The sequence below is a fragment of the Brassica napus genome, chromosome C1 (genome assembly GCF_020379485.1).
Source record: "Brassica napus cultivar Da-Ae chromosome C1, Da-Ae, whole genome shotgun sequence".
NCBI classification, from domain to species: domain Eukaryota; kingdom Viridiplantae; phylum Streptophyta; class Magnoliopsida; order Brassicales; family Brassicaceae; genus Brassica; species Brassica napus.
Genome location: NC_063444.1, coordinates 20,670,426 through 20,741,749, shown reverse-complemented (window position 1 = coordinate 20,741,749; position 71,324 = coordinate 20,670,426). Strand labels below are relative to the sequence as shown.

The 71,324-nt window shown below is 36.8% G+C and overlaps 9 protein-coding genes and 1 pseudogene across 10 annotated transcripts; 4 read left to right on the top strand and 6 right to left on the bottom strand.

The window, feature by feature from the left end:
- The first annotated feature begins 20,392 nt into the window (after nt 1-20,392).
- On the top strand, nt 20,393-31,497 carry LOC106373362 (annotated as a pseudogene).
- Nucleotides 31,498-37,973: 6,476 nt separating this feature from the next.
- LOC106375147 (protein HYPER-SENSITIVITY-RELATED 4-like) lies at nt 37,974-39,999 on the top strand. The gene has a single exon (XM_013815029.3). The coding sequence runs from the start codon at nt 38,386-38,388 to the stop codon at nt 39,946-39,948; it is 1,563 nt and encodes a 520-aa protein (XP_013670483.2). The 5' UTR covers nt 37,974-38,385; the 3' UTR covers nt 39,949-39,999.
- Nucleotides 40,000-40,093: 94 nt separating this feature from the next.
- LOC106374577 (thioredoxin domain-containing protein PLP3A-like) lies at nt 40,094-41,848 on the bottom strand. The gene is made up of 9 exons (XM_048745949.1): nt 41,823-41,848; nt 41,645-41,754; nt 41,334-41,408; nt 41,207-41,254; nt 40,958-41,100; nt 40,813-40,885; nt 40,688-40,749; nt 40,495-40,592; nt 40,094-40,407 (listed from the first exon to the last, which is right to left on the bottom strand). Exons 2-9 carry the CDS (start codon nt 41,726-41,728, stop codon nt 40,298-40,300), a joined length of 693 nt encoding a protein of 230 aa, XP_048601906.1. The 5' UTR covers nt 41,729-41,754; nt 41,823-41,848; the 3' UTR covers nt 40,094-40,297.
- Nucleotides 41,849-46,186: 4,338 nt separating this feature from the next.
- Nucleotides 46,187-47,221, bottom strand: LOC106373363. Its single transcript, XM_013813545.2, has one exon. The coding sequence runs from the start codon at nt 47,219-47,221 to the stop codon at nt 46,187-46,189; it is 1,035 nt and encodes a 344-aa protein (XP_013668999.2).
- A 10,901-nt stretch (nt 47,222-58,122) lies between these two features.
- Nucleotides 58,123-59,744, bottom strand: LOC106391082 (epoxide hydrolase A-like). The gene is made up of 4 exons (XM_013831654.3): nt 59,266-59,744; nt 58,998-59,177; nt 58,673-58,914; nt 58,123-58,591 (listed from the first exon to the last, which is right to left on the bottom strand). Exons 1-4 carry the CDS (start codon nt 59,554-59,556, stop codon nt 58,330-58,332), a joined length of 975 nt encoding a protein of 324 aa, XP_013687108.1. The 5' UTR covers nt 59,557-59,744; the 3' UTR covers nt 58,123-58,329.
- Nucleotides 59,745-61,122: 1,378 nt separating this feature from the next.
- LOC106391068 (protein RTE1-HOMOLOG-like) lies at nt 61,123-62,597 on the bottom strand. 2 transcript variants are annotated; one of them, XM_013831635.3, is made up of 3 exons: nt 62,449-62,597; nt 61,736-62,042; nt 61,123-61,658 (listed from the first exon to the last, which is right to left on the bottom strand). In XM_013831635.3, the coding sequence occupies exons 2-3, from the start codon at nt 62,000-62,002 to the stop codon at nt 61,248-61,250; spliced, it is 678 nt and encodes a 225-aa protein (XP_013687089.1). In that variant the 5' UTR covers nt 62,003-62,042; nt 62,449-62,597; the 3' UTR covers nt 61,123-61,247. The 2 variants fall into 2 exon arrangements, with proteins under 2 accessions (XP_013687089.1, XP_013687098.1); XM_013831644.3 differs by having other exon boundaries at nt 61,736-62,039; nt 62,449-62,577.
- Nucleotides 62,598-62,847: 250 nt separating this feature from the next.
- LOC125580795 lies at nt 62,848-68,281 on the top strand. Its single transcript, XM_048745948.1, has 2 exons — nt 62,848-64,577; nt 64,659-68,281. Exons 1-2 carry the CDS (start codon nt 63,711-63,713, stop codon nt 64,929-64,931), a joined length of 1,140 nt encoding a protein of 379 aa, XP_048601905.1. The 5' UTR covers nt 62,848-63,710; the 3' UTR covers nt 64,932-68,281.
- LOC106408975 lies at nt 64,986-66,855 on the top strand. The gene is made up of 4 exons (XM_013849671.2): nt 64,986-65,255; nt 65,540-66,001; nt 66,091-66,349; nt 66,422-66,855. The coding sequence occupies exons 1-4, from the start codon at nt 64,986-64,988 to the stop codon at nt 66,853-66,855; spliced, it is 1,425 nt and encodes a 474-aa protein (XP_013705125.2).
- A 69-nt stretch (nt 68,282-68,350) lies between the features above and the next one.
- LOC111208022 lies at nt 68,351-69,196 on the bottom strand. The gene is made up of 2 exons (XM_022706708.2): nt 68,815-69,196; nt 68,351-68,655 (listed from the first exon to the last, which is right to left on the bottom strand). The coding sequence occupies exons 1-2, from the start codon at nt 69,194-69,196 to the stop codon at nt 68,351-68,353; spliced, it is 687 nt and encodes a 228-aa protein (XP_022562429.2).
- On the bottom strand, nt 69,193-70,122 carry LOC106408964. The gene has a single exon (XM_013849660.2). The coding sequence runs from the start codon at nt 70,120-70,122 to the stop codon at nt 69,193-69,195; it is 930 nt and encodes a 309-aa protein (XP_013705114.2).
- Nucleotides 70,123-71,324: the final 1,202 nt, after the last annotated feature.

The following is a 71,324-nucleotide window of genomic DNA, read 5'->3' as shown; positions in this document are numbered from 1 at the left end:
CGAAGGACCTAACATATAATCATTTGAAGTGATTTAGAAACGATAACCACTTTGATGCTTGGGTGCCAAAGAATCCAAATTTTACCTAAATCAAAGATACCAAAGTTTTCCTCAAAATACAAGCCAGAAAGTAAGCCATTGATGAACTTAGACTGCTGCTGGTTGACATGGGTTTCAATTAAAGCTCCAAAAACATGTTGGTTTCGCTTAAACCATTTTTTTTTAAAACGAGTCTATGACTATGTACATTGAACCCACAGATTTTCCAGTAAAAAGATCTGTATACATGGATTAAGAGAGGTTGGGGCCTCTTCCCATGGACTACTTTTTCCGTCACTTAGACAAAACTGTTATGAAAGCTTTTGATTGATGTATGTGTCACCGTCGAAATAACTGGACGAGTTATCAGATGAATCTTCTTCAACATCTGAGGTTAATGGAGTTAGCTGAGGAGACACTTTCTTGAAACATGACTGATGAGCGGAATCTTGGCCTTTTCTGAAACCGATAAACCACTGCATTTCTCATTCTGGTATGAGGTGACAAGCGGATCCAAGTCAACAAGATGGGATAAGGGAGACTTTAGTGTAGGAACCTTTGGCTTTTCCTAGGACCAATTATGGTGAAGACCTTTGCGACCTTGAGATTAGACTTTGAAGTTGTGGCTGGATGAAGAATTTTTGGGTCTCCCATCAGTACATCTATTTTTTCGAGTCCATCTTCGTTAAAGAATTGAAGCGGGATGTTTCATAATTCGGGCCAGATTGGGGCGGAGTCAAGCTCATGTTTCGTTGGGGTTAATCTACGCTCTCATTTTAGTAGAAACTTAGTTTGGCCCTGAATCTGCCACAAGTTTTGGTACACAACCTCATTCTGGACAAAAATGTTGGAAATTCTGAACAAGAAAGCAAAGATATCCATCTTCGAAACTGTTATGTCACGATGCATCTTACTCCAAATACCATTAACAGTGTCGTGTAGAGTACCATGAGATGGATGATCTGAGTAAAATTGTTTAAAGACAAAAGAATCCCATGTTTTCTTATTCTTTTCAATCACATAGTTTGGAATTTTGATACATGGTTATCCTGATGGTAGAACAAACGGTGTACCCTTTTTCTGAAGCTTCTTTCCTACCCCAGAGGCAATGTCCTTCCATGAGTCTTCATGCTTTTGAAAAGTTGAGTTATGAGCTTGGGTCTGAGTTGAATCTGTTGCTGGAACAAAATTATATATCGGTCCTGGAACGGTTGCTGAAGCAACTTTCACAGAAGCGAGAAGTTCACCAGAATTATCAGTCAATTCCTGAACTATAAGCGGGGTTGAGTCCCAAGCATAGAAATGGTCAGTGGCACCCATCGGTTCTGGAACGGTTGCCATAACAACTTTCACAAAAGCGTTAATGGTATTCGGATCTGAAGCAGAGGGCTGCATAGAATCCTCAGGAAAAGAGTCTGAAGCCCTAAGACTTAGATCTGAAATGGCTGACGGAAAATCAGACAGATGGAAGACCGCCACAAACGTGGAGATAGGGGCATCTCAAACCGGAGAACGATCGGGGTCAAAGAAAGAGCGAGGCAGAGACGGAAGAAAGAATGGAGTATTCTGTTTGGATGATTTCTGAACGGGTGGGGAACGGTTTTTAGGTGGCTTTCTTTTCTCCATGAGAAAGGGAGAGCCTGATAAAGTGGCCGGAAATGGGTTTCGACGTCGTTGATAGCGCCGGTGAATGAAAGAAAAGGAGGTCACTTTTGTTCTTTGGAGAGAGAGAAATGAGCTGTTGGAGAGCAATTGTGACGAAATGATAACGATGTCTCTATCATATGTTTCTATCATTTCCATCGCATATTTATTTTATCAGCTGACCAAAAGGATGTCTCTTTACACCCTTAGTTTTGGGATCCAACGAGACAAAATATATCCATACAAATTTAAAAACGAATTGAATACGTGAAAATAGTGAAGTTGCAACGATCCACACAGAGTCAAAAATTTTGGACAGCAGTTTAATGTAGTAGCAATGTAACCCTCTGGATTCAATTTAATTATACTTAACGCCGAAATCATTTGCATTGAGAATTTTAAGGCCGTTATAAAGGTTGTTAATGTTGTAAACTTAAGGATTTAGAACTGTAAGTTTCTGTATATTATTAATGAATAAGTGTTCCTTTTATATAGGGGTTACAAGAGAGATAAATAGAAATACAATAATAGAAAATATTACAAATCATAAACATAAACGAATTAGGAAATAGGCAAGTTGTAGCCGCCTCTCTCTCCTCTCCAAGTCTCGCAGCCGCCTCTCTCTCTCTAGGGTTGGGCCGTCTCTCTCTCTAAGTGTATGGGCCGGTTATGGACCGGGCCGGTTATGGACATCCACCAATTGATTTATAACACTCCCCCTTGGATGCCATAACCATACATGGATTGTAATACGCTTAATGTTGCCTCATTAAAACCTTATCAGGAAAACCCAGTGGGACAAAACCATGATGAAGAAAAAAGAGTACAACACGTATTACTCCCCCTGATGTGAACCTCAGTGGAGGTCCTTCAGCCTACGCATCCCAATCTGATGCGTGAGCTTCCTGAACGTGCAGGTAGGAAGTGCCTTGGTGAATAGGTCAGTTGAATTGTCATTGGATCGTACTTGGACGACCTGGACCTCACCGGCTTTCTGAAGCTCGTGAGTAAAGAAGAACTTAGGCAATATGTGCTTCGTCCTATCACCTTTTATGTAACCGTCCTTGAGCTGAGCAATGCACACAGAATTGTCCTCATACATCACAGTTGGCTTTTTGCACTCGGCCATCCCGTAATCAGCTCGGACGTGTTGGGTCATCAACCTCAACCAAACACACTCGCAGCTGGCCTCATGTATGGCCAAGATTTCCGAGTGATTAGATAAAGTGACAGCGATGGTTTGTTTCATGGAACGCCATGATATGACCGTACCTCCATGTGTAAAGACATATCCTGTCTGTGATCGAGCTTGATGTGGATCTGATAAATAACCATCATCAGCAAAGCCAACTAAACCATCTTTGTTATGGTTAGTATAATATAGACCCAAGTCTTTCGTTCCTTGCAGGTAACGAAGAACATGTTTGATCCCATTCCAATGCCTCTGGGTCGGACATGAGCTAAACCTAGATAGTAGGTTCACGGCAAAGTTTATATCAGGCCGTGTGTGAGTTGACAAGTACATTAAAGCTCCTATGGCACTGAGATATGGCATTTCGGGACCTAGGTCATCTTCATCGTCCATCTTGGGACGGAATGGGTCAGTGTCCAGGCCGAGAGACCTCAGAACCATGGAACTAGTCAGAGAATGGCAATCGGACATATTGAATCTCTTGAGTACCTTTTCAGTGTATGCCATCTGATGCACAAGGATCCCATCATTTATGTATTCAAGTTGCAATCCCAAACAGAATTTTGTTTTCCCGAGATCTTTCATCTCGAATTCTTTCTTAAGGTATTCAACCGTTTGGGAAATTGTATCCAGAGGTTCCTAGGATATTCAGATCATATATTTCGATGATTATCAATATTGTTCTCGAGAACTTGCTGTACATTCAGCTCAATACCCTCTAGTACTTTCATTATCCAGTGGACCATATAAATATGCAGTCACTACATCAGTTTGCTGCAAGTCTAGTTTTCTCTCTTATATAGCCAGACTTATGAGAAATCTTAAAAGTAGTTGCATCCACCACATGGTAGTATATCTCCTCATAATCTATTACTGGTCTTTGTGAGAATCCTTGTGCAACATTAGCTTTATATCTCACGATTTCTATTCCTCACAAGACCCATTTATATCCACTGGTTTTAACATCATATGGCGTCTTAATCATATGGCCAAATACGCCTTTCTTCTTTAAACTATTTAACCCCACGTTTCCATTCAATCTATTCTACGAGTGCGTACTCTTATATTGACGTGGGTTCATGATCCTCGCTTATATTCATAAATTCAAGTGCTACCTTGTATCATCTTATGTCGACATTCCTTATTGTGTTCCATTATGTTCCAGACATGATACAATCGATTGAGATTCATTATTATCAGGACCTTTAATACTTTTCAGCTTGGCGTCCCAAGCTACATTGTTTGGTACATGTACCTTAGAGCCGGCCGGCCTTATCTCTATGTCTGGGATGGTTTCCTTGACCTCGGATTTGTTTTATCATTCTATGCACCTTTCTCTTTTGTTTTCGAGGATTATTATCTTTTGGAACTTATTGGTCTATCTTGTATAGACTCTGTAGCAACTTGACTGTGTCTCTCTTGGACATCAATTTAGTTGGTGTTTTACAAGCTGGTTTATATATGACATAGTCATTCTTTTTCGGGTCAGCAAATGTGTATGGCATTTGATTAGCTAGCTTTGTAAATGTATAATGTTTGGACGTCTATTTCACATTCTTTAGTCCGAGGATCTTGCCAAGACAATGATGGTCGATGCCATTTTGTTTCTCTTACCAGCTTATTATTTTCTCCCCCTAATGTTGGATAGTCGGATCCATTAAACTTTGCAATCCGTGTTCTTGGCTACTAAATAGATCACCCATATTTGGCTCAAGGTACTTCATTATTTGTGGGAGATTCATATCCAACATATATCTCCATCCTCATCCTCTTTTAAGGATCCATCTTAGATGGCACATATATTTGTGGAGGCTTATCCAAATATCTCAAGATGTTATATGTCTGGCTCATGACCCGTAATAAATTTGAGATGGGAATATCTATGCTCACTTAATGGTCTGATGCTTATTAGTTAAGATGCATGTAAATTTGTGTGTCCCCAAGCCTTGGACTGAGAGTTTGGACCTATGGGTAATGGCCAATACAAATTTATAAAAGGATTCAGCCAAGCTATATATAGTATGGACATGTGCGGATTTGTCCTCACTGCCCCTCATGGACATACTATAATCTTTAAGTGCTTTGGAACATCATGTCCTAATGAGTTTCCCTTGTGTTCATGCTACACACGTGAGATTCTATGGGATAACTCTTTGTGCCTTTTCCAATATCAATTTCGCATCATGTTTTGGACCAGGATAGCCAATCCGGTCATACCATAAAGTGTATAATTTCGTGGGTAAACCATTCTGGTTACCATGACTATTGCCTCTATCATACTGATCTTGGCATAGTCTAGATCAATAGAGAATGCAAGTATAGTTTTTTTTTAGGACTCATTATGGTCTTGGGCGATTTTATACATATATCTGAAGAAACTTTTTGTTTGCTTCGCCCATTGTTTCAATATGGAAACCATTCATTCTTATATCTCTATATAATCTCAATGGTTTTTTCTGGGTGAATATAAAGCATCTAAATGCTTGCCCTTATACATATCTGGCCATAGCCCTTAATGTGTACCATACCCGCAAATCATATTGGCGTTTTCAAAAATCATTCATTCCTTTTATTAAGTTTTAATAAAACAAGTTCATAGAAATGAAAAACATAGAAATGAAAAACATCAAAACAAAAAACATAGAATTTAGATTACAAATGTCGAAATCAATCTTCAGTTTTTTTTTTTAGACAATCTGAAGTTTCATAATCCATAAGATCGTCCTTCTCATGATTGAAGTCGTTTTCATCATCTTGGTAAGTCATATGGGCTTCAGGATTCTTCCCTTTCAAGCTCTCTTGATAGAGGTCAACTAGATGCTTGGGAGTCCTACAAGTCTTAGCCCAATGATTGCTCATTCCACATCTATGGCACACATATTTCTCTGATTTAGTCGAGTGTTGGGGTTTGAAAGAAGATCCACGGCCACGACCATGGCCTCGTCCAAATGAGCCACGGTCCCGTCCATGGTCTCGACCATTTCCTCGCCCGCGGCCAAAGGATCTTCGACCGCGGCCACATCCGTTTGATTTGTCTCGACCACGGCCATGCTGGCCGTTTCCTTGGACGTGGTTGGACTCTTTATTGTCCTCTGTAGCGTGTGCATCAGGTAGTGGAGCTGATCCAAGTGGTCTCATCTGACTGTTTCTCATTAGTAATTCATTGTTCTGCTCAGCGAGCAAGAGACAAGAAATAAGATTAGCATAGGTTTTGAAACCTTTCTCTCAGTACTGTTGTTGTAACAGCACATTGCTTGCATGGAAAATAGAAAAGGTTTTCTCAAGCATATCATGTTCCGTAATACTTTCACCACGCAGTTTCATTTTAGAAACAATCTTAAACAGTGCAGAGTTATATTCATCCACAGACTTATAGTATTGGATCCTCAGATTCGTCCAATCAAAATGAGCTTTTGGTAAGATCACCGTTCTCTGGTGATCATATCTCGATTTCAATTCATTCCAAAGATCTAGTGGATTCTCAATGATTAGGTATTGATCCTTGAGACTCTCAACTAGATGATGACGAATGATCAAAATGGCTCTGTAACGATCCTTTTCATTGGCATTATTGTTCTCAGTGATACACTTACCGAGTCCCTTGGATTTCAGGATGATCTTAGCATCGAGCGCCCACTGAAGGTAATTGTCTCCAGATAGATTTAGGGCAGCGAAATCATGGTTGTTGATTTTCGACATCTGAAGTTATAGATTAATATTTTTAGATCTTTTAGGAATAGTTTTTAATGTTTAAACGATTAGGGTTTTATGTTCAAACAATCAAACAAGCCTTCACAGCCAAGATCAATGCCTCACGGCCAATGAGCAAGCCGCACAGCCATGGATGCAAACTAGTTCATTTTTATGCATTTAGTTTGTCGTGTAATTGTAATCCTAACATGGTTTGTTTCTATCAGTTCATGATGCAATCAAAACGAGCAAACCTATCGGCCAAGCAAAGATCAAGCCACACGGCTATTTGATTCAATTCAACACCATTCCTAGAATAAGTTCTAAGTTTAATTGCAATCAATCAATGTGATTAAGTTATGGTATGAATGCAACAAGGCCACACTGCCACGAGTATGATCAAGTCTAGAACAGTTTAACCTAATATGTAGTTTCAGATTTCGATTTTAAAATAATCTAAACTAGGTCATTAGGGTTTTGGTTTAAACAAGCCAAACAATCAGATTCGAGTTTGAACAATCCTAACAATAGTTCTAGGTGATCAAATCAACCAATCAATGTTCAATTTCAAACAATCAAAATCGATTTTCAGAATTAGGGTTTTAGTGTTTCGATTTTATTAACAAGAAATTTCAATTTCAGGATGATCAAATTCAATCTCAATCAATCAATCAATTATTTTTAATTAATCAATAGTTTTCGAATTAGGGTTTAGGGATTTCGAAAATTTGATCTTAGATCAAAGGGATTTGATTTGAGATTCAAAACCTTTAAGGTTCTGATTTTAATTGATCAATGGATCAATCTCGATTTTTAGGGTTTGGGGATGGAACTTATAGAGCTTCGATTTACTCGCTTAGGGATTGATCTATTATCCTATGGCTTTCATCTTAGAGATTATATTTTAGGGTTTCATTCTTTACAATCAACCAAATTCGATTCATTATGTTCTTAGAATTCGAAATACCTTTAGTTTAGTTGTTTGTAGAAACCAGACCACCAAGAATGAACCTCGAGCTTAGACACGATCGGGACGCGAGCTGCTTCTATCGGATCGCGAGCGGCTCTGATGCGAACGGGAGCTGTTGCTGTCGGATTGCGAGCTGTCCTTGATGTAGGATGGAGCTGAGTTCGTCTAGGATCAGGAACACCTTGGAGCTGGAGCTGATCAGGTGGACATGAGCTGGAGCGGAGTCGCGAACGGATTAGGGTTCGTCGGATTCGGATTTGGGTTCCAAAGCAAATCAGCGCGCACTGTATCTGTGCGTGAGGGCGCGTCGGTGGTCAGATCAACAAACTGTTTGCACTGACTGATTCGTCTCGGCCAGGGCTTCGATTTGATATCTTGATCATTTTCTGGGTCCTCACGGTTTGGGAGAACGGCCTCTTCGAAGTTCCGAGGCAGATTCCTTTTCATTTAGGGTTTTAGGGTTTTAGGGTTTTAGCGATTTGGTTTTAGGTTCAGGGTGTTAGAGGCTATCGTGCTGATAACGTGTTGTAAACTTAAGGATTTAGAACAGTAAGTTTTTGTATATTATTAATGAATAAGTGTTCCCATTATATAGGGGTTACAAGAGAGATAAATAGAAATACAATAATAGGAAATATTACAAATCATAAACATAAACGAATTATGAAATAGGCAAGTTGTAGCCGCCTCTCTCTCCTCTCCAAGTCTCGCGGCCGCCTCTCTCTCTCTAGGGTTGGGCCGTCTCTCTCTCTAAGTGTATGAACCGGTTATGGACCAGACCGGTTATAGACATCCACCAATTGATTTATAAAAGTTAATAGATTTTTGACCTTTTTATATGGCCAAGACCTATCACCATATATTTCTCCCAATTCATTTAAGCCGTGCTTTTTCGTAATCTTAAATAATTGTTTTCGCTGAAAAAAAAAAAAAAAAATTGTTTTCAAACTTATCACAATCAAATTCACATCCTATGTAATCGAAATAATACCTAGAGGAAGCAGAGCATAAATTTTTGATCTTGTAAGATACTAACTCAATAAGTTTATCCACATTTTGTGTTCGTCAAGTAAAATATTATTTATGTTTGAACAAGGTTACTACATGCCTTTCTGCGCATATGGATCAATATATTACCAAATCAAGCTCTAGTATCCAAAATAGCCAACGCTTAATTAATTATTTTGAAAACTGTTAAAATGTTTTTATCCTATTTAAGTAATTAAAAAAATTTCAAACTTTTGTTGATCAAATCATTTTAGTTACAGTGTTATCCAGTGAAACCCATAACATCAAGTACAATTCAATCTCATATCATTTTTAATAAAGTGTATGTAATATTTTCTATAATGAATATTATATATATATATATATATATATATATATATATATATATATATATATATATATATATATATATATATTATAAAATCAGAAATATCGGGGGAGAAAATAGGAGAGGTTAAAAAGAATTATTCAAAAATATTTTTTTTTACACTGGATTATATTATTAAGCTTTATAAGCCAAGAGTTCTAAACAATGAAATTATCAAAACAAAAGTAGAAAATTGATACATCAGTAGATATCAAAAGTAAATTAACACACATATATTTTGCGTATGAATGACCAAAAAAATTTTCATATAAAAACTCAATATTTTCTTTTGGAATAGTAGAATCTCAAGGAAAATAATCTTTGTATTAATCAAAACCACCACGGTTCAGACTAAATTGAGAATGATTGCAACTTTCTATTTAATACTCCACTAGGAGTCACCAAGACAAGACAACTCTTTAATTATATTGCTCTATTGATAATAACATAGTCAAAGAGATTACCGTTCCATAGAATTTCATGTTGACTTTCAAAATAACCATGATTTGCAGCAAGAACTCCTTTACTATCAAATGAAGAACCATCAAAGATTGAAGCCGGTAAGACCTGTCACCACCATCCGCAGTAGATCTGTCAATTACATTTTCTAAACGGTTCAATTCAAGTGAACTTTTTGTCTTACCAAATCCATTAGAAGAAACATGCAAAACAACAATAAAAAACTTTGCCAGATTTAAAATAAATTTGCAATCAAACAAATCAAATGACTGGAAGTAAAGCAAATCAAAGCAAAAGAAGCAAAACGAATCAAACAAGTCGATGTCAGAGCTATAGAAGCCTACGGCCATCGACTTGAAACTATAAAAAAATTATATTTTTCTCTCTTAACGGTTAGGGTTTTTTCAACAAATATATATATTAGAAAGAATGTATTATTGTTTGTATCATACATTGAATAAATAATTCCTTATAGAGTAAAAATTGACAAATTTAACTGTGAAATATAGGGGATGTTTGTTTCAACATTCAGATGAGCCATCTCGATGGAGATGAGAGTTTTGTTTGTTTAGACTTTAAATTAAAAGGCATCTAGATGGCTCATCTGGATGAGTTTTATAAATTTTGGCTAGAAATTTAAAATCATCCAGGTGATCCAAATTGAACTATATGGATGGAGACGGTTCTGTCAAAATGGTATAGGGACTGTTTGTTTCACCATCTGTCATCTCTATCCAGCTGATCCATTTATATGATCCATCCAAATTTTATGGGACTATCATCTAGCTGAACCTATGTTTTTTTCTTTATTTTCATTTCCATCCAGATGAGTTTAGTAAAGAAATTACTAAAATACCCTTGTTTTGATTAAATCAAAATCCCCTTGCTTTGAATTAAAATCAAAATGCCCTTGTTTTGATTTAATCATATTTTATTTTTGTTTCACTGTTATTTTTTCTTAATTATCTAAAATATAATTATAGTTTTGGAGGAAAATATAATTTTGCGGTTTTAGCGGAAATTTGATTTTGTGATTTTAACGAGAAAAAGTAATTTTGCGTTTTGACGGAAAAAACACGTTTTTGTGTTTTTGGCGGTAAAACGCATTTTTACGTTTTTGGTGGGAAAACACATTATTTGCGTTTTTGGTGGGAAAACGCGTTTTGCGTTTTTGGCGGGAAAACGTGTTTTGCGTTTTTGGCGGGAAAACGCGTTTTTGCGTTTTTGGCGGGGAAATACATTTTGGCGGAAAATGTGGTTTTGCAATTTTGGCGGAAAAATGTATTTTGTGGTTTTGGCGGAAAAATGTATTTTTTGGTTTTGGCGGGAAAATGCGGTTTTGTTATTTTCTCGTGAATGGCAAAATGATATTAAGTTTAGGTTTGTAATTTGTGAATTATATACATTATACCATTTTGACAGCACCATCTCCATCCAGATGGTCCAAATTGGTTCAGCTGGATGGACTTTGAAATTAAGCATAAATTTCTAAAACTCATCCAGATGAGTCATTCAGATGAGTTGCAATTTTAAATCTAAACAAACAAAACTCTCATCTTCATCCAGATAACTCATCTGGATAGTGAAACAAACAACCTCATAATGTCTATTACACCCATATATAATTAACAACAGCCTCATAATGTCTATTATTTTGTCACTCACGAAAGATGACAAAAATGCAAAAACACATTTTCCCACCAAAACCAAAAACGCATTCTTTCGCTAAAACATCAAAAACGCATTTTTTTACCAAAACCGCATAAACGCATTTTTCCGCCAAAAACACAAAAAACGGTTTTGTTAGTCCCAAAAAAAAGAGAGAAAAGCTTAAAATAAAAAAAAAGGAAAAAACGAAATAAGAAGGAAAGACTGATGCCAAACAAGGCAGAGAGTACGCAGCTATTATTCCTCCTATTAGGTCGAACCAACCGTTTTTTTTAAATAATAACTATGTGACGATCCGCGCCCTGCGCGGAATGAATAGACTAAAAGAGATTGTAATTTTTAGTATATAGATATCCAGAAGGTAAAAGTTTGGGTCACATATATTACATGTTATACAATGACGGATTGAACTAAATTGATTATGTACCTAAAAGGTTAATTACATTGTTTCAAAAAAAACTTGTGTTATTGGTTAGGTGTAATAGAAGTTTAGTCCGTGGAAGTAAATACTTATATAAACTTAGTTATGAATTTAATATAAAAAAAATAGACAATCCAATTATTAATTTCATAAGATAAAACGAAACATAGATAATATAATAATAAAATATGAAAAGCAGAATTTATAAGGAAAAGTTTCTTAAAAAAACTAAAAAAACAACAACTATTGTGAAAAGTATTTTCATAACTCTCCGTTTGCAATTCTATAAAGAGCATTAAGTCAATAACAAAGAATATAAACTTATCAAACTACAAAGAATTATAAATCAGAACTCATTAAACGAAATGTATTACCTTTTTCTAAAAGCATCGAATTTTGGAACATCATTGGGCTCAAACACAACTTTGGAAAACCCATCAATATTAGTCAAGTTCTTGAATCGGCCTTATCATGATAACCAAAATAATTTGAGAAAAATATATAGATAATATCAGCTCGACCGATTTTAAATTTTTTTTTATTAAAATACATTATCTACTCTCCAATTAATTTGCCAAAACTGTAAAACATAGAGTACAACGTTTGCATATGTCAAATTCTTTGGCTTTAAATCAGATATGAAATTCATGGAACTCATTTTCGATGATGCTTTTGAAATGTTTTGGTTGTGATGGTGTTGTAGAAACAGTTTAGGAAGATATATATAGTGAATCGGCTATAGGGTTTAGGCGAGAGAAGTGTTGGGTCAATTATCAAATATTTTAATGCATACAATCAAGCCAAAAAAAATCCCTAATAGAACACATAATTATTCTCCAATTTGGATACATTATGCCATCGGATATTTTCAACTTACAATTTTGGATCTTAGTTAAAGCCAATCACGGCGAGGTAAGGGTTTAGGCAAGGTAGGAATTTAAAAAAAATGAATATTTTAACGCTTAAAATGAAGTCAAAATAAATCCCTGATTGGTTAACATCCATAATTATTCAAAAATTTGGATCAAATATGGCATCAAATATTTGACCATAAATATTTAACATCTTAGGTTACGTTCATATAATTAAACGATCAATCAGGCTGGATATGTTTTTTATAAAATTGGAAAGAAAACATGGTACTTCCCTTAATCAAAATAACTCGAAATGCAATCATCCCAAAAATAAATGATTGTCATTAATTTACATGACCAACCTTAATGAATATCTTGAATCAGAGCATTCAATCTTTGACTTCGAGTTATCCCATATTAAGGAAATTAAAGAAATATAGCTTAATCTCTGGAAATATTTGCATAGCATATTATATAATATAAATTAAAAAAATTATACTATATGTTTGTCCGATTGCACAACAAACCATATACGATTTGTGTGATTATACAACAAATCATATATGTTTTTGCGACTATAGTATATGTTTGTGCGATTATACGATAAATCATAAATTTATACAAAAATTTATTCAGCATAGTATATGTTAGTGCGTTTATACTATATTATATAATATTAATTACGAAAAAATATACTAAGGAAAAAATAAAATTTATGATTTGTTGTATAATCACATGTTTCATTTCCGTAATAATGTCGATATACAATCCTTTAAAAGTACATCATACACATTGTTCGATTAAGATCTGCGGTTAGGATATTATGCAAGATACTTAGGGGGGCTTATTGGTGCAAGGATTGTAGGAGAATTATGAAATTTTAAGATTCCTTTGCTATTGGTTTATGGATTTTTAAAGTTTTAATAAAATCCTTTGTTATTGGTTTAGGAATTTCTAAAATCCATTTACAATATTTGATTATTCAAAAAGTTTAGTTTTCATTGATTTAGTAATTCTATCAAACTCTATTGTTATTAGGATATAAATTCTTTATATTTTTACTCATTAGACTCAACTTTGAAAATATCATGTTTACTCATAAGATTTGTAAAATCTGTATGATAAAAACACACACTTCGATTCTTTACGAATGTTACTCAAAAAGGTGATAATTTTAACATTTGTCCATTTCAATTTTGTATAAAGAAGAACGTGACACCATATGAGACCAATCTTCCAGAGTATGAACCAAATCTACGAAAAGACAAATGGAGAACAAGACGATGATTGACCCAAGAATCAAGCCATGGAGAAATGTAATCTCTTTGTCTTACTTCGTCATTCACGGAAAACTACAGAACTAGGTCATTCTTATCTTTGCATCTGGGAAGCAAGACTTTATATAACAATGGTGAAAAGGAAGAGATTACCTCTATGTAGCTTATGAACGAAAACATTATATATATATTTGACGTACAAAAGATTGGTAGTTTTCAAAAAGACTTGTATATATTACCTTAAGAGGAGATTTCTTATGAAAAAAATATGTATGCAAATCTATAAAATTTTATAACAATCAACAGAAATTCATACAAAATAGTTGATAAAATATTTGTTAAATCTACTCAACTTTTAAAATCTCTGAACTTTAAAAATTTCTCAAATTCCACACAATTTTTTGTCCAAATAACCTCCCCCCCCCCCCCCCCCCCCCCCCCCCCCCTAGAATAAAGATGCATAAAATAAAACATAAAATATACGTTTATGCCAATAGCATGACATGTAATTAGTTTAGGCTAAAGAGGACTATTCAAAAAAAGGTGTAAGGTGGATTGTAGTGTTGACACATAAGTAATGACAAACTTGTGAATCACACATAAAGTCAAAGTTTATTTATAAAAATTCTCCTAAAATAATAAGAATACTTGTACTAATCGTTGCACCAAACAAACTCAAGTCCAAAATTAAAATTGAGCTAACCCACACATGACTTACTCGTTTGGTCTTTTTATAACAAAGGAAATATATATATATATTTTTAACGAAGAAACCATGTGGTCTTTATAAACTAAGACTAAGAGCCGGCGTTCGCTTGATTCGATTAATCAATCTTATATATTAAAACAGGAGTAACAACTTATTTTACGTGTGATTTTTTTAAGTTTGGACTATCTTTAGAAAATTTATTTAATGTATTTTTATTTCACCTAATAATATAACAAACCTAAACCTTAGGAGATATCGAACATTTGACTCTCTTACCTTACCAATAATCCTAATTAACATCAGATCTAGCGATATGTCACGAGAAAGAGATATGTAGAATCTGAAAACCAGTGGAAATCATTATCATCACCATGCTTACCATAAGAAAATCAACAAAAGCTTAGATGCCCAAACTAACCCTGATCTTCTCTTCTCACTCTGGGATTCTCCATTTCAGTGATTGAAAGATTAGGGGTTACACTTGATATTAGCGTTTATGATTTCTCCTTTGGAAGATGAGTAATTATGAGTTAAAATTCAGGTTTACGAGTGGTTTGGAGAAGACGGCTCATGTTACCTACAACGAGGGTATCAATGTGAAACGTAAGAAATGTAAGCGAGAGAGGTTGATGATTAGTGAAGGATCAAGGCTCGAGGTTTACATGGAACATAAGAAACTGTTAGAGAAGCTCAGAAAACGTTTTGTATCTCTCATGCTAATCAGTATGTTGAAGCTGGAACTTACTTGCGTATGCACGTTCACCCAAAACGTTCCCCAAGGTACACTGTAAGAAAAATGTTTAGAAATTGAAAGCTTTGGTGATAATATCCACTTGACATATGATGGATTGTATCAGGTGTTATGAAATTGACTGGAAGTCGCGGATTATTGTTGTGACTGACTCTTCTTATGTCGTTTTGGAAAAACTTGCAGGGACTATGGTACTGTTATTAATCCATTGCACTATCTCTTCTCATTGTTCTTGACCACTCTAGTTTCACTAGAGATCATTAAATAACTTTCTCTTGTGAATATTGTTAGTCTCAGTTTTACACATCATGGCATTGTACCAGAAAATGTGTTCTTCTGTTCTATTTCTTGGCAATGAGGATTCATGAAAAAAAATTCATTCGATGTTAAAACTTTAGATACTAAAGCCAGGGTTCTCAGCGACTCTTACCCACTTGGCCACAATAATTCAGTTTCTCAGGTTGCGGGAACCAAAAATAACATCGAAGTGAGCTGTGCGACATTTTCCTCACGTGCGCTAGATTTGGAAGAACCACTGAAAACAACACATCAGATTGATAACTGCACAGAAGGCTGGTACTTTCCCTTTTAAAACTTTTTTGCTTCATATTTTTGTAGATTTAACTTCCTTTTTGAATAAAATTTGTTGATTTAACGTCTTCAAATGACCAGGTCGCATTGCTTTTTTACTTTCTCTTTAATATAATCTTTGCTAGGACAAAAAGAGTATTGATTGATCTTCCACACACAAATACGAGTGAGTTCGCTTTGCTTCTATTTCGTTTGACTGGAAAACCAAGAAGACATGGTGAAATATTTTATTGGTTTCTATATGTTTTTACTTCATTTCAAGAATAAGGAGGTGGAGAAACTTCATAGTGCTCTTGATACGGCCGTTGTATTTTGAACTCTAACCTATGATAAGTGGAATAAATCCTTGATTTGTTTATAGTTATAAGTTTGGTTTTGCGGTGTACTTGGTCATTTCATAGCTCAGACCACTATATACCCTCTCATCCGACCACCAAATAATATCCCATCCAACCCAACACTGGCTACAATACAATCTTAAGCTTTCTTGAATTAAGTTCAACTGATTAACTAGCATCTGTATTTTGACTTGGGTGAATTGAACAACTCTGTTTAGCCATTTCTGCAAAAAGATTCTCAAAATTTGTCTATTGTCTAATGTTTTAATGGATAGGATTTGTATATACAGCTGAACCTCTATACATTAATAATATTGAAACTTTGAAATTTTATTAATTTATAGAAATATTAACTTACAAAGTTTTCCTTATATAGATTTTTATTGTAAGATATATTTATTCTAAAATAAAAAAAAATATTTGATTTTATTTTATAGACATTAATTATAATTTTTTGAAATTTGACATTTATATTATTTTTATAGTATTTGGTGGATATAATATATATTGCAAAGAACTTAAATGTGGTTTTAGATATAATATTACTAAATCTCGTCAAAAATATATTAAGTGTTAAGAAAATATAAAGATAATTTTGTTGTGAATATAAAACAAACAATATAATAATAGGTTCTTACTTATATAAAATATGTATACATATAAATTATTAATTTATAATTATAATGGGACCATATATTTACATAGAATTTTCTAGAAAAAATAATTATCTTATTATTTTATTGTTTTGCGTCAAATTTTGAACGGAGCCAAATTGGGATCGGTAAAAAATCTAATTTATAGAGATTATTAATTTATCGAGTATTAATTAATAGATGTTCTATTGTATATGGAAAACCCACTTTAATTTTTTTAATGTTTTAACTATTACGTTGTCAAATTTTTTTTGAACTATTACATATAACTTCATTTTAGGTAATATACATTCATATCTAATATATTTAAAAACAAAAAAATTTCTATGTATTTTAAAATAATTTTAATTTTTCATTTTTATTCTAATAATAACTAATACAAAATGTTTAAATATTGACAAAATGGATAATAGAATAATATATGAGTTTACTTTTGTTTAACTTTACAATTTGTTAAAATAAACATTTTTGAAGATGAAAATAATATTGAATTTTATTAAACTTTAAATATATTAATTTGACTAATAATTAAACGCCATCCACCAAATAAATATATAATAAAAAGCTAAAATACAAGTAACGGTTTGAAGCAATTCATTGGATAACAAACAAGTAAATTATAACATTATTTTTTTGAATAACATGTAAATACACATGTGAATATATTTTAATATTATAGAATATATCACGAATGTGCAGAAACGAAATATTTATGTAATGAAAATAAATATCTGCGCAGTTGCGCAGGTCAAGATCTAGTTGTATTTAATTTCCAAATTGCGTTCAATTATTTACAAACTAAAGCATAAATTGTGAATATACTTCGTATTGTTGACGCTGTTATGATATAAAAGAAGCATATAGCTTATCCCTAACCACATATATATTAAACAGAGTAGCAGCACTACTTTAAGAAACCGATTGAAAGTACGTGTAACTGTTCGATGTCGTCTGGACAGAGCAGTAGGAAATGCTGATTGGCGTGAGAAGTTCCCACATTCCACTGTAAAGTACATGAGGCTATGGGGATCGGACCATCACCCGATTCTCGTAAATATAATCACAAAGCCAACGAGGAGATCAAAAAAATTTAAATTTGACTTCTGATGGCTAGATACTGAGGAACTAAGGTATGTCATTCTGGAGGGATAGAAATCTCCTGATCTCCCCCCCCCCCCCCCCCCCCCCCCCCCGATGCGACTATAATGGAACATATATCCAGCTGCCGAAAAAGCCTTGAGTGAGTGGAGGAAGCAACATAATATCAACTCGGCAAAGTTAGTGGAGGAGATAAAGGAGAAAGTTGAAGGCTTATACGCAGATAATGATGCGACGACCGAAGAAATTGTTGCAGCGTTGAAGGAACTCTCTGATGCTTTTAAAGCAGAAGAAATATTCTGGAAACAGAAGAGTAGAGTGTTTTGGCTGAGAGAAGGAGACAGAAACACAAAATTCTTCCATGCTCTAACAAAGCAAAGGAGAGCAAGGAATAAAATCACGCAGCTCCTGGACACAGATGGTAACGTAGTGGAGGATGAGGAAGGACTGGTAGCCATTGCTACTAGCTATTTTAGGCAAATCTTCGAGTCATCTATTCCAGAAGACATTGAAGAGACGCTATCTGAAGTTCCTACGACGGTTATGGGAGCAATGAATGACAGCCTTACGGCTCCTGCTTCTGAATGGAAAGTCAAACTAGCTCTCTTTGCCATGTATCCAGATAAGGCACCGGGGCCAGATGGGATGACTGCGCTATTCTATCAAAAGTTTGGGATATAGTCAAGGAGGATTTAACTCTTATGGTTAATAAATTCCTGTTTGCAGGGAGTATTGCTAATGGGCTGAATGATACAAATATTTGTCTTATTCTAAAGACACCTAAGCCTAACGACATGGCTCAATTCAGACCCATAAGTTTGTGCAATGTCAGCTATAATATTGTCTCTAAGGTCTTATGCCAGAGACTAAAGAAAAACTTGCCAAGGTTGATATCAGAAACCCAGTCAACCTTTGTAGCTGGAAGACAGATTTCAGATAATATCATGATTGCTCAAGAAATGTTTCATGCACTGAGAACTAAGCCGAGTGGACGTAATAAAAGGATGGCCATAAAGACAGATATGAGTAAAGCATATGATAGGATGGAGTGGTCGTTTATTGAAGCTGTGATGAAGCTGAAACATGGATCACCTGGATTATGAGGTGCATTACGTCGGTAAAGTACAAAGTTCTTATGAATGGGCAGCCAAGGGGAAATATTGTTCCAGGTAGAGGGCTGCGTCAAGGAGATCCTTTGTCTCCTTTCATTTTTATTCTGTGCACGGAAGCGCTCGTTTGCCTTCTTAATCATGCAGAGAATCAAGGGAAGATAACGGGGATGCGTGTAACACGCGCATGTCCTTCGGTATCCCACCTTCTCTTTGCTGATGATAGCCTTTTTTCGGTAAGGTGGAGCCCCATGAATGTGAAGAAGTAATGAAAGTAGTCAGGAAATATGGCAAAGCATCTGGCCAATGTATTAACTTTGACAAATCTTCCTTACTCTTTGGTAAGAGGATTAATGTAGCTACTAGGCAAGAGATTAAAGATGTCCTTAGAATACATAATGATGGTGGGATGGGGAAATATTTGGGAATCCCAGAGGATATTAGTGGCTCCAAATGCAAACTCTTTACATTTCTAAAAGATAACCTGATGCATAGGGTAAATGGTTGGACTGGTAGATGGCTCTCAAAAGGAGGAAGGGAGGTAATGATCAAATCCATTTTGCTCGCTCTGCCAACATACGTTATGTCGACATTTCTGCTTCCATTGGAGATTTGTGAAAACCTTGCTAGTGCCATTGCACAATTTTGGTGGAGCTCGAACCCACCAAAAAGAGGTATACACTGGGCAAAATGAGAAAATGTTTGTTTACCTAAAGAAGAGGGTGGGATTGGATTCCGCTTAATTCATGAGTTTAATCTAGCACTATTGGCAAAACAATTATGGAGATTGGTTCAGTACCCTGATTCGCTGGTTGCCCGAGTGCTGAAGGGCAGATATTATAGGATGACCTCGCCGTTAAGGGAAATCTCGGCAAGTAGCCCATCATATGTGTGGACAAGCATTTACGCCGCAAGGAAACTTTTGAGTCTAGGGATTAGACAGAAGATTTATTCTGGTTATGAAGTCAAGGTATGGGAGGATCCGTGGATTCCAACTACGCCTGCTAGACCAGCTACACCTGTAGCGCCAGTGATGCACCCGAATATGAGAGTTAGTGAACTCATTAACCAGGAAATGAAGGAATGGGATGTAGGGTTACTAGAGGATTATGTTCATCCTGAAGATATACCACTCATTCGCAGTATGGCCACAAGTTCTAGTCATCGCTGTGATACATTCTGCTGGAGTTACACGAGGAATGGACATTAACGGTTAAATCTGGATACTGGGTTGCTCAAAATCTATTGAAGCCAGAAGAGGAAAAGAATGTGCTGGAACCAAGTATCACCAAGCTTCAAGCCTTTGCTTGGAAGCTGAAAGCGCCAAGGAAGATGTGTCATCTTATTTGGCAATTGATAACGGGTCAGGTGGCAGTGACGAGGAATTTAGTAAGGCGGAATATAAGGTGTGATAATTACTGCCCGAGGTGTGGCGAAACAGAAGAATCTGTAACTCATGCAATATTTGAATGTCCACCAGCTCTCCAAGTATGGTCCTTATTAGCAACTCCTACAAGTCCAGGGATATTTCCACTGCCGAGCGTCTACACAAACATGGATTATCTATTCTGGAGGAAGAATGTTATCATAGAGCCAGACCAAGATAGGGATCCTTATCCTTGGATAATATGGTATATTTGGAAGGATCGTAATGATAAACTTTTCAGGGGTATAGATAGAGATCCTTTGGAGCTATTTCGACATGCAGAAAGTGAGTGTCAAGCATGGTTTAATGCAAATGAGATGATTGCACCAGTAGGTCAGGCCAACAGTAATGAGGTGAACCAAGCCTTAAGTTTGGGTAGTATTTGCCTGTTAGATGGATCGTGGACAGCTTCTGACAGATTTAGTGGATGTGGATGGGTCTGGATTGACAGCGCGGAAGACGTGCAACTTATGGGAACACGAAATTTCACTCGATGTGAATCAGCACTGCACTCGGAGGTAGAAGCACTGCGATGGGCGATGGAGAATATGCTTCAACACTCGTCGTGCCAGAGCTTTGGAACAGACTGCAAAGAGCTGATCGCAATGATAAAGGAACCTCAGGAGTGGCCAAGCTTCGCTACAGAATTGGAGAAGATAGAGACGATGCAGATTTGTTTCCCGGACTTCAAGATCATCCATGTGCCACGAGCGCGCAACCAGTCCTCTGATTTTTTAGCTAAGACTGCAAGAACTTTTCGTAGGGAGTTACTTTTTATTGGTTGTTCTATTCCGGTCTGGTTACCCAGACCATCTCAAGTTTGAGTAATAGAATGGCCGTTTGACGTAAAAAAAAAAAAAAAAAGATACCAATTGAAAGATTTTCTCCACATCATGTCTTCTTCAAGGTAAAACATTTATTTTCTTATGTTCTTTAATTTTGTGTGTGTGTGTTTAATACTAGCTAGTTAAATCGGTAGACAACTTAATTTACTCATAATAATTACCTTTCTGTATCATTTGCGTTATTGTATTTGTTGTTCTAACCTTCTATATAATAGGAACCCTTTGACGAATGTTGTTAGCATGAAAGGAGGCGACGGAGAACATAGCTATGCTAATAATTCTGGTCATCAGGGTTATTCCTCATCATCTAGCTATGATAAATTAACTAGAATAGTACTAGAGCATCTGCATAAATATAACTAGATTTTCATCCAAACTTTGAAAACGTAACTAGAATAGTACTAGAGCATCTGCATAAATATAACTAGATTTTCATCCAAACTTTGAAAAGGTGATATTATTATCTTTTCTACATAATTCAATATAATTAAATTAAAAATATTTAATTCTTTAGTTTTTGCTTATGCTTGTAAACCGTTTTGATTATATCTTTTGTTTTTTTGCTGATAAAATGTTTTATTTTAAAGTAGTTATTGAGTTCTTAAAATATAATACCCGCAATTTGTATTTTTATTTTTAAGACTAAAGCAGAGTTAATATTTATGTTATATTTTTGAATAATGATTATAAATTTAATTAATTATTTAAAAATAAAAGTTAAAAAATCTCTATAATATTTTATTATTGTACGTAGTAATATGAAATATTAAAAAAAAAATTAAAATCTATTTAGTGGCAAAATAATATCATATATATATAATGTTGTATTCTATTAAAATGGTCTAATATATAAGTAATAATCAAAATAGTTTTATAGAAATGTTTATGAATAGTTAAATTTTGAATGTTATAAATAGTAAATCACAGGTAAGGGTAAGTCTTATCTATATATATATATATATATTTTATTAAGAAAGAGACGGTGGAGAGAGAGAGTCGACCGCTTTCCTTTTCCTCATAGGCGGCTACTTTCCTATTCCTCATAGGCGGCTGCTTTCCTATTTACATTAGACTTATGATTTGTACTATTTCCTTTTTAGTCTTTCTATTATTCTATGACGGTTTATCTATCTTGTAATTCCCTATATATAAAGGGCTCCTTATGTTTATGAAGAATAAAAATAAGAAACTATTCTCCTAAGTTTCACAACACGTTTCAGCACGAATCTCTAAACCCTAAGCTAAACAACCCAACTCAAAAACACCAGCCCTCGGCGAACCTCCATCCCGATCGCGAAACCCTAATCCCGATCGAGAACCTCTCATCCCGTATTCAAACCGTTCCCGACCCAGGCTTGTTCGCGTCCCGATCAGCTCCAGCTCGCAACCCGATCAGTTCCAGCTCGCGACGATCTCAGCAACCAGCCCGTTCGCGACAGACGAAACCGATCCCCGTTCGCGACCCGATAGCAACTTGTTTGCGACCCGATCAGAACGTCCCAGCTCACGAATCTTCTCTATTTGGTGGTCCATTCAACCCGATTTGAGGTTAAGGTAATAATTGAAACTGATAATCAAAATCCTAAAGTAATAGATCAAAACCCTAATAATTAAATCGAAAGCTAATGATCTGATTTGAAACCCTAAAACCCTAAAACCTTAAACCCTAATCACATATTATGCAAAACCCTAATGCTAAGAACATGTTCGATCCAAAACCCTAACTAATGCCTAAAATCGAAACTAAGATTGATTGCTTGATTCGATTTTAAAATTGAATTTGATTGAATATGTTTTTGAAATTGAATATGATCATATAGAAACCGTTTGCTAGGATTGCTAAATTCATACTTGAACCTGATTGATCAAATTTATAAAACTGATTGAATGAAATCGTATTGCTAGCCTTAATTGCTTGATCTGATTGCTAGAAATCGCATGATAGGATAGCTTGTTTTCATACGTTTTCAACTTGATCAAAACCCTAATACCTGAAATCGAAATTGATTGATTAAAACCGGATACTTATTTTGAAATTGAATCACATAGAACCCGTATGCAAAAAATCAAACTGATTGAATGTTTTTTTCAAATTGAAATCAATTGTATTGCTTGTTTGATTGAAACCGAATGCTAAGATTGAACACATCTTGTTTTGGCCGTGAGGCTTGATTGCATCATAACTTGTATAACTGGATTGCTTGAAAATATAGATTGCATTCACATGAACACATTTAAAGATATAAAATATAAAACATATGATTTCAGATGTCGAAAATCAACAACTTGGATTTTTCTGTCCTAAATCTCTCTGGAGATAATTACTTGCAATAGACACCTGATGCTAAGATCATCCTGAAATCCAAGGGACTCGGTGAATGTATCACCGAGGACAATAATGCTAGTGAGAAAGATAGATACAGAGCTATCTTGATTATTCACCATCATCTAACTAAGAGTCTCAAAGATCAGTATTTGACCATTGAGAATCCTTTAGACGTTTGGACAGAATTGAAAGCAAGATATGATCACCAGAGAACGGTGATCTTACCAAAGGCTATGTATGATTGGAGGAATCTCATAATCCAGGATTATAAGTCTGTGGATGAGTATAACTCAGCCCTATTTAAGATAGTTTCTAAATTGAAACTTTGTGGTGAGGATATAACGGATAAGGATATGCTAGAGAAAACCTTTTCCACCTTCCACACAAGCAATGTGTTGTTACAACAACAATACCGTGAAAAGGGCTTCACGACTTATGCTAACCTGATCTCATGTATATTGCTCGCTGAGCAAAACAATGAATTGTTGATGAGAAACAGTGAATTGAGACCTCCTAGATCAACCCCATTACCTGAAGCACATGCGGCCGCAGAGGCAAAGAAAGAGTCTAACCACGTCCAGAGCAATGGCAAACACGGCCGTGGCCGTGGAAGATGGCAAGGACGTGGTCGTGGCCGAAACTCTTTTGGTCGTGTTCGTGGCCACTATAACTCTTATGGCCGTGGCCAAGGAAACTCGTTTGGCCGTGGTCATGGCTGAGGCCATAGTACCTCTTTTAAACCACAAAACTCGACCAAATCCGTGTGCCATAGGTGTGGAATGAGTAACCATTGGGCTAAGACATGTAGGACTCCCAAACATCTCGTTGACCTCTATCAAGAGAGTCTGAAAGGGAAGATTCTTGAAGCCCATATGATCTATCAAGATGGTGAAGATGATTTTAATCATGAACTAGATGATCTTATGGATTATGAAACATCAGATTGTCTAAAAGAATCAAGTTGATTTCGGCCATCTAAAACTTTTGTGTTCTTTGTTTTGTGTTTTCTATGTTTTGTTATTTCTTTGAACTTGTTTTTTTTTTTTTTTTTTTAAAAAAGAAACTTAATGAATAAATGATTTTGATATGAAGTCTCTAAAGTATCATTCTATAATCTTGTTTTGAAGAATAAAAGATAACATGGATATATTCGTGGTGGACAGTGGGTCATGCCACACGATCTTAAGAGACAAAAGATACTTCATTAATCTAACACTTAAAAACGCCAATATAAGTATTGTGGGTATAGCCGGCCTAATAGAAGGCTACGGCCAGGCCAACATCTTGTTGTCTAAGGGTACGCATCTAGAGATATCTGATGCATTATATTCACTCAGCTCAAAGAGCCTATTGAGTTTTAAAGATATCCGAATGAATGGCTTCCATATTGAGACTAAGGGAGAAGGGAACAAAGAGTTCCTTCAGATCATTGAAATCGCCCAAGGCCATAAGAAAGTCTTAGAGACTATACCTGCACCCTCTACTGGTCTTTACTATGCCAAGGTCAGTATGATAGAGGCTAATGCTACGGTAAACAAAGTGTTCACCGAAAATTTCACTCTTTGGCACGACCGGCTCGGCCATCCCGGCTCGACCATGATGCGAAAGTTGATATTAAACACAAATGGCCACACATTGAAAGAAAGAAGAGTTATCCCTAAGAATCTCACGTGTGCAGCATGTTCACAAGGGAAACTCATTGTTAGGCCATCACCAGTTAAAGTGACTAAGGAAACAATAAACGTTCTGGAAAGAATACAAGGAGACATCTGTGGACCAATACACCCACCTTGTGGGACGTTCAGATATTTTATGGTCCTCATTGATGCGTCCACAAGATGGTCGCATGTATGTCTATTATCAACCCGCAACTTGGCGTTTGCGAGGTTACTTGCTTAGATAATACGTTTAAGAGCTCACTTTCCAGACTTTCCTTTAAAGACTATACGTCTTGATAATGCTGGTGAATTCACGTCCCAAGCATTTAATGATTATTGTATGTCCATGGGGGTAAGTGTAGAACACTCAGTGGCACATGTACATACACAGAACGGCTTGGCCGAATCATTTATCAAACGCATACAACTAATTGCTAGACCGTTACTTATGAGATCAAAACTCCCGGTCTCAGCTTGGGGACATGCGGTTCTACATGCGGCCGAACTGATTCGCATCAGGCCATCTAGTGAACATAGATATTCCCCATCACAATTGCTCACGGGTCATGAGCCAGACATATCCCATCTTAAGACATTTGGATGTGCCGTCTATGTACCAATTGCACCACCACAGAGAACTAAGATGGGTCCTCAAAGGAGGATGGGGATATATGTTGGATATGACTCTCCCACAATAATTAAGTACCTTGAGCCAACTACGAGTGATTTATTTAAGGCCAGGTATGTGGATTGTCACTTTGATGAATCCGACCATCCAACATTAGGGGGAGACAATAATAAGCTGGTAAAAGAAATTACATGGAATCAAACATGCTTATCTTGGCAAGATCCTCGGACTCAGGAATGTGATTTAGAAGTCCAAAAGATAATACATTTACAAAAGCTAGCTAATCAATGTCCAGATTCCTTTGCTGACCCAAAGAGAGTAACAAAGTCATATATACCAGCTGCTAATGCACCAATTCGTATTGATGTTCAAGAGGGACACAATCAAGTTGCTACAGAGTCTAGAACACGTCTGAAACGTGGTAGACCAATAGGTTCCAAAGATAAGAACCCTCGGAAAACAAAGAAAGGTGCTGAGAATGAATCTGAGGTTGATAAAACCCTAGACACGACCGCGGCCGAACCTAAAACCCGAGTCATGGCCGCGGCCAAACCTAAGGCCCTAGACGCGGCCGGGCCTGATGTGCCTAATAATGATGCTTGGGACGCCAAGCTTCAAGGTACTGAAGGTCCTGATAATAACGAGATCTCAATCAATTATGTCTTGTCTGGGATACAATGGAACAGAAAGAATGTCGACATTGATGATATATTTGCATACAAGGTAGCACTTGAAATCATGGATATAAACGAAGATCATGAACCCACGTCTATCTTAGAGTGCACTCAACGATCAGACTGGATTAAATGGAAAGAAGCTATAAACGTGGAGTTAAACTCTTGTAAGAAAAGAGATGTCTTTGGTCCAATAATCTGGACACCTTATGATATCAAACCAGTTGGATACAAATGGGTCTTTGTGAGGAAAAGAAACGAACATGGTGAAGTCGTGAGATATAAAGCACGGCTTGTTGCACAAGGATTCTCACAGAGACCAGGAATAGACTATGAGGAGATATACTCCCCTGTGGTGGATGCTACTACTTTTAGATTCCTAATAAGTCTGGCTATAAGAGAGAAATTAGACTTGCGGTTAATGGATGTAGTAACTGCATACTTATATGGTCAACTGGATAATGAGATATATATGAAAGTACCAGAGGGTATTGAATTGAAAAACAAATCGATTTCTCGAGAACAACATTGTATAAAGTTGAACAAAGCACTTTATGGATTGAAACAATCAGGTCGAATGTGGTACAATAGACTAAGTGAGTACCTAGTGAAAGAAGGATATAAGAATGATCCGATCAGTCCGTGCATATTTATAAAGAAATTCGACAAGGGTTTTGTGATCATAGCAGTGTATGTTGATGATCTGAATATCTTAGGAACCCCTGTAGAAATCTCCCAAACAGTTGAATATCTTAAGAAATAATTCGAGATGAAAGATTTAGGAAAAACGAAATTATGTTTGGGATTACAACTTGAGTACATTAAAGATGAAATCCTTGTGCATCAAATGGCATATACAGAAAAAGTACTCAAAAGATTCAATATGGCCGAGTCTCACCCATTGTCTAGCCCCATGGTCGTGAGATCTCTTGGTTTGGACACTGATCCATTCGGCCCTAAGAAGGACGATGAAGAAGTCCTTGGTCCCGAAGTGCCATATCTCAGTGCCATAGGAGCTTTAATGTATCTGGCCAGCCACACTCGGCCAGACATATGTTTTGCTGTGAACCTACTGTCTAGGTTTAGCTCTTGTCCGACCCAAAGGCACTGGAACGGGATTAAACATATTCTTCGTTACCTACAAGGAACGAAAGACTTGGGTCTATTTTATACTAACCAAAACAAAGAAGGATTAGTTGGTTTTGCTGATGCAGGTTATCTCTCGGATCCACACAATGCTCGATCACAGACAGGCTATGTTTTCACACATGGTGGAACGACCATATCATCCAACCATCATCCAACCATTCGGAGATCTTGGCTATTCACGAGGCCAGCCGCGAGTGTGTATGGTTACGGTCCATGACCAACCATGTCCGAGTTGATTGTGGGATGACCGAAGGTAAAGACGATCCAACGATCATGTATGAGGACAATGCAGCATGCATTGCTCAGCTTAAGGACAGCTACATCAAAGGAGACAGGACGAAGCACATCCTGCCTAAGTTCTTCTTCACGCACGAGCTACAGAAAGCCGGCGAGGTCCAAGTGGTCCAAGTGCGTTCAAGTGACAACTAAGCTAATCTATTCACCAAATCACTTCCTACCTCGACGTTCAGGAAGCTCACGCGTCAGATTGGGATGCGTCGACTAAAAGACCTTCAGTGAGGTACACATCAGAGGGAGTAATACGTGTTGTACTCTTTTTCCTTCACCATGGTTTTGTCCCATTGGGTTTTCCTGGTAAGGTTTTAATGAGGCAACATTCAAAGCGTATTACAATCTCTGTATGGTTATGACATCCAAGGGGGAGTGTTTTAAACCATATTGTGGATGTCCATAACCGGCCCGTCCTAACCGGCCCGTCCTAACCGGCCCGTCCTAACCGGCCCATGCGCTAGAGAGAGAGAGAGACGGTGGAGAGAGAGAGAGTCGGCCGCTTTCCTTTTCCTCATAGGTGGCTACTTTCCTATTTACATTAGACTTATAATTTGTACTATTTCCTTTCTAGTCTTTCCATTATTCTATGACGGTTTATCTATCTTGTAATTCCCTATATATAAAGGGCTTCTTATGTTTATGAAGAATAAGAATAAGATACTATTCTCCTAAGTTTCACAACACCAGTTATATTTGTATATTTAACTTTCAGAAAACTGTTTTCTCTAAAGCACAAACGATTGTGGTAGAGAATATTAGAAAAACTTTACTGAATTTGGGTTTCCCTGAATCCATTAAAGTGGCTGAACTGGGCTGTTCTTCTGGACAAAACACTTTCTTGGCCATGTCTGGAATCGTCAATAGGATCATAGCTTCGTACCAAGAAACCAGTCGAACCCCACCAGAAATTGATTGTTGCCTAAACTATCTTCCAAACAATGATTTCAATATGACCTTTAAGTGGGCCACTTCCTTCAAGGAGAATCTAATGATGGATGTTAAGGGAAGGTGCTTCGTCTCATGAGTCCCCGGTTCTTTTTACTCGAGGCTATTTCCAAGCAAATCTCTTCACTTTGTTCATTCAGCTTGTAGTATCCATTGGCTCTCTAAGGTCCCTGAAGGGCTTGAAGATAACAAGAAGAATGTGTATATTAGAAACCCTTGCCCTCTAGGCTCTAAGTGTGTCCAAAAGTTACTTGGATCAGTTTCAAAATGATTTTTCGTTATTCTTAAAAATGCGTTCTGAAGAAGTTGTGTCTAATGGACGGATGGTTCTCATATTTCAAAGGCAGAAATGCTTCTGATCCTCTTAATAGAGAGAGCTGCCATTACTGGTCGTTGTTGACTGATTCCCTCCTCGACTTGGTCTCCGAGGTAATCACTAAAAGTATTTTCAATCTATCACTATATCTTATATATTAAAACAGAAGTCACAGCCTTGATTCATGTGTGTTTTTTTTTTAAATAGACCCAATGAACCTATTCCTAGAAAGTCATGTCACATTTAATCTTTAATCTTATCATTATTATGCCTAACTAATCGAAACTATATGACAACAATACACCTAAAATTCTGGTTTGGATAACCAGCATAAATTATCTTCAAATAAATAGAATTATAACATGCAACTTATTGAATGTACTTAACCACTGAATAAACAGAAGTCAAACCTAACATTATAAAATTCTAGCTTCGGTTTGTTCTAAACATTTTATTATAAAACTATAGCATCGGTTTAGTCTAAACATTTTATGTGAAAATCTCGACCACAAGTTTGATTCAAATTACCTTTTATCTTTTGGTTTTGGTGTGACTATACTGCCGGTTAACCAGTTATACCAACCTTATACATATCTTATGTGATCAAATAAAAAATATATATCTTATCTATTAAAATAGAAATGATGACTTTTTTCATGTGTGATAATTTATTTAGATCATCATTTAGAAACTTTATTAAATGTGTTTCCTTAATACTAATATAATATAAAATTTATAATTACTTAAATCATAATATTTTTTGATATCTTTAAAATTAAAATAAAAATATCTATATTTAAAAATTCTAACAAATCTTTTTAAAAAGATTATAACAAGATCTTCACTGTCAAAATTCTACATAAATATTTTCATTAATTTCGTAGTTAGTAATGAAATGTTATTATAAATTAATATATATATATATATACGCTGTTATCTTTTATCAAATGAAAAAAAATAAAATCATGTCCTATTTTATCTATTTATAATAACATCTACCATTTTAAAAGAAACCCATTATATTGAAATAAATATGATAAAATTATTTTAAATTGATAAGTTAATATATTTTATTTTCATAAATATAAAATATTTTATGCTAAAATATAATATGTTGGTAGAACAGTTTAACATCAGTAAATTATATAATAAATGTATAAAAATTAACTTATCTTAAAATTTTATATATACAGTAATTAATTATCTAAAATAAATAAACATAAAAAATTGTTTTCTTTGAATTACGGATCAGGACCATAATAAATGAATTACAAAATAAACTTTGAATATATTTTTTTTGTGCATAAAAAATTTGGTTTTATAATTAAACACAAAATCAGTATGACAAATATATAATAAAAAGCAATATATATATATATATATATATATATGTGATGATTTAAAATAATTAATTTACAGCAAAAAAATTAAAATTATTGTATTTGAAAAAAATGTATACATATTCAAATATATAAATAACCTTAAAATATATACTAATTATATAAACTAATATATATATATATATATATATATATATATATATATAAACTAGAAAATAAATACCCGCACAACCAGATCTAGTTTGTCTTTATAATAATACTTAGAGGTAAATTAATCCACACCTATTTTTTTCTCTAAAATAAAGATTATTATTTTCTATATACATTGGAAGCAAACCTTTTTTTTTTGTCACATCATGGGAAGCAAACATTTCTCTACTTTTTACTCTAATTATAGAAAATGTTATTTTAGAATATTACATTAGAGTAAACTCTATCTTTATTATATAATTTCTCTATTTTAGATAAAAATAGCAAAATACACCGGATGGTCTAATACTAGCTCTATTTAAAAAAAAACTGTAAGAATATGTATATGTATATATATTAATGAAGTTCATAGTTCAATATCAGTTGATAATAAGTGGAGAGTACCAAGCAATTTATATACAAAATCATACGTTTTTTTTAACAAACAAAATCATACCTTATTGTAAGATTTCTTGTATATATTTTGTGACTTGTGAGTATAGGGAATTGTTCAGGAATCTGATGTTGATTCATTCAACTTGCCGTTTTATGATGCGGGTGAAGAAGAGGACAGGGAAATTGTTCAAAAAGAAGGATCATTTGAGATTAATATCATCGAGACACATGAACATCTAGTTCCATACAAAGATAGTGAGGAAGATGACGATGAAACATGTCGATTAAATTTTGGGGAAATGATGGCAAGCAGAAAAAGATCCATAACTGAACCAATGTTGGTTGCTCATTTCGGAGATGCTATCATCGACCGTCTGTTTGAGAAGTACGCACACAACGCAGCCAAGTACTACATTGCTGCAAGAAGCTGCAACAAAATGACCGTCAACTTTGTCGTATCGTTGAGTAGAAAGTAAAAGGGTATGTGTTGAGAATGGTTAAGGTGGTCCGGTTTCTTCCGGTTCTGCCACTGTAACCGGTTCTGTCACTGCAGCCTCTATTACTTTACCGGCAGTGTTCTCTGCTGCGATCACAGGCTCCGGTCCTACAGCTACCGTGTGACCTTGCTCTGCAACCGCGTCCACTGGCGGAGTCACCACTGTGTCGATGGGATCATCGTGATCACTCCCCCTCGACTCAGGCGCCAATTCCAAGACCTCAGTTCCTCTGACCCGTTCGACGTCTACCGAAGGCACAGTAGTTTGATACGGGAAGACGGCTTCGTCGAACACAACATCACGTGACGTAAAGAACTCATGTTTGTCTAGATCGTACAGCTTCCAGCCTCTTTTACCAAACGGGTAGCCCACAAACACACACCTCCTCCCTCGTGCCTTAAACTTATCCTTGTCCCGCTGCATGTTGTGCGCGAAGCAGAGACATCCAAATGTCTTGATGTCGGCGTAAGAAGGGGCTTTGCCGTAAAGACACTCGTATGGGGTTTTCCCTTGCAACAGGCTCGAGGGAGTTCTGTTGATGACGTGAGCGGCGGCAAGAACGCTTTCACCCCAAAACTTAATCGGGAGATTGGCCTGGAACATAATAGACCTGGAAACGTCTAGTATGTGACGATGTTTCCTCTCCACTCTTCCGTTCTGCTGTGGGGTTGCTACACAGGAGGTTTGATGCAAGATTCCATTCTCCGCAAAGTATTTTGAGAGACACATGAATTTTGTGCCGTTGTCGCTCCTATTGTCTTGACCAGCTTGCCGAATTGTCTGTGTGCTAGACGACATAAGTTAGGCAGTACCGTCTTTACCTCAGACTTCTCGAGGAGTAGGTGTATCCACACGGCTCGAGAGTAGTCATCTACAATGGTGAGGAAATAAACAGCACCACAGGATGATTTTGTTCGGTATGGACCCCATAAATCGACATGTATTAATTCAAACGGAACAGATGCTTTATTAAAACTCTCGGAAAACACCCCGCGAGTCTGCTTTAATTTAAAACAAATTCCACAACCCCCAGACTTATCAGAGTTGTCTAGAACACTGGAAACAAAAGGTAAAAATCCCAAAACACCTAAGGAAGGATGTCCTAGTCTGCGATGCCAAAGGGTCTTCTTGTCTTCAGCAGCCTTAACCCTGAGTCCTCGCGCCATTGTCACATCCCGATAAACATAGATACCGTCCCGTTCTTTACCTGCTCCAATCAGGGTCCTCGTAAAACGGTCCTGAAAAATGCATAAGGTATCAGTAAACATGGCCAGGCATCCTGTTTGTTTGAGCAACTTAGCAACTGACAATAGAGTGCAGTTTAAGTTTGGCACAAACAAAACGTTTTCTAAAACAATCTTATCTGACAACTTTAGTAGTCCAGATTGAGTAGCCTGCACTTGGGTCCCGTCTGCAAAATGGACTGGACATCCTACCATCTTACGCAGTTCGGTAAGAAGGCGTACATCTCCCATCATATGGTGGGATGCACCAGTGTCAAGAATCACTTCTCCAGTTTGAACCTTACCATTCAACTTATGTTGTCAGCTTCTGTTGCTCGAGGAATGCAGCTAGTGAAGGCCACTGTTCATTCGTCTGGGAACGCCTTGTTCTGCAGAGTTCGAAGCCTGCATCGCGTTGGACCTAGCCTGAGTTCGCCGACGTCCCCTGCCTCTGCTTCGACCTCCACGATCTCCTGCTTGGTTTCTTTCGGTCCACCATTCTGGGAAGCCGATGATCTGCCAGCAGTCTTTCTTGTCATGGCCTGTCCTCCCACAGTGAGAGCACGCCGTTCCTCCTCTACTTCTTGCAACAGCCGCGACAGCTCCATTGACGGACTGGTTCTCTGACTGAGATGGTTCTGATTTCACCAGGAACCCTCTGCGTCCTGTCTTGTCTCGACTCGAGAGGACAAGAGACGTCTCTCTTCTCTTACAACTCTCTGGTACACAGAGTTCAGGTCCGGTAGCGGTTCCATACCTATGATGTTTGTGCACACATTCCCGAACCTCGCATCGTCGAGCCCCATCAGAAACATATGCACTTTTTCTTCTTCATAATCAAGCGCGATCTTGTCTGGCGCTCCACACGTGCAACTGGGAAGAGGCTTGTAATTGAGAAGCTCCTCCCACTTCAGAGAAAGAAGGCCAAAGTACTCCATAACACTCACACCATCTCGTTTGCACGCCGCGAGTTCGGATTTCAGTTGATGAACTCGAACGGTGTTACCGACAGAGAACCGCCTCTTCAAATCTTCCCACATCTTCTTAGCATCGGCGGTGAATGTGACAGTCGAGCGGATCGCAGGCGATATCGACGCTCTAATCCACCCCACGATCATCGAAATGACTGTTCTCCACTGCTCCGCCTCCGTTGGGTTCTCCTTCTCATCTGGTATCAACAAGGTACCATTGATGAATCTGAACTTACGGTTGGCACGAAGCGCGTTCTCCAATTCGGACGCTCCTCGGCGTAGTTTTCACCGTTCAGCGACACCGGCGAGATTGACACTCTCGGATTGTCTGATGGTGCAAGGAAATACGGTGAAGTCATGCGTGACTCCACACTGCTACCGGCGACCACCGATACGTCTGTTTTTGACATGTTATTTTTATGTTGCTTTCTCTCTCAGACGAGCTCAAAGAAATCTTCAGAGAGGCTCTGATACCATGGAAACTAAGAGAGAATGCTTTGTGTTTAACTGTATGTATATTCCATGATCGAGAGTCATACATATATACTTGATTACAGATAGATATATTCTAGCAAGATACTCTAACAGCTCAGATCTATCACATAATCGTTGAGGCTTATCTCAACTGACTTCATCCTTATCGCTTAGCCTCATACTCGAGACCACTGAACCGGACCACCTTAACCATTCTCAACAGTATGTATTGCTGTGTTAATATATTATTAGTTTATTACCAGTAAGTTTAAGTTTCATGATTTTTTTCGACCTCAGTCTATTCCGTCCTGTTTTACTTGCTTTGCGTTCCTATTATGTATGAATACATATATATATGTGTGTGTGTGTGTGTGTGTGTGTTTGGTCAGGTTTGTCTCTTATCATTTTAAAGGTTTTATGTATAAAGAACAATTTATTTTGATATAATCGAAATGCTGCAATCAAACGATATTTATATGTGACTTAGTCGTGTGCCATTGATCTACCCTAGATCACATATTCTTTTGCTCTCAAATCAGAGTTCCACCACCTGAGAGATATAACCTGAAGGAATACTGACCATTGCGCCAATCAACTCCGTCCTGTTTTACCTGCTAGTGTCTTTTTGTGAGCTGGTTGTAACGTTGACTTTTTGATGAGTTTGTCGGTCTTTTATACAAATGATTATAAAATGATTGTATTGAATATTAATTTAACTAAAATCCAGAATGCAATTTATGAAAGAATGTAAGCAATTTTTTGAACAAATGTAAGCAAGTTTTATTAACGAACTAAATTGTATTCCTTATTTTGATTTTTTCATCTTTAAAACTGAATTAATACTTGTTAGTATTGTTTTGCACAAGTGGCTGTTTTTTTTTTTGCGATAGTTAATTATGCTCTTACAAACTATGAGAAATATTACAAGACGATTCTATTCACGTCTGACTGCATCATCCTGAGTCGTCCTATGAGATTTATGATTGACGGCACTCCTTGCGCCATACCAAAGATTTCATGTATGTTTTTCTCTATAAATTTGCATAATTCACCTTTGCTGGGATTCAAAACTCAAACCTCCTAAATTGAATATTAATTGAACTAAAATCCAGAATGCAATTTATGAATGAATGTAAGCAATTTTTTGAACAAATGTAAGCAAGTTTTATTAACGAACTAAATTGTATTCCTTACTTTGATTTTTTCATCTTTAAAACTGAATTAATACTTGTTAGTATTTTTTTGCACAAGTCGCTGTTTTTTCGTCGATAGTTAATTATGCTTTTACAAACTATGAGAAATATTACAAGACGATTTTATTCACGTCTGACTGCATCATCCTGAGTCGTCCTATGAGATCTATGAATGACGGTACTCCTTGCGCCATACCGAAGATTTTCTGTATGTTTTTCTCTATAAATCTGAATAATTCACATTTGCTGGGATTTGAAACCCAAATTTTCTAGTGTAGAAGTATTAATGAACTTTTAGTCAAAACACGCATTAAGCCGCTTCTTATTGGTGGAATCTAAATAGCGATATTGTATCTTAAATATAACATATATATTACAAATTTTATAATTAAATTTCCATATATCCATTCAGAAATTATCAGTTTCAGTTTTGGTGATGTGCCACGCTTTGGAGTTTGGAACCTCCTCACAAAACAAAGGATTTAAAGAGCATTTTTTGTAACTATTACATATATGCCACTACTGAATTTATATAAACTAGGATAAGACCTGCGCAAGAAGTTTATTTGTATATATTATCGATATTTTTTTTTATATATGTGATCATTTTATTTATATATATAAAATATTTTTTGTTGTTATTATATAATTTTTTCCGATGGATATGATCAATTTTTATTAAAAATAATGGAACAAAACTATAATTAATACATCATGGGTTGATCGGATTGGACATTAAACAAATTATGACATAAAAACCTTATTTTTTCCATCGAACACATTCTTGAAAAAAATGAACAGTATTGTTTTCACAGTTGAATTATTTTGACTTGTATCTTCCATATGGTTTTGAAAGCTTTCAAATTAACCATCGAATTGATATATGTCATTTAAATATTTTTAGTCGTATACTTAAGGAAAACTTACATTTTTGTAATTTAAAGTCGTTTTAAAAAATTCAAAATATAACATCTAAGAAAAAATCTAACATATAAGAAAAATCTAACATATAAGGTGTCCTCATTTTTGTATTTTAAAGTTATTTTTTTAAAAAAAATAACATATAAGGTTTCCTCATTTTTGTAATTTAAAGTCATTTTAAAAACTTCAAAATATTACATATAAGAAAAAATCTAATTTTTTATTATATGGTTAATGTGATTGTTTATTTTTTTTAATAATATAAAATTAAACAAAATGAAGAAGGATGCAAAAATTGTTATCAAATCTTTATTACTCATAATTATTAATTGTCATATATATATAAATCATATTAGGTAATTTTGTACCTTTTATTTAGAGAACGAATATACACTTCTTATATTTTAGGTTAATATAATGTTCTCTAGTGGACATTAAACAAATTATGACATAAAAACCTTATTTTTTTCCTAGAACACAATTTTGAAAAAGTGAATAGTATTTTTTTCATAATTGAATTATTTTGACTTTTAACTTACATATGGTTTTGAAAGCTTTCAAATCAACCATCGAACTGATACATGTCATTTTAATGTTTTTAGTCGTATACTTAAGGAAAACTTACATTTTTTGTAATTTAAAGTTATTTTAAAAAAATTCAAAATATAACATATAAGAAAAAATCTAACATATAAGCTGTCCTCATTTTTGTATTTTAAAGTCGTTTTAAAAAAAATAACATATAAGGTTTCCTCATTTTTGTAATTTAAAGTCATTTTAAAAAATTCAAAATATAACATATAAGAAAAAAACTAATTTTTTATTATATGGTTAATGAGATTGTTTATTTTTTTTAATAATATAAAATTAAACAAAAATGAAGAAGAATGCAAAAATTGTTATCAAATCTTTATTATTCATAATCATTAATTGTCATATATATGTAAATCATATTAGGTAATTCTGTAGCTTTTATTTAAGGAAAAAGTACACACTTCTTATATTTTAGGTTAATATAATGTTCTCTAGTGGACATTAAACAAATTATGACATAAAAACCTTATTTTTTTCCAGCGAACACATTCTTGAAAAAAATGAACAGTATTGTTTTCAGAATTGAATTATTTTGACTTTTATCTTCCATATGGTTTTGAAAACTTTCAAATCAACCATCGAATTGATACATGTTATTTTAATATTTTTAGTCGTATACTTAAGGAAAAATTACATTTTTGTAATTTAAAGTCGTTTTAAAAAAATTCAAAATATAACATATAAGAAAATTCTAACATATAAGAAAAATATAATATATAAGGTGTCCTCATTTTTGTATTTTAAAGTCGTTTAAAAAAAATATATAACATATAAAGGTTTCCTCGTTTTTGTAATTTGAAGTTATTTTAAAAAATTCAAAATATAACATATAAGAAAAAATATAATTTTTTTATTATATGGTTAATGTGATTTTTTAAGTTTTTTTAATAATATAAATTTAAACAAAAATGAAGAAGGATGCAAAAATTGTTATCAAATCTTTATTATTCATAATCATTAATTTCCGTATATATGTAAATCATATTAGGTAATTCTGTAGCTTTTATTTAAGGAAAGAATACACACTTCAAATATTTTAGGTTAATATAATGTTCTCTAGTGTTATATAATTATGGAATAATGTGACACTATTAGATTAAACTATACTTTATAATAGATGCTTTAGAAAAATAATTTAGAAAATAAAAATTTGTTAACGAAACTCTTCCTTTTCTTTAATTTCTATTTTACGTCAGTTTCTTACCGCTTTTGTGTGTTATTTCCTTTTTTGTCTTTCTTTACTTTTTTTGTCCACTGGTAGATGTTTTTAGAGTCATGTTAATGATAGACAAGAGCTCTTTGCTTATAAAAAGACTCGCGACTTCTTCGACTCAATAAAGAGATTTTGAGAGTTCCCTCTTGATACTCGGCACGAGAGCTACATAGGCAAGATCACGTTCTGAAGAAACTTTTCTCCTCGCCCAATTAGTAACTAAAGAACCCTAGAGAAACAAACCTCGTTCATCATATTGTTTTTCAGATCCGATCTCAATGGCATTAACATCCCGTTCTTACCCAGTTTGTTTACCTATGGATACAGGTAGATACATGACACTTGGAGGACCAAAACAACCTAGGATTGTTTCAGTTCGTCGTGCTGCAAAAAATCCAAGTATATTTGCAAAAATCCTAGAAAAAACCGAGTCCATGGGAGTTTCAACGGTTGTAACCACTGCAGCTTCGGTGGCTGAAACTGCAATGCTGGCTCGATCGCTAGCCCAAAGCTACTTGCCTCTCGAAGTGCGACAATACATCTCCTATGAAGTCCGCAGCTTCGTTAAACGCTGCATGGCTCATTACTTTAATTCCTCTCAAATGACAATAACCATCGAAGAGTTTGAAGGGTACAATCACAATGAAGTCTTTGATGCTGCAAAGGCCTACGTAGCCACCAAGATCTCTCAATCTAACAAAAGAATCAAAGTGAGTAAACACGAGAAAGATTCCAATTACAACGTCGCCGTGGGACATGACGAGCAAGTTGTGGACGTTTTCAACGGCGTCCAGTTCCAATGGGTCCTACGTAGCCACCATGTTGAGACAAAGAATCAACACTCCAAATCCAGTTTAGATGTCAGATCCTTCGAGCTCAACTTCGAAAAAAGATTCAAGGACATAGCTCTTGAATCTTACTTGCCATTCATGGTGAAAAGATCCAGGTCAATGAAGCACGAGAAGAAGAAACTCAAGCTCTTTACCCTGGACGCAAGGTACTGGGGGGACTCATGGACCTCTGTTACTCTTGCCCATCCTTCTACGTTCAAGACACTAGCAATGGATTCAGATGTCAAGAGAAGTGTGATGGAAGATCTTGACAAGTTTGTGAAACGGAGTGAGTACTATAAGAGAGTTGGTAAGGCTTGGAAGAGAGGGTACTTGATATACGGTCCACCAGGGACAGGGAAGTCAAGCTTGATTGCAGCCATGGCTAACCATCTCAACTTCGATATTTATGACTTAGAGTTGACTGCTGTTGTAGACAATTCCGAGCTCAGAAGGTTGCTGATTGACACTGGTAATCGTTCAATTCTTGTGCTGGAAGATATCGACTGCTCCATCACGTTGAATAACAGGACAACTGATGAACGTAAGGAATCAAGAAACAAGAAAGTGACACTCTCTGGACTACTAAACTTCACTGATGGTTTATGGTCAAGCTGCGGCGACCAACGGATCATAATATTCACAACCAATTACAAAGACAAACTAGACCCTGCGTTGTTGAGACCAGGACGTATGGATGTGCACATCCACATGTCGTACTGCACGTCGAGTACTTTCAAGGCTCTTGCTTGGAACTATCTAGAGATAAAAGATCACCCTCTTTTCAGCAAGATCGTGGAAGGTATCGAAGCGACAGAGGTTACTCCAGCAGATGTAGCTGAACAACTTATGAGGAATGAGTCTGTTGATATTATTCTTGAGGGGTTGGTTGAGTTCTTGGAAGCCAAGAAGATCAAGAACGAACAAGAGAAGGCCAAAACTGAGGAGGCTGATTTGGAGAACAAGAAAAAGACCACTAAGGGGAAAGATTCAAAGGTCAAGAAAAAATAGATGAGATTGACGAAGAAATTATTATATATGAGGAATGATCTTTTCACATGTTTGTTCTGTCTAGTAATTTTATTATTATTATTGAACAAGATATTTTCTACCATAACCTCTGCATTGATCTTTACCTCACATATTATCCTTTCGATTCAAGAACATTAGTTTTCTAGCTTTTTTTTAAAGCCAAAAACAAGTCAATATTTATGTAACAGCAACAAGAAAATGGTGTATAGTGCAACATACAATGTCATGGAAGCATTTGACGGTTAAGATGTAACTATGAAGCTTCATTACCTAATAAACACATAACAAAGGCAAAACAGAGACAACTCTGTGATGTAAGCTGGTTTGATCAGTCAGAGTCAGAGTCCAGATTCTCTGAAGACCTAACCGACCGCCTTATGCTCTCTTGGTACTCAGCATCTTCATCATCTTCCTCTTTCTTCTTCTTGCTGAGCATTCCTGTTTAATAGTTTGCACATTTTAAGCAACAATACTCTAACTGAACTGTGTAACTACTGAGAAAGGTGGATGCGAGGTCCTCCTTACCTTTTTTAATCAGAACGTTTTCCAGTTTGGTAGTGCTGAAATCGTCCTTTGTGCCCAAATCCTGGAACCCAACTAGCCTATCTATAGCGATTCCCTTGCTGAGAATGATGAAGAAAGATAAGTCATATTCTATCAGAGTAAAAAACCTAGAAACAAACCATGTAATGTAAGAATGAACCGAAAGAGATGAAACCTGAAGAGCAGAACGCAAGGCAATGTCTTTATTGCTAGCTTCGTGACAAAGAAAGGAGCATTCTGCATTTATGTTAGGCAAGCATCAGGATTCTTGAAACCCCGTTTTTCTATCTTTGGACTGACCTCTGCGTCCACTTTGATGAACTTAGTGTCCACATGCCTAGGCGCAAGAGTCTTGAGATGCTTGTCCATAATCCTACATAACGATGCAGAGTGGATATAGGTTACAGATGAGATCACGTATGAGAAGTTGATGGGTAGATCTTACTTGCAGCGGTAAAACTCCTTGTGGTAGAAATGACAAATCACTTTCTCACTCCTGGTGACTTCCCCCAAGAAATCTCCCTCGCTCACCTCTCGATACTCACCATGCCCTTGTCTTTTGAACGCTTCCCTCTTTTCAACTTCTCTCTGTCCAGATCAAAACTAGGAGGTTAAGTTCATACCGATAAAAGTAAACAAGAAATATTGAACAGCTTCATAACTAAAGAGAGAAGGGTGTTGCCAGAGTTGTTACCTTGAGTGCAGCAATCCTATCAGCGTGCAATTTTTCTAGCTCCGGATCCTACAGAACAATGAGAAAGTCTTACCGTTAGAGACAGTAGCATAAATCTCAAACGAGAAGAAGAAAGATTTGCACTTACATCCATAAGTTCATCAAGATCAACCTCCTCATTGACATGATTTGATGATTGGGCCTTCTCATTTGCAAGCACTTCCTGTAACATACAAAATACTCAGAGGCTATCTACAATGTGTGTAGCCAAACACCTCAAAAAAAAAAAAAAAAACAATCAGAAAGTCATTTCTTCATGATTTGCTTATAACTACTTGTGTGATCTGTGAAGAGCATATGCATAAAGAAAGAAACCAACCACGAGCATACGAAAACGTAGATAAAAGCCTACTCATTAGCATTTGTTGATGGATTTAAGCCAATATTAAATTGATATACCTTCTTATAATCTCTAGCAGCTGCTGCCAATACATTCCCGAACGCCAGATTCGAGAGGGTCGACTTGACTGCATCCGGATCCATCTTTTTACAGCCCAACGATGATCTGACTGTACGAAACGCGAAAGCATCAGCCACCTAAATTCAAGGTTTCGGAATTGTAAAATCGAAATCATACCTTCCTGGTGACCAGAAACACTAGACCTGGGCATTTTAACCTGCACCCGAAGACCCGAACCGGAACCGACTCAAAATATCCGACCTGGAACCGGACCGAAAATTTACAAGTACCTTCTGGGTCTAAATTTTTTTTACCCGAAAGAACCGGAACCGAAAAGGAACCGACCCGAATAGACCCGGACCCGAAAAGAACCGACCCGAATAGACCCGACCCGATAAGAACCGATTTGTACCCGACTTAAAAACATGTATATCTAAAACTATTGTTGTGAATGAAGAGGGGAACTTGTGTGTATTATTAGGTCGACCAACTGGTCTTTATATACATATGGTAATGACGGTCTAAGTACTAGATCGACATGAGATCGTACTTATCCTTAACTAGATAATGACTAGCAATACGTAAGATAAACACCAACTATAATGTAGATAAACACAAGAGTAGATAGGCGCCAGTACTTATCCTTAACTAGATAATGACTAGCTACAAGGGCTGATAAATGGGTCGATCACTAAATGGTTTATAACACTCCCCCTTGATCGACACATCCGGTCAAGGTTCATTCATGCTTTGGATGTTGCCTCATTAAAACCTCTCTTGACAAACCCAAAACCCAATGTGGTAAAAGGGAAAACAAGATAGGAAAAAGAGTACAACACATGAACTCCCCCTGATGAATGCATCACCGAAGATCCTTCAGTCGACGCATGCCTATCTTCCATATGAGCTTCTTGAACGTTGAGGTTGGTAGTGACTTGGTGAAGAGGTCGGCTGAATTCTCACTCGAACGGACTTGCAATACTTGGACCTCTCCTGCCTTCTGAAGCTCGTGTGTAAAGAAGAACTTAGGAAGAATATGTTTCGTCCTATCTCCTTTAATGTATCCATCCTTAAGCTGTGCGATGCATGCTGTGTTATCCTCGTATAGGATGGTCGGTGGATCCTTTCCTTTGATCATACCACAAGTGGTACGAATATGCTGTGTCATGGATCTCATCCATACACTCTCACGGCTGGCTTCATGCATGGCTAATATTTCTGCGTGGTTAGAGGATGTGGCTGCCATGGTCTGCTTCATGGACCGCCAGGATATAGCTGTCCCACCGTGTGTAAAAACATAACCAGTCTGAGATCTAGCATAATGTGGATCAGAGAGATAACCTGCATCAGCAAAACCAACTAAATCTTCCTTAGATTTGTTAGTAAACATAAGACCCAAGTCTTTCGTTCCTTGTAGGTAACGAAGTATATGTTTAATCCCGTTCCAGTGCCTTTGGGTCGGACAGGAGCTGAACCTAGAAAGTAAGTTCACAGCAAAGCTGATGTCTGGTCGTGTGTGGCCAGCTAAATACATCAGAGCTCCTATGGCACTGAGATAAGGCACTTCGGGACCAAGGACTTCCTCATTTTTCTTCTTCGGACCAAATGGGTCAGTGTCCGGACCAAGACTTCTCACGACCATGGGGCTAGTCAATGGGTGAGACTGGTCCATATTAAATCTTTTGAGTACTTTTTCTGTATATGCCTTTTGATGCACAAGAATTCCATCTTTCATATACTCAAGTTGCAATCCCAAACAAAACTTTGTTTTTCCAAGATCTTTCATCTCGAATTCTTTCTTGAGATATTCAACAGTTTGGAAATTTCTCCAGAGGTTCCTAGGATATTTAAATCATCTACATATACTGCAATGATTACAAAACCCTTATTGAACTTCTTTATGAATATGCATGGGCAGATCTGGTCGTTTTTGTATCCTTCTTTCAGGAGATATTCGGACAGTCTATTGTACCACATTCGACCTGATTGCTTTAATCCATAAAGAGACTTGTTCAATCTGATACAATGTTGTTCTCGAGAACTCTCTTTGTTTTTCAATTCAATACCATCTGGAATTTTCATGTATATCTCATTATCCAGTGGACCATATAAGTAGGCAGTTACAACATCCATTAACCGCATATCAAGACCTTCTCTTACAGCCAGACTTATTAGAAATCTTAAGGTCGTAGCATCCACCACAGGGGAATAAGTTTCCTCATAATCTATTCCTGGTCTTTGTGAGAATCCTTGTGCAACAAGTCGTGCTTTATATCTCACAACTTCTCCTTTCTCATTTCTTTTTCTCACAAAAACCCATTTGTATCCCACTGGTTTTATGTTGTGAGGTGTCCGGATGATCTGTCCAAACACTCCTCTCTTTTTCAGTGATTCTAACTCCACATTAATGGCTTCTTTCCATTTCAACCAATCTGGTCGTTGCATACATTCTAGTATAGATGTGGGTTCTAGATCCTTATTATCCATCAATTCGACTGCTACATTATAAGCAAATATATCACTCATGTCGACATGTTTTCTGTTCCATTTCCTTCCAGACATGACATAATTTATTGAGATCTCATTATTGTCAGGAACTTCATTACCTTGATTCTTAGCGTCCCAAGTATCTTTTGGTGGTACATGAGTTTCCTTTTCCATGTCTAGAGTTTCCACTTTGTCGGATTTCTTTGCACTCTTTCTTTTCCGAACTTCTTTGTCTTTGGAACCTACTGGTCTACCACGTTTCAATTGTGGTTTAGACGTAGTAGCAGCCTGATTATGTCCATCACGGACATCAAGTCTTATTGGTGCATTTGCAGCTGGTATGTATGACTTGGTTACTCTATTTGGGTCAGCAAAGGAATCTGGCAATCTGTTAGCTAGCTCTTGAAGATGTATAATCTTCCGGACTTCTAGATCACAATCTCTAGTCCGAGGATCCTGCCATGTTAAGGATGTTTGATTCCATTTTATATCCTGTACCAGCTTACCATAATCTCCCCCTAATGCTGGATACTGGGATTCATCAAAATGACAATCCGCGAACCTGGCCTTAAACAAATCACCTGTTGTTGGCTCTAGGTACTTAATAATAGAAGGGGAATCGTATCCAACATATACTCCCATCCTCCTCTGAGGTCCCATCTTTGTTCTCTGTGGTGGTGCTATAGGCACTTGGACGGCACATCCAAAAACTCTTAGATGGGATATATCTGGCTCATGACCCGTTAGTAGTTGGGATGGCGAGTATTTGTGCTCACTAGATGGCCTGATGCGAATTAGCTCAGCTGCATGTAGTACTGCATGTCCCCAAGCTGATACTGGGAGTTTGGTATTCATTAAGAGTGGCCGGGCAATCAGCTGGATCCGTTTTATAAAGGATTCAGCCAGGCCATTCTGAGTATGGACATGTGCTACAGAATGCTCCACACTTACCCCCATGGACATACAATAGTCATTAAAAGCTTGGGAAGTGAATTCACTTGCATTGTCTAGACGTATAGTCTTTAATGGAAAATCTGGAAAATGTGCTCTCAGTCTTATTATCTGAGCCAGCAATCTTGCAAGTGCTAGATTACGAGTTGATAGGAGACAAACATGTGACCATCTTGTGGATGCATCAATCAGGACCATAAAATATCTAAATGTCCCACAGGGTGGGTGTATTGGTCCACAAATATCAACTTGTATTCTTTCTAGGAAATTTGTCACTTCCTTATTCACTTTGGTACGTGATGGCTTAGTAATTAGTTTCCCTTGTGAGCATGCTTCACATGTGATATTCTTAGGGATAACTCTTTTTGTTTTCAAACTGTGACCATTTGAATTTGATATGAGTTTTCGCATCATGTTCGAACCGGGGTGTCCCAGCCGATTGTGCCAAAGAGTGAACTCTTCTTTGAATTCTTTATTCAAGACGGCATTAGCCTCAACAAGACTGGTCTGGGCATAATAAAGACCAGTCCCACACGCAGGTATAGTCTCAAAGACTTTCTTATTGCCTTGGGTGATTTTATAAATCTGTAGGAATTCTTTACTTCCTTCACCCATTGTTTCGATGTGGAAACCATTCAGTCTTATGTCTTTAAAGCTCAATAGACTTCTGTTTGAGCTAGGTGAGTACAAAGCATCTTCAATCTCAAGATGTGTACCTTTTGGCAATAAGATATTGGCGTGGCCATAGCCTTCAATTAAGCTAGCCGTGCCAGCTATAGTGGTGATGTTAGCTACCTTATGTGTGAGATGTATGAAAAATCGTTTGTCTCTCAAAATGGTGTGGCTGGTGCCACTGTCCACCACGATTGTATCCATTCCACTTTTCATTCTTCAAAAACAATAATCATAAAGTTAATGAACAATAATAAAATTTTCAGAGATGGTATCTTTAATGATCTAATTCTTAGGCATATGAGAAATGAAAAAAAAATTATTCATTCATAAGGATAAAGTTAAATCCAAAGCCAAACACTGATAAACAATCTTAAAGAACACCAAATCCAGGGGAAACAATAAAAATAACGATATGGAATTTTAATTCCTTATTTCAGTATGTCTGAAGTTTCAAACTCCATGTGATCAACTTTGTCTGACTCGTGCTGGTGATCCTGGACGTCTTCCAAGTCATCATCATCATCACCATCATATCCCGGGTCTCGAACCATGTTAGCTTCCGGGTTTCTTTTTAAGCTCTCCATGTAAAGCTCACACAAATGCTTAGGAGTTCGGCAATTCTTTGCCCAATGATTACCCATACCACATCTGTGGCATCGATCAGCTTTGATCTGTGGTTTAAAAGACACACTACGGCCTCGGCCACGACCACGGCTAAAGCCGGGTGTGGTACCGCGACCACGTCCTCGCCCGTGTGCTTTAAAAGAACCACGACCTCGTCCTTGACTTCTTCCACGGTTTGGACCGGGATGGTCATTGTGTTGGACAAGGTTACTCTCTTTCTTTGGCTCTATAGCCAGCTTAGAGATGTCGGGTAATGGAGCTGTACCAGGAGGTCTCATCTCACTGTTTTTCAATAACAGTTCGTTGTTAGCTTCAGCCAACAAGAGACATTCTATCAACTCAGTATATGTGGCGAAATTCCTCTCTCTGTACTGCTGTTGCAATACCATGTTGGTTTGAGGAAACGTGGAGAGAGTTTTATTAAGCATCTCTTCCTCGGTTACTTTTTCACCACATAACCTTAACAAGGACACAATTCTGAACAGGACTGAGTTGTACTCGTCTACTGATTTGTAGTCCAAGAACCTTATGTGTTTCCAATCATATTGAGCCTTTGGAAGCAACACCGTTTTCTGGTGGTCATATCTTCGCTGTAAAGCGATCCAAAGGTCATATGGATTTTCCATGGTCATGTACTGAGTTTTCAAGTTCTCTTGGAGATGGTGGCGTATCATGTAGATAGCTCTATACTTGTCTTTGTCACTGGAATTGTTGTCTTTGGTGATTGTGTCACCAAGATCTTTTGATCGCAGCATGATCTTTGCATCAAGCGCCCATTCCAGGTAGTTGTCACCATTGCTTTTCAAAGCACTGAAATCAAGATTCGCAATCTTTGACATCTGAAAAATATTTGTAGTTTATCCCCATTAGTAAGAAAATAATCGGATCATTCACATACTCTTTCAGTCGGATACAAGCAATGCAAGTAAATAACAATATTTTTTTTTCAATGATCCAAACGATTTCATGTATATGCAGGAAGGTAAAGTTAAACCTATACATCTAGGATAAAGTTAAATCCATTGCATGAAATCTGATCAGTTTTATCAATTTTCGACATGAAAGTAAACTAATCAGTATGAATGATCTATCCTAATCAGATGATTTCATGTGATATGCAGGAAGGTAAAGTTAAACCTATACAAAATCGAGATAAAGTTAAATCCATGCATGAAATCAGATTAGTATACATTTTCAAAAAAAAATGCAATCATTTCTTACTTTTATTTGTTTTCGATATTTATCAGATTAAATATAATGATTTGATAATGCTAGTATATCAGTAATAATCCGAAATTTATTTATTTTCAGATAAATACTAGCAATTCATATTCCTAGTAGGATTAGGAAAAAAAATAAATCGATATTTTTCTGATAAATGCTGAAAATCCTTCTTTTTTTTTAAGATAAAGATATAAGGTTTTTAAAAAAATAGGAAAATCGAATTAAAATATATAATATATTGTTTTCAGTCGGATTTATCAAAAAAAAAATCGGATTTATCTTTAAAATTTCAGATTTATCTATAAGAAAAATCGGATTTATCTTAAAAATATTAAAAAAAAATTCTTCCAAATTTGAGACAGGTTCTAGTCGATTTCAACATATCAGAGAAAGACTTTAAACATTCAAGAACAAGTTTCTAATGCAAGCAAACAATCAGATTAAGTTGATGCAGCAGTCGGATATGTAAAAAAATTGGTGTAATTGTCAACCTAAAAGGTTCTAACAATTAACTCACATCAGGAAGATTAAAAAAAATCAAAAAAGCTTAAACAGGGTGAAATAAGACGAGATTTAAGCTTTGAAAATAGATTAGGGTTTTAGATTTTATTCTGCAAAGAAAGACGGCTAGAAGTAGATGTATGTATGCAGCTGAGGGTTTAAATCCTTTTTGGTTTTGTTTTAAGTTTTCTGAAGATACCTGAACCTTTTGTGATGAGTTGAACGGTCTGTGAGGAGAGAGAGATGCCGCTGGTTGCTGACAGAGAGAAAAGGAGGCGACTGGAAGAGCTTTAGGAGTCGCCGGAAAATAGCAAGAGATCGTTTGGTTTCTGATTTATGGGTGGTGGTTTTTTGGAAGGGTTTAGAGACAAGGTCGTGCTGATAACGTGTTGTGAATGAAGAGGGAAACTTATGTGTATTATTAGGTCGACCAACTGGTCTTTATATACATATGGTAATGACGGTCTAAGTACTGGATCGACATGAGATCGTACTTATCCTTAACTAGATAATGACTAGCAATACGTAAGATAAACACCAACTATAATGTAGATAAACACAAGAGTAGATAGGCACCAGTATGATCCTGCGGATGGGCTTGGCCCGTCTTGCTACACGGACTGATAAATGGGTCGATCACTAAATGGTTTATAACAACTATGATATTTTTGTGTTCTATTTTATATATATTATTTTATGATTTAGTTGAAATATCTTTTGTTAACAACATTTGTTATTATTTTTTAACATTTTTAAAGTAATATAAAGCTTTAAAATGTAAATTTAGAGTTTTAAAATGTTTTATTTTATTTATTAATAGTTTCATTTAAGTTGTTTTGTAAAATTTTAGATATATATGACAAATATTCAATTAAAGTTGATGGAATTGGGTATATCATGTCCTTTTCAGATCCTAAATACCCGAACCCGACTCGGACCCGATATGGACCCGAAAAATTACGGGTATTTTATGGGTATTTTAATTATAGACCCGAACCGACCCGGACCCGAGAAAAACCGACCCGAACCCGAACCGAAAATTTCTAAGTACCTAGTGGGTCTAAATATTTAGGACCCGAAAAAACCCGAACCCGAAAGGAACCGGCCCGAACCCGACCCGAAGACCCAGGCCTAAGAAACACAATCAGTTTCAAAATCTGGAGAGCGGAAAAATAAAAATCCTAAAATCAGAAGATGAACATCCAGCGAAATATGCGTTAGTGCTTTCGTTTCAGGCCCTTGTCTTTATGGGCTATGGCAAAAGGCCCATAGGCCCAAACAAGTTAATTTACGAAATACTCAAAGCATGGGCAAACAACCTGAGCCGAGTCAGATTGAACCCATCCAACTCCAACTAAACCTAAACCAACTCAAACCAAACCAAAATATATCCAAATGATTCATTTTGGTTTGGTTTTGAACCGAATCAAACTGAAAACCAAAGTGTTTATATCAGGGGTGGGCACTTCGGTTATTTTCTCAGTTCGGTAATAGTATTTTTTCAACTGAAATAAACCATAGTTAGTTTGGTTTGGTTCAGTTCGGGTTCAGTTCGGTTTGTATTCGGTTCGGTTCGGTTTGTTTTTTGGATCAGTTTAATATAAAACTGAAACAAAAACATTTAAAAATTCACAAAAAGTATATAAAAATTAAAACAAATGAAAGTTAACTAAAATTAAAAAAACCAACATCATTAGTAATGTCTCTTCACTACAAGAAAACATATTTTTTACTAGGGCAGTATTCGCTGTAAAGTCGTCGTAAACGGGGTGTTACGACGAATTAATCTCGAAAGACGTTCGTTGTTAAATGTCCGTCGTAAACGACTCGTTACGCTTACGACGAAATATATTCCTCGTAAAGCGCAGGGAAAGAATTCGTCGTAAACGACACGTAAGATTTCGTGGTAAAGCCCACGTAATGATTTCGATGTAAAGCACACGTAAATACTTTCGTTGTAAATCACTCGTAAACATTTCGATGTAAAACCCTCGTAAATCTTTCGATGTTAATCACTCGTAAACATTCGATGTAAACTCCATGTAATGTTTACGAGGAGTTTACATCGATTCTTATTATATTATTATTAATTAGTATATAATAAATTTTAATTTATATTTAATATTCAGAATTTAAAATAACTTAAATTTTAAAACGAAATATGAAATTGAAAAACATATTTTAAAAAGGCATTTAAAAGTCATACAATAATATTTAAATTCATAATACAAACAGAAATATAAAAAAAACTACATATCCTCGAAGTAGTTGGTGGGGTTGCTCGGCTGTTGACGGGTTGGATCGGACTCTTGGGGATCTCGTACTGGTAACCCAAGAGCGGCTCGTCTCTCACTCAACATTCTCTGCATAACCGGGTTTCCCACGGCCATCACGTCTAGCAAATCCTTAAGAAAGTCTAAACGAACATGCTGGCTATCCATTCGAGCCTTCATCTGAGCAGTCTCTTCATCCCGTCTCGAAGTGTATGACGAAGTTGCCCTTGCAATTTCGTTAACAGAGCCTATACCGACTATCCGTCCCTTCTTTTTAGGAGCCACCTATAAAATCAAAACATATATTAATATAGTTAATTATGTTAAAATATTTAAAATAATGTAAACAAAAATTTTAAGTTGTACCTCTTCGAAGATTATGTCGGCCTCTTCGGTGGAAAATGTGACTGGTAATCCATCGGGAGACTCATGGGTTAGTTGCGTCTCCCGTTCTTCAATTCGACCAGCCACTGCTTGGAAGAGTTTCTCAGATGCAGGATCCACAAAAACTCCGTCGGATGTGGCGTGAGTCATCTTGAATAGGTCAGACAGAGATGGTAAGACTCCCGTCTTCTCGAACTATAAAAAAAAATTAAATTAAATATTAAAAATTATATTAATTGAATATTTTAAAATATATATTTCAAACAAAACATACAGCTTCTAGACGGACTTCTGCATGAGGTTTTTGTCCGGTTCTGTGAAGCATGGGCAAATGACCATCTTTATCCTTCGCCCTTCGAGAAGCCGAGCACGAATTGGCCTTTTTGATCGAAGAGGGGTGCTCCCAATAGGCGATGAGGCCATCCCACACATCCGTCGTGAGCTCAGTGGGCTTTCCCTCATACCCGTAGATCTCCGACTTGTCTTTCCAATCGGAGACTGTGTTGCAGAGGCGGATCTTTGCCTTTGCAACGAATTTTGCCTTCACCCTCTCGGTGATTCCCAAAGACCAATGCCACTTTGGCTGAAACAGAAAAATTTTGAAAAAATTACAATTAATAATAAATATTAAAAATATATATATATATATATTTAAAAGTGAAAATTTAATTAAATTTAAAAATCTTACCGCAAAATATTTAAACCACGTGATCTTAACGTGATTTGGTGTCTTGCTCCAGTTTGGATATGCCCCGTCGTAGTAACCCTTAATCATCGCCGAAACACTCCGGCTAACACGGTTGTTAGACCCAAACCTGAAAAAAACAATTTAACCGTTAGAAAATAAAAATAATTTAAATTTTAATGTAATAAAAATTAATAGCTTACCAATAAGTTCTTCGGGCTCTATCGGGGTCTAGAACATCCAAACCCTCCCGTCCAGGCTGGGCAAGCAAATCCTCCACCGTATATCTCGCGAATGGAGCGTATGAAGGCACACGCAAATCCGGATGAACTTCACCTTCTGGGACAGGCTGAGGTGCAGCCGCTGGAGGAGGAGGTGGAGGCATCTGCGGTGGAAGAGGAGGACTCGAAAAAACTCTCTGAGAAGTCTGAGAGTCTGGAACTGCATCGGAAGACGATGGACCGGAAGAAGATGTACCGGAAGAAGATGTACCGGAACCATCGCCAAACAACTGGGCATAAGTAGGTGCTGCTGGTTTCCTTCTAGGAGCTATCTAAGAAAAAATTAAATAAATTTAATCAATTATGACGACATAATTAAAAAAATATTATGTTACCTAACTAATCACCTAAACTATAGTATTTCGTCATCTAACTAATCACCTAAACTAATTACCTAACTAATCACCTAAACTAATTACCTAATTGATTAATCACCTAAACTAACTTAAAAAAAAAAAGAGGAAAGTGAGTGTACCTTAGAGGGAGAGGAAAGGAGTTTGGGAGGAATAAACGAGGCAGCTTCGTTCTTGGCGTCTCAATATAAAGAAAACGTTTCGTCGTAAACGTGACGTAATATTACGACGAAGTTACCAGACCCGCGTTTTTCCATTGACGACGAAGTTACCAGGCCCGCGTTTTCGGTTTACGACGAAATTACGTCGAAACGTCCATTTACGACGAAGTTACCAGGCCCGCGTTTTTCCATTTATGACGAAATTACGTGGAATAGATTTAACCATTTACGATGATTTTACAACGATTAACCCTAAACACCGAGAATGAAATCCCTAAACCCCAAAGTCACATATCATCTAACATCATATCTTCTTCTCTACTACTTCTTGCTCTTTCTCCAACTTAAACTCTAAAACCCTAAAACTTCAAATAATTTTTTTTAAAACTAAAGAAATACATATTATATAAAACAACATTTGTTACACATACATTAAGATGGTAAAAAAAACAATATTTCTTTAAACATACGTTACAATAGAGAAATACAACATTTGTTACATATGTTACATCACTCTAAATCGTTTTCGTTCTCATCAATATTACATCACTCTAAATCGTTTTCGTTCTCATCACTATCATTACAATCATCATCGTCGCTTCTCTCGAACTCGTCTTCACGTGCTTCACATGTCGCATCTTCGGGAATATCTTCATATCGAAAGTTTTGCGGGTCGATCAAAAGGATTTCATCAGGTGGTTGTTCTGGTACCTCAACTTCATTGATAGCGTCTTCTTCTTGCAAGGGCGGTTCTTCTCCAGCGACAATGCGTCCACGAGGTGTAATTTTGATAGCAGCTAACCAGTTTATCCCGGAAGTTCGAAGCCGAGGATAAGGAAGGAAGCTAACTTACTCGGCTTGTGAAGCTAAAATGAAAGGTTCAAATTTGTTGTATCTTCTCCCAAAATTGACATCCACAACACCAAATTTATTATACTGAATCCCTCGGTTCACAACAGGATCGAACCATTCACATTTGAAAAGGACGCATTTTAGCTTCAATAACCCCGGAAATTCCACTTCAATAATCTCCTGCAAGATCCCGTAAAAGTCTGTTTCACCTTTCACACATATTCCGTAGTTACTCGTTGCCCGATGTCTCCCATACTCGTATGTGTGAAAGGTAAATCCTCGTGTGAAATACATAGGTGATGTGGTGACCTTTGCAACTGGACCTTGAACCAATTCGTGAAACCATACGGGATAATAAGGATCGTCATAATCAACCTGCAAAAATCAGATATTCTTAATTAATATTGAAGTATCAAAATACTTACTTAATTAATCAATGTATGAGATATATTACGTACCTGTGATTTTAACCACTTGACAAAGTGCTTATCTTTACGTGTGTCCACATCAGTTGCAGATATTTCTGGTATTGCTTCTTCAACTTGAGATACAAACATGCTGCAAATTAAACAAATAATCAAGTCATACATAATTAACTTCAATTCATATAATTAACATTCACAAAAATATTTACCTTTCAAAGTAACGGGTCACTGCATCCTCGCAGTTGAGCAGAATATAAGTGTGGGCACTATGTTTATCCTCTTCACATGACCACCATACTTCTTTCGTTTTACCACCAAACCGTGCAATTTCGCAGAAAATGTCAGGAACACCATCAATTGGATATGATGTCGGTACTCCACCATCATCATATCTTCTAGGAACTCTTTTTCTCGTACGAACAGTTGGAGCAAAGTAGTATGATGTGAAGTTAGATGTTTCGGCTGTCAAACTCCCCGCAACTATTGAACCTTCCACCTTTGCAAGATTTCTTGCTTTCCCCTTCAAATGTTTCATCTGTCGCTCATACGGATACATCCATCCGTTGTGAACAGGTCCACGAAGCAATGCTTCATACGGTAGGTGGACAACTAGATGCTCCATGACGTCAAAAAATGAAGGAGGAAATATCTTCTCCAGGTTGCACAATATGATCGGAATGTTATGATGAAGTTGTTCGATGACTTCTTCCTTGAACGTATATGTGCTAAGATCTCTGAAAAATGCGCCGATGGCTGTATATTGCAAAAGTAATCAAATTAATAACATTTCATAACATATGTATATATATTATAAAATTATAATTACCTGCAAGTGCTTCATGGACATTTGCTGGAAGGAGCTCGGCAAAAGCAAATGGAAGTAGTCGTTGCATAAACACATGACAATCATGACTCTTCATTTCGGAGAACTTTTGACCTCGTTCAACACATCTTGACAGATTTGAAACATAACCATCAGGAAACTTAACTTCTGATGCAACCCAGTCAAACAAGGTTGTTTTGGCTTCTGATGACAACCGGAAGATGGGAACAGGAACGTTTCCATTGCTCTTGATATGTAACTCACTTCTTGAGCAAATATCAGGTAAGTCCATCCTTGATTTTTTGTTATATTTTGTCTTTCCAGGGATGTTAAGTAATGTATTCATGATGTTCTCAAAAAAGTTCTTCTCAATATGCATCACATCCAGATTGTGGCGTAAGAGAAGATCCTTCCAATAGGGTAGCTCCAAAAATATAGTCTTCTTATGCCAATTGTGAGAGACACCATACCCATCATGCATATTTCCAGGAACATGCCAATTTCCTCCAACCTTAACTGTTTCCTGAGCTCCGTAATAATCAATGTCTGCTTCGATCTGCTGGCCGGTGAGATATGGAGGAGGACCGTCTCTGACAATTTTTTTGTGCTGAAACAATGTCTTATTTCTTCTGTACGGATGGGCAAGTGGAAGAAAGCGACGATGACAATCAAACCAACAACTCTTCCTATCATTCTTCAGTTGAAAAGCATCTGTCGATCCAAGACAATATGGACAAGATAATCTTCCATGTGTTGTCCAACCAGACAACATCCCATAAACAGGGAAATCACTTATCGTCCACAGCAGAACTGCTCGCATCGTAAAATTGTTTTTCAAGGAACAATCGTACGTCCTCACCCCTTCTGACCACAATTGCTTTAGCTCTTCTATCAACGGTTGAAGAAAAACATCAAGAGACCGTTTTGGATGCTTCGGCCCAGGGATTAATATGGTCAAAAATAGAAATTCTTGTTCCATGCACATATCCGGCGGTAAATTGTACGGCGTAAGAATGACTGGCCACAAAGAATATTGTCTACCAGACATTCCAAATGGACTAAATCCATCGGTGCATAACCCAAGATAGACATTCCGAATATTTGTAGCAAAATCTGCGTGTACCTTGTTGAAATGTTTCCACGCTCTTGCGTCTGATGGATGTGCAACCTCACCATCTCTCTGGACATGTTCCGCATGCCACCTCATCGATGCAGCAGTCCTCTCAGATTGATATAATCTTTTCAATCTGTCTGTAATTGGTAGGTACCACATCCTTTGGTACGGTACCCTATTCCTCCCACGGCCTTGCGGTTTGAATCGTGGTTTTTTGCAGAATCGACACTCTTCTAACTTGTCATCTTCTTTCCAGTAGATCATGCAGTTGTCGATGCAAACATCAATCATCTCCGAAGGCAACCCAAGACTATAAACCAATTTCTGAATCTCATAATAAGATTCAGCAGACACGTTGTCTTCTGGCAAATACTCTTTAAACAACTCCGCCCATGCATCCATGCAATTCTCAGGTAAATTATGATCTGTTTTAATATTCATCATCCTAGCTGCTAGAGACAATTTAGAGAGACCTTCTCTACAACCAGTGTAGATTGGTTGATTTGCAGCATCTAGCATTTCATAAAACCTTTTTGCATCCAAATTAGGTTCTTCTACATTTTCAGTTCCATCAGCTATTGTTGTAGTTGTTTCTAAAAATGCATCACTAATCATATCTTGAACCCTATCATGATCTACCATCTGCTCCTGATCTTGATGATAATTATATTCATTATGCAAATGATTCGGTTCTTCACTATGATGAGCATCCTCAAAATTATTATTACTACTACTAGCTTCATTTTTCCCCATAACCCTCTCCATGTTGATACCAAATGTAGTACTGTGGTGTAAATTTGTTTACTAAATGCTTCCATACAGTTTCACTACGTGCAAATTTTGAATTCTTGCATTTCCGACAGGGGCAGAACATCTTACCGCTTTCCTGCGTGATCGGTGTACAGCCCGCCTGGTGCATGAATGTCTCTAGCCCGCTCAGAAATGCGTTCGTCACCCTCCCGTCGGAATCTTTGTGCAAATACACCCAACTCCGTAACTCGTAAATACTACCTCCACCGGCCATTTTTTTCTTAGATATTTTTTTGAAATCTTTTTTTTTTCTGATTTTTTCGGATTTTTTTTTTCCGTTTGTGTGTTGTGAGGAAGAGAGTTGTGGGAAATGACATATATATAGAGAAATTTTCGAGTTGGGTAGTTGAAATATAACAACGATTTTACGGAAGAATGTTTTACATGGATTTTACATGGTTTTAACATAATATTTACAACGACTTTACGACGAAATTAGGTAAGTTAAAGCACATTGAATACACGTTTTCACCTAAGTATAACGGTAACATGTTTCGTTGTAATGTCGATGTAACGATTACGACGTATTTCTCATTCCACGTATTTTCGTCGTAAACTTACATGGATTTTACGACGAACATATTTCATCGTAAATTTACATGGCGTTTACGACGAAAGTTGGTCTCCTCGTAACTGCGTTGTAAACACCATGTAAATTTCCTCGTCCGTGATTTTTTTTTAACTTTAGTTTTTAATGCTCCTCGTACCGGCCTGAACATTTTCGTCGTAAATCTTCGTTGTTATTGGCACGTTTTCTTGTAGTGCTTATATAATTATTAAAAATTCTGCAATGAATCATCTTCCATATGACGCTATGGAGAAGAACTTTTGTTTTTAATAAAATTTGCTTTAGATTTTAGGTTTAGATTTAACATTCACGTTTACCTATATAAGAATATAAAAATACATAGTTTTCTATTTTTCTTAAATCAAATATTTTGATGATTACATATTAGGTTAGAAGAATATATGTTAATAAATGAAAAATGGAAAATACGTGGTTTGGTATTAGAATTTTAGTATATTGATATTACTAATATTTTTAATTTAAATAATTACAAAAACACATCGGTTTCTCGGTTCGGTTCGGGTTTTTTGCCCACCCCTAGTTTATATAATTAGACTAACTAAATATAGTAATACTATTAAGATATATTTAACTATCTAACCTAAACAACTAAACATGGTTTTTATATATTTTACTTATAAATAAATATAAGACACACAACTAACAATAAAATAAAAGAATAAGATTTCATAAACTATCTTCAAAACGGAAAAAGTACTTGTGATATTTATATTAAGTTCCAAGATAATAATAGAAAATGATTGGATAACATCTTTTACGTTTTTATTATACGTTTGGCTTTATGTTTAAATATGAATAAATTAGTAATTTAGTCTTAGATAATATTTTTTTTATTTATTATAAATTATATTTTTTTGAGCAAAAATAAGCCATTATTATAAATTATATTTTTGTAACCGAATTAGAACAAAACTAAAAAACCAACTCGACTAAACTGAATAGTCATAAACAAAATTGAACTAAACTGAACCAAATATAAACCAAACTAACTTCGGTTAATTTCAATCAAAGACCAAGAAAGAACAAAAAAAATCGAATTGGAATTTAAGTCGAAATGCCCACCCCTACTTAAAACTTAAATATGTGTAGATTTTGTTTTACAAAGTATGGTTCAGTCTCATGATTCAGATTTTAGTCTATTCCAACAGCTTCCAGTTTAGGTTACATGTGGCGTCTAGCTTGTCATTGTCATGATTCAAAAGAAACCTTTCTACCCTAAATAAAGAAAATGTGGAGAAGCTTATGGAACAAGAAACACATGAACATAAAGAGTAAGATAATTCATTTGAAATTTACCTATGTGTAAACCTTCCAAGTTTCTTCAAACAAGTATTGCACATAGAGAATAATAGATATATCTTTTACTTTATTAAACATTATTTTCACTCGGCATTATTCTTGGACATACATCACTAGTGTACTTAATACTAGCACCATAGTTTTTCTTATAAGGCCATAGAATGGCATGATCATTACTCTGTTATGTTTCTCAACTTGTCAAAGAAAGAAAGAATCTCCTGTGAGACTCGTTCAGACTTCTCCTGCTGGATAAAATGATGACCATCCTCAATAACAACAACCTCAAGATTAGGTACAATACTCTTGAACATCTCTCCCTTCACATACTTAATCGTTCCATTAGCTCCTTCATTTCCCATATCTTTGTCTCCTGCGATAAACTTTGTTGGAATAACAATCTTGTAGCCTTGCCACGGCGCCAATATCTCCCAGTTCCTGTAATTTCCTCACACTTTCAATACTTTGTTTTAAAGTAACAGCAAAGGATTCGACTGAATCAATGGAAGTAAGACTTACAGATCCATGGCTCTGTAGTAATTCAGTGGGCCTGTGAACCCAGACTTTTGAAACTTGTCTGCATAAACCTGAATCTCTTCTTCAGTTATCCAATCTGGAAGCGTCGATGGAACTTCAAGATCATCGATGATCTCTGTATTAGGAGGAGCCACCCAGAAATCTGTTCTTGTTGTTAGCAAGAACTTTTTCATAACTGTCAAGCAATCATGCTTGGCAAATGCAGCCTCAGCTCTTCCAGGTTCCTTGTAAAGACAGAACCAAGGAACTGAATCAGACGATGACAATAGAAACACCACAAATCTTGAAAATACTTTTTTTTAATTACCTGAAACTGAGTGATGTATAACCCATCTCCAAAGCTTTTGAATAAATCCGAAGGTTTGAGATTTGGATCTCTTGGAGAATATGGAACAGAGAGACTTACGAAACCTTTGACTCTGTCTGGTCTAAACAAGCACAAAGACCAACCTATGATGGCTCCCCAGTCATGTCCAGCCACAAAAGCCTATAACATTGAGAAACGTAAAATATTTTCATATACTGATCTAAATCTAACCGTTGGAATCTTTGATAAGATGAGAGATCAGTTTCACCTGAGCAGTGCCGTAGTGATCGAGCAAACCGATGACATCAGCGACGAGGTGGCTCACAGTGTAAGACTCATGGGTCGGAGGAGAATCGGAGTCAGCGTAGCCTCGGAGATCTGGAGCAACTACGTGGTAACCATGGCTTGACAGGAAATCGATCTGGTGACGCCACGAGAACCATGTCTCAGGGAAGCCATGGAGTAACAGAACTAAAGGTTCTCCCTCATCTCCTTTCTCAGTCACGTTTAACCAAATCCCATTGGTCTTGATCTTCTTCTCTCTCACCTCGCTTGTCATTCTTGATCTGATGATTCTTGATCTGATGAGAGAGAGAGGAAAAATCAGCGACCAAGTGAGACTTTTATTACCAGAGTTGAGATTTTGAGAGAGGCACGGAAATTAATGGATGTACACGTGGAGTAAAAAGAGACGGACCAAGCCTCTGGTTAGGTTACACGGCAGAAGCTAGTCGGACGGTGAACTACCGTATACTGTTTAGCTGTATATGCCGACGTTTATGCGGGGCATATACGGTAAATGTTTCAAAGAAAAAATAGAATATTTAGTAAGTAAATTGGCATATCCATATTTTTATCATAAATTTATACCGTTCTTATTATTTTCTTATCTACGATAAATAGTAGTATTCTGAACATATACTAAGATGACTTTATTTTTGTAAAAAAAACAGATGTGAAACAAAGAGTTACATTATACGTTTAAATATGTTGAACAAAAAAACTGAACAATAAAATACAACTACTTCAACAAAATGAAAATCGTGCAAGCCCATAAGTTCATATAATGAATCCACGCATACTTTTAGAGTAATTTGAATATTTGACATGTCCATTATAATCATTTTCTTCATTAATACTAATCACAATATCAAAAATAGACTATGCCGTATAAATAAACTGAACCACCAAATTCGGTACCTCATGCACCCGTACAGCGTATATATGTCGCTTAGACGACCGCATTGTGCGTATTTTAGAACAGTGATTTCAACGGATGGTTTCCCTCGTACGCACCTCTGTTGTGAAGTGTGATGATGCCAATGGTCCAAGTACTCTACAATTATGTGTCAACTCTTTAGAGTTCATGAGCCAGAAAGTGTAAGCACAGTAAAATGTTTCAGGATTTTGGAAAATTCAAATTTTAGTTAAGTTTTTTTTTTTTTTTAATTTCAGTTGAGTTTTGCATGAAGAATGTTTCTAAGGACGGAAGCTTTTATTTACCTTTCTAGTCCATACAATAAACAAAGAAATGAAGCGGACTTGGGATTTGGCCAATGTTATACAACAAAAAAGAAGTTCTAAAATTTAGAGCGTTAATCTGCTCTTGTTTAATTGTCTTTTTATTATTTTAGTTTTGTTTTCTGTTTTATAATTCTATGTATTTTGTATGTCTTTTTCAATTTATATAAATATAATAGTTGATAAAAAGGTATTGAATATACATTATAGATATATTATACAAAAAAGAAACAAACTTGCAATTCTTTCTTTTTTTGGTCAACAAACTTGCAATTATCTTAACATTTTACCAAAGCAAAAAAGTTGCAATTCATACAACGCCATATAGTTTCTTCACTAGTCCATAAAGATGACAAACATGTTGTCGTCTAATCGTCACACAACTACACGGCTGGTCCGTTTTCAATCTTTCATTGCTCGTCATAGCAATGACGAAACAACAGTAACTTGTAAACACACATACTAATCTATAAATTCAGATTCAAGAAAGAAGAATGATTTCAATTCTTATGGGCGTTAATTAGTACATGGGCGTGTCTTCAAATCGGAAATAATCGACGATGAGACAGATCGAGAGTATGAAAAGCAAACCAAGGAATAAGACTACACACAAAGACGAAGACCTTGCCATCTCCACAGTCAAAACAAGCAAAATGATGTACTGTTTTATATTTCAACAGTCTTGGTTAAATAACCTTCATAAACAAATCGTTGGATCAAAAATCAAATCTACAACTGGATCAATTTCTTGAAACAATAGGTTCCCATGATGAACCAACCCGTAAGTAAACAGGCTAGAACACAGCAGGAAGCTATGAATGTCCAACCCCCTAATAACATTCCAATAGCGTAGATTATAACTGTAGGCAGTAAAGACTTGACCATCGCCGTTTTGCTAACCCAACGTCCCTTGAGGAACACTAGCACCGCGAGATTCACCACGTTCCATCCACCTGATCGTATCGCAAGACGGTTCAGGTTGTTGGCTACAAAGGAATGACAGTTGCACGTCAATATGTTATACGAATAGTGTTGGTACTCTTGCGTGCCTTTCCTCAGTGCATCATCCCACGTTGGCTCTTTCTCATGAGTGTCTCCTTCCTCATTGAACAAACATGAGCCGGAAGAAAGAGATGATTCCTGATCAAACCCAAGCCAAAGTTGTTAACTTGCAGCAAAGGAAACAAAACGAAAGGCAGCATCTTTGCAAAGGTTACCTTAGCCTTGTTGATCTGGATGTAACGAGACACAGCTCCAAAAGCAAAATTGTCAACACAGACGAAGTTAGGTCCTGCGAAGTCGAGGATGACACCGTCTTCTCTGCAGATACCAACGTGGCCGATGAAGGGAACCAGCCATGTAATGAAGGGGAGAGGTGTCCAGACGATGCAGCACGGGAAACGATCTCTTCTGGGATCAATCCTCATGGGATCTTCAAAACCGAGCATGATGCCATGTTCTGAATCTGTTGTTGTCTCTCCCATTTTCCAAGTCCAAGTGCGCTTCCTTATTCGATTCTCTCTTCTTTAAACAACAAAACAATGAACTAAGTGAACTCTATAGTTACAGCAAAACAATGTTTTGGTTTCTGAACAATGTACCATAAAAATGCAAAAACAAGTTCGAAACCTGAGAAATGTTTACAAGATTGATAATAAACTTGTGAGAAATGCATTAATTCATTGATTTCTGTATAAATCTGAAATTCTAAAGTTTATCTTATCAACAAATTGCTTTAAAAAAAAACAAATATTGCTAAACATCACAAAGATTAGCTAAGTAAACGTTATCGTGGTTCTATGAATTTCGCCAGTGTTAAATGACAATACGATGAATCCCTAGAATTTGGCAGATGAGTGATCAAGAAGATCGACTATAGATTCACATCCGACTAGCAACGAGTCCCAACAGCTAATAGATCAAAGCGTACCAATTTAAGCAGAGGAGACGACGATGATAGGCTCCGATCTTACATTAACTACACAAAAGATTCTCCTTCGCTGAGGCCAGAAACGGCGACCAGTGATTCGTCACTGCCTTTTTCCTTTCTTAGGAACGATCGCTAATGAACATGTTTGGCTACTTGGTTTAAAGTAATCCCTTCTGTGAAAATAAACGACGACATAGCGTTCGGTCTAGTATGATGAAAACGGCACGCTGTTGAGTTTAAAAAACGTCAAATATATTAATACTGCATCGTTTCCTGACGGATACTGACCTGTAGATTCTGCTCCTCCACTTTCTCTCTCGCTCTGGTAAAATTGCTACCTATTAAGGATTAACACAAAGAAGAGGAAATGCGATTTTGTGATTTTGATATTCTTCACTCTTGAGGTGATTTTTCCCACTAATCGTCTTCTTAGTTCAACAACAGTATAGAACTTCTACAACACTTAAGAGAAATCTTTGAATTTCGCACGTTGAGAGTGATTTTGTATCAGATGAGAGAGACTGAAAGTTTTTTATATTCACATTAATGATAAAGTTTTTACAAGAATCAGCTTATATACATGCTTAATTTTAAGGGAAAATTGGATAAATAGGACACTTTGAACTTGGATTTGTCACATTAGGATTTCTAGAAGATATTTTAGGAAAATAAGATTTTAGATCTTGTAAAATACCAAAGTACCCTTAATTTACCAATTATGTTGAATTTAAATTATAAATTATAATAATTTTCGTTTTAATGTTAAAATTAAAATCTATAAAAATTATAAAAAAAATCGTTTTAATGTTAAAAGTAAAATCTATTAAAATTAAAAAAAAAACACTAAATGGGAAAAAGGAGTCGCGGGATGCCGCAAACCTAATTCCTTTTCTCCTTGTCTTCTCCGTCGTGAGTCGTCGCTCTCCCACGGCGATTTAGGGTTCAACGTTGATAAGCTCTGTTCTTCGTCGGTGTTTCATCAGCCCGTGGTCTCTACTCTCGTCTCCGTCACCATCCTTTTCGATCTCACTGAAGACACAACGGCTGCGAATCGTTCTTCCTCTTCGTTGGGTCAAATCGATTTTTGAAGTGTTCTTCCATCAATTTCGCTTCTCAATCTCACAATTCTTCACATAAGGTATTGGATTACATCTATAGATTCTCATATTAAACGAAATCGAAGAGTTCTTCCATTAAAGCTCGATTTTTTTTAAAAACGATTTGGCGTGTTTGAACTAACAATTTTGTCACGGTTTGTAGCTATGTCTGAGGAGCTACCGAAGAGGCTTTTTAAGGAGGGCGAGGAGCCCCGAGTTACTCAGATCAACAACAACTGCAGGATCGACTACATAATCCAAAAGTTCCAAGCGTGGCTGCCAAAGGAGTTGGATGTCGTGAAGAAAGACCCGGTTTTTCATCAGATTTTTAAGCTCCACGAGAATGGTCTTGGATACTCTGCCAGGGTGATACACAGCTTCTTGTGTAGGGAGCTGGTGACTTTCTTACAGCACGAGCTATGGTTTGTCTTTGCGAGGAGACCGCTTCGATTCTCATTGCAAGAGTTCCACGCCGTAACCGGGTTTGAATGCGATACTCATATCTCGCTTGAGGAGTTTGAAGAGTGGAAATATGATGGTGGTTTCTGGAGCAAGGTTTTGAGGAGAAAAGATGGAACAATTACACTCTTCAACCTGTGGACTAAGGACAAGGAAGCTGTAAAGAAGTGGAGGAATGCAGATCGCATACGTCTTGTCTACTTGGCGATCATTCTTTGTGTGGTATTGGCGAGAGATGAGAAGGCTAATATCCCCCTGAAGTACATCGCGGTGGTCATGGATCTTGACAGAGTTCGAAGGTATCCTTGGGGAGTTGCTGCTTATGACCTTCTCTGCAAATCAATAGCCAAAAATCGTTCCCAACTGAAGGAAAAGACCACTAGCTATGTCTTGGATGGCTTCTCATACGCCTTGCAGATTTGGGCAATGGAAGCGGTACCAAAAATTGGGAAGCTTTGTGGAAAAAAGCTGGATAAGGGTTTCAAGGACGGTCCTAGATGCATAAACTGGATGGGAGCTGCGAAGGTGTCATATGAGGAGATCATTCGCTTGGAGGAGATTATTACACCCAAGGTAATTTTATCTATTTATGACGATTCCTTCCGGTTTGAAATGAGTATTTAGTATCTAACTGTATTTCCCTTTCTTGTGTAGGATGACATCTACCCATACATCTCATGGACAGGAAATTATGATGTTGTCAAAGCTCAGGCGTTTCGCAGAGATGATGATGTGGAGGATGATAGAATCAATGTTCTGATGGAGATGATAAAGAAGGGGCATGATTTTAGTGAGCATGTTTGGGAAACTGAAGAAAATGAAGTGATTTCTTTATCTCTCGATGACGAATCAGCTGTGAATGATGAAGCAAGCGTGAATGTTGAAGCAGCCGAGAGTGATGACGACTTTCAGACTCCGAAAGGATAAAAAAACGTTGGTTCTAGATCAAAGAGGGGTAAAAAGAGGCTTCCCGATCGTGGTATGGAGAAGAGAAAGCATAAGGTTCTCGCAAGTGGTGCAAAGCAAGCTCCTTTTAATGAAGACATGAAGGCTTTTATGACACAGTTGTTTGAGCACAACTTCTCTGGAATGGAACAAAGGATACAGAAACAGATGGCCGAGACATTTGAGCAGATGCGGACAGAGCTTAAACAATCACGTAAGGAAGCCAGCGTTGAAGTTGAGCTTGGAGAGCCTTCACCGACAAAGCCATCGACGAGCCAGGCACCGTTGAGGAGGTCCACACGCGGGGTAAACAAACACTAGTCTTCACCATCCTCTTCAATGTTATTTTGTCTTGTTTAAGTTCGTGGTTTGCGTGTCTGTTTGTTTTATTGGCATCTAAGTTATCGGCCTGAATTTTGTTGTACTTTATAAGGTCTCGGTTTGTATGTGTGCTTGGTGTGTAAGTGTCCTTGGTTTGTAAGTGTCTTGTTTGAACTTATGTAATGGTCTGGAACTTTTATGTAAAATAATTATGTAATGATAATGTATTTTGGTGTCTCAATTATTGCTTATTTGTCGTGACATAACAGGATGGTTCCGAGACTACATTCGATGTGAATTATAGTGAAGCAGATGATATGGGTCGCGGGATAGGTACGCAAGGGGTTGAAGGGCTTTCTCAGACGTCGTATGTGCCAGGCTTTGATCCATCTCAGGACAAAAAAGAAGAAGACTGGTGGACTCCAATGACTTCGGTCCGAGGTTCAGTGGATAATCCAGTAAAGAAAGAAAAGACAGAGATGAATACAGCTCCACCGCCGTCACAGTGGGAGAAATGGTGCAAAAGAAAAGGTCATGGACTTCAGCTTAGCGATTCACCATTGCCAGAAGATGCTTCTCCGCAGGCGTCACTTTATTATATCTCCGAAGAGTCATGGAAAGGATTCACGGAATGGGCATTAAAGCCTATACCTTTAACAATTGGTCCTACATGCTTTAATTTGTCTGTAGCTACAAGAGTAGTAAGTGCTGGAAAATGGCTTGGAAACGAGGTAATGAATCTTGTACTAACCTTTAGTGAATTTATCTTCCTAATACTTCTTATATGCTATATTACTTAACTTTCATTGTAAATTTTTAGGAGATGGATGCGGTTATGTTTATATGGCGTGTGAACACTACATTGAATCGTTGGGCCCCTCGCCGTGTTGCTTTCATGAGTGCTATGTTTTGCCTCCAAGTAGACGCTGCATACAAGAAGTTTTTACCAAACAAAAAAGCCTATCAATTGCCTGATTTCCTTCTTGGGTACGGCAGAGGAGAGCTTCCATCTCATGGGCAGACTGATCTAGTTTGGGGTGTTGATGTTGATCGACTCTACTTTCCTCTGTTTGTAAATGGTAACCATTCAGTTCTTTTTACATCCTAGTATACATTTCTTCGTTTACATATTTTTGTGGACTCGAACGCAGGTAATCACTGGGTTGGTGTCTGTGTAAACATCATTGAAAGAAAAGTGGAAGTCTTTGATTGCGGTCGGGGAAAGAACAGACAGTACGTTGAGAAGTTTGCTGCTATCATTCCTAGGATAGTGAAGTCCGTTGCACCACAAGAAAGACAGAAGCAGCTACTCCTCTCATCATATTCTATCGTGGATGTGCCTATGAAGTTGAGATTGAACAAAAGTTGTTGTGATTGCGGTGCATACGCTCTGAAGCACTTGGAATGCTCGCTGCTTGGTCTTGACGTCAGTTTAGTGGATGATGAAATCATTATGGGTTGTAGACAGAAGATTGGAGTGGACTTATGGGAGGCTGCACACGACCCCATCTTTGCTGAGGTTATGACACGATATGTGCCTTCACCATGGGAGAGGTCTGAGGTCTTTGACCTCGAGGATGATTGATTAACTGTGATTTTAGTAGTTTGGTTTGTTAGAATTAGAAAACAACTTTGGCTTTGGTATTTGATTTGAATTAAGAAACAACTCTAGATTTGATTTTGTATAAATTATGAAACAACCCTATAAAGAATTGTGTGCTACAAAATCATAAAACCTGAGGACCCAAACCCTAAACAAACCCTTAACTAAAACCATAACCATAGACATACCCTAACCAAACCCTAAAACCATAATACAATAATGATTCTTAATCATACCCTAAACAAACCCTAAATCCGTAATTCATAGTCAAACCCTTAACCCTAAACAAACTCTAAAACCATAACCGTAGACATACTCTAACCAAACCCTTAACTAAAACCAAAGTACAAATTAATCCAACGCCTCAAACACACACCTATTTATTGATTATTGTACATTGGTCACTATCTAAGTACGTCCGTCCACTATGTTTGATAGATGTTTAAACACTAATTTAGAGGGTTCAAAGACAAAGTTCTTGTGGTGTTATCGATAAATTTAGTGACTTTTTTTCTGCTCTGCCTTAGCTAGAATACGCGTTATGGGAGTATGAAACGACGTAGTTTTGGTTATTTTTTTGACCTAATCACTTTTCTTCCTCATTCTTCCTCGACAGAGAGATTGCAGCGGCGAAAAGTTGGAGATCGACTCCCTCATGTCTTCAGTAAATTCTTCATCCACTACAAGAGATCGCCTCGCGAAACAACGGGGAATTCCCACAAGATGCAATTGCGGTGAGGCAGTGAATCGTTTCACTTCAAAAACAATTCAAAATCCGGGAAGATTATTTCATTGTTGTCCTTTGGGATCTCAGAAGGTTAGTCGTGTTATCATATAACTGTCTCCTTGTTGTCCGATGAGAGTAGAATTAGTCAATCTAATTGTGTATTGGATGTTACTGATGAAGGACAAAACCCACTTGTTCAAATGGACTGACAAGTCAGTTGTTGAGGAGATTGAAGACTTCCAAGACCTGTTTGACGTGTTACTCGTTGACAATTCCGAGTTTCAGAAATCAGTGAGAGCTGGTGAGGCCATGATGACACGCCATGAGAGTAGAATTCAAGAGATGGAAGATGCAATGTGCCATTACGAAGAGAAGACCTCGGAATGCATTAGGGAACTAAGGGGCATAAAAGCTTTGTTTGTGTGTTGTTTGGTGATGGTCTTCTTGTACCATATCTATGCATGATGTTCAACAAAGGCAGCGACTTCGCGCACAACTACTTTTATGTGCTTCCTCAACTTGTTGTTTCTTTTTTTCAAAGAAGTTAAGACCATGTTTCTTGTTATTTCGAGGTGATCATCATCTACTGAAACGAATTATTTTGCAAATACTTTGGTTGTTACTAGAATAAATCGATTTGTCTCTATAGTTTAGCAAATACCAAATTGTCAAATAGGTTTTAAACAGAAGATCAAATAGTTTCAAAAGCAATAAGAAAAAAAACAGAGACAGATGCAGACACATAACAAACTAGATGGGTAAATCGCATGTTCCTCTCTTGTGTCCTTCAGTTCCACAACGGCTGCACTTATGCTTTTTATTCTTCCTTGATCCTTGAGAAGATGCGATCTTGTCTTCTACTGATTCATACCTTCTCTTTACTGGTCGACCAGCACTCTTTCTTGTCTTTGGTGGTAAAACCTTTGCAAGTTTAACCTCAGCAGGGACATTCCATTCAGACTCTAGAACTGCTATTGGATTAATGGAATCTGCATAGGCGGTTCTCCACGCTGCAGTGCTGTATAAGGCGTCAGTGAATCTGTGCACTTCCATACCTGTCAATCTCAAAAAAAACTTGATCAATATGAAGTCTATATGATGAAAATCCCGAAAATAAATAATTCTCAAGTATTCATGTGTTTATACTTCCATACCTCGTGAATAAATTGCAGGAATGGCGTGTCGGCAAGGAATTTTTCCTATATCATACTTACCACATGTGCATGTTCTTCTTTCCAAATCAACATGACAATCATATATGTCTCCTTTTACAACCGATCTGAAGTTGTCAACCTTGTAAACCTGGAATCCTTTTGCCTTCACAATTCTCCTATCAATCTTTCTCTCCACCTTAGCGGTTAAAGGATCTACATGCTTTGAGCTTAACAAGCGACGCTCATAGAACCATCGAGTCAACAGTTCTCTTATACTATCAAGCAAAGGAATAACCGGATATTCTCTAGGTATTCTAAGAACTGAATTTATAGACTCTGCAGGGTTCGTGGTCCTAATGTCATACCTGGAGCCAGGGAAGAGAGAACGAGCCCATTTGCGCACATCAGCCTCCCGTAGATATCTTCCAAGCTCAGGACTCATATCAAAATTTCGGTGATACGTTCTTGAAATTCAGTGTACCTATATGCCCGTGAAGCCTTTTCCACCAACGCAGTCAATCCTTTTGTCTTGAAAAATGAGACCACATTGGTCAATAAGTGATGAATGCAAATTCCATGTGCTGATCGAGGGTAGACAGTCCCAATAGCTTTAGAAATAGACGCATTTCTATCTGAGACAAAAGCTAGATCTTGACAATCAGCAATAACCACTTTCAACTGTCTGAAGAACCACCCCCATGAATCGTCATTCTCTGAATCAACAACCCCAAATGCAATCGGATACAAATTAGAGTTACCATCTACAGCAGTAGCAACAAGAAGTGTCCCTTTGTATTTATTTTTCAGAAAAGTTCCGTCAACGACAATCACCCTTCGCATTGCATTGTAGAATCCTCTAACTGATTGCCCAAATGACATAAATAGATACATGAATCTTCCCTTCTCATTAGTTTCGTAGTGAGTATGCGTACCAGGATTTGCTTCTTTAATCATATGCAAATATGCTGGTATTTTAGAGTAACTGCGATCTGGTATACCTCTAGCAGCTGCAATAGCAAACTCACGAGCTTCCCAAGCGTGCCAATAAGTAATCTCACAACTATGCTCCATTCTCATAAATTGAATGATGTCATTCGGTTTTGGGCCATCGTTTGCATCATCAAATCGATGTTGTATCAGAGTCCCAATTGTTCTTGCAGATGCTGTTTTTCCGAATTTCCTTTTCTTTGAAGGAGCACATGAATGTCTTCCATCACATTGGTTGATCATGAAATATGTAGACCCATCTATTCCTTCTGCACGCACAGTCCAGTTGCACAATGCATCCTTACATCGAATATACCACCATTTTCTCGTGGATTTGATAACAGTGTAATCGAAATTATTCTTCATCGCCAAAATTTCCATTGTTGCCTTCAGAACCCCTTTACTTGTGAAAATTTGATCCTTCTTCACGAAGTCTCCTCTCCAAGCTCGACCATCCTTATCACTGTCTCCATTGTTTTGACAAAGTTCAATGTTTTCACTCCTTAAAGCACCGCAACCATCCGCAGCGACATGATTCGTTCTTTTAACAAAAGACTCTTTGACGGCTTGACAAACTCTGCTCGATTTATCTCAGGAACTTCTTCATCCTCAACATTACTTGAATCACAAGGCTCCTTATTCAAATCGATATTGACTCGTTCCTTTTGATTTACACCAGAAACAGAGAACATCACACACAAGGTAGTAGACGATTCCCTCTTTGCATAGCCCACAAAATTAGATGCTTGCCGATCATTGGTGATAATAATTGGAGGATTCCCTTTTTGATTCAACAACGAATAACTGAACTCGGCATTAATGGCATTATGGTCCACCCCATAATCCTCACACACCGTTATCTTGAGCTGCTTCAACGTAGTAGTAGTTGCTAATGTTACCATTCGACCACGCCTTTCTTTGTCTACCACGAAACTCCAGTCATCACCGCGACTACACATCCATTCACCCGATTTGACATAGATTAGAACCATGTTGTATTGATAGAGAAAAGAGAGATGATTATGTCGATGAAGAAGAGAGAAACACAAAGAACGACGACAAAAGATCGTGGGAGAAGGAGAAAAACGTGGGAGAAAATATTCTTGAAGATATTTAGGGAAGATTTAGTTTACATTTAGGAAACATCTTTAACCGATTATGGAAGTTTCCATATTTTTTGGATTTCCTGTAGAATGTATAACCTATGTAAGTCAGAATACAGTAGAGTCTATGTGAAACATATTCTTCCCTAGGCGCCACATAAGGTAAAAGACAGACCATATCATGGCTCCAAATATAGATAGGGTATATCAACGCATTGTGGCTATATGTCGTTATCAAGCTAAAGGTATAAGAAAGACATCTTTCTTGATTATAACGTAACGTAACCTAGCTTTGGTTAGAATATATAAGAAAAGATAGGTTACGTTGTATACCAAAGATATATCTATGTATAAACATTAGTAGCCGATTTCTAGACTAAGTAGATCACTAGAATGAGTATTGTAACTGTAGCTAGAAGATGAAATAAAATATGATTCATTTAAAAAAAAAAACAATTTAAACATATATATTGTCATACT

Excerpts from the sequence above, each read along its gene's own strand:
- LOC106375147 (XM_013815029.3), top strand. The coding sequence starts at position 38,386 with ATGGCATTAACATCCCGTTCTTACCCAGTTTGTTTACCTATGGATACA.
- LOC106374577 (XM_048745949.1), bottom strand. The coding sequence starts at position 41,728 with ATGGATCCGGATGCAGTCAAGTCGACCCTCTCGAATCTGGCGTTCGGG. Across the intron at positions 41,255-41,333 it reads ATCTTGATGAACTTATGGAT|GATCCGGAGCTAGAAAAATT; the intron begins GTAAGTGCAAAT and ends ATTGTTCTGTAG. Across the intron at positions 40,886-40,957 it reads AAGGAGTTTTACCGCTGCAA|GATTATGGACAAGCATCTCA; the intron begins GTAAGATCTACC and ends ATCGTTATGTAG.
- LOC106373363 (XM_013813545.2), bottom strand. The coding sequence starts at position 47,221 with ATGTCAAAGATTGCGAATCTTGATTTCAGTGCTTTGAAAAGCAATGGT.
- LOC106391082 (XM_013831654.3), bottom strand. The coding sequence starts at position 59,556 with ATGACAAGCGAGGTGAGAGAGAAGAAGATCAAGACCAATGGGATTTGG. Across the intron at positions 59,178-59,265 it reads ATCACTACGGCACTGCTCAG|GCTTTTGTGGCTGGACATGA; the intron begins GTGAAACTGATC and ends TCAATGTTATAG. Across the intron at positions 58,592-58,672 it reads TACTACAGAGCCATGGATCT|GAACTGGGAGATATTGGCGC; the intron begins GTAAGTCTTACT and ends AGGAAATTACAG.
- LOC106391068 (XM_013831635.3), bottom strand. The coding sequence starts at position 62,002 with ATGGGAGAGACAACAACAGATTCAGAACATGGCATCATGCTCGGTTTT. Across the intron at positions 61,659-61,735 it reads TCCAGATCAACAAGGCTAAG|GAATCATCTCTTTCTTCCGG; the intron begins GTAACCTTTGCA and ends GGGTTTGATCAG.
- LOC125580795 (XM_048745948.1), top strand. The coding sequence starts at position 63,711 with ATGTCTGAGGAGCTACCGAAGAGGCTTTTTAAGGAGGGCGAGGAGCCC. Across the intron at positions 64,578-64,658 it reads AGGAGATTATTACACCCAAG|GATGACATCTACCCATACAT; the intron begins GTAATTTTATCT and ends TTTCTTGTGTAG.
- LOC106408975 (XM_013849671.2), top strand. The coding sequence starts at position 64,986 with ATGGAGAAGAGAAAGCATAAGGTTCTCGCAAGTGGTGCAAAGCAAGCT. Across the intron at positions 65,256-65,539 it reads TGAGGAGGTCCACACGCGGG|GATGGTTCCGAGACTACATT; the intron begins GTAAACAAACAC and ends GTGACATAACAG. Across the intron at positions 66,350-66,421 it reads CTTTCCTCTGTTTGTAAATG|GTAATCACTGGGTTGGTGTC; the intron begins GTAACCATTCAG and ends ACTCGAACGCAG.
- LOC111208022 (XM_022706708.2), bottom strand. The coding sequence starts at position 69,196 with ATGAGTCCTGAGCTTGGAAGATATCTACGGGAGGCTGATGTGCGCAAA. Across the intron at positions 68,656-68,814 it reads AAGAAGAACATGCACATGTG|GTATGGAAGTGCACAGATTC; the intron begins GTAAGTATGATA and ends TGAGATTGACAG.
- LOC106408964 (XM_013849660.2), bottom strand. The coding sequence starts at position 70,122 with ATGGAAATTTTGGCGATGAAGAATAATTTCGATTACACTGTTATCAAA.